The sequence below is a fragment of the Neopelma chrysocephalum genome, unplaced genomic scaffold (assembly GCF_003984885.1).
Source record: "Neopelma chrysocephalum unplaced genomic scaffold, ASM398488v2 Primary Assembly neopelma1_75, whole genome shotgun sequence".
NCBI lineage: Eukaryota > Metazoa > Chordata > Aves > Passeriformes > Pipridae > Neopelma > Neopelma chrysocephalum.
In genome coordinates this window covers 7,435,722-7,505,046 of record NW_020897736.1, presented here as the reverse complement: position 1 = coordinate 7,505,046, position 69,325 = coordinate 7,435,722, and the positions used below count along the sequence as shown (strand labels likewise).

The following is a 69,325-nucleotide window of genomic DNA, read 5'->3' as shown; positions in this document are numbered from 1 at the left end:
TAACGCTGAGCCCATCCCCAGACCGCTGCAGGCCGATGCCAACAGCAGGCACGAGTGGGTGCTTTGCCAGCCGTGACCACACCACCACGATGCCCCATCCCCCCCAAAGGGAGGTTTGGGGGAACTTCTAGGGAAGGTATCATGTCAAACAAAGTGGGATCAAGGGGAGCACAAGCTGAACCCACCCCCAGTGGTTGCTGCAGCTTGAGTTTCCTATTTTGGGGGATCTCACCAGCAGGTAGGATGCTAAGGCAAAGCAGGGGAACGTCTCTCTAGGTCTCAGATCTTCCTTTGGTCTGGATGAGCAGGGCAAGAGTGGGAGGGAGAGCAGCTGCCTTCACGCACGGTTTGGAGATGTTTAAAGAGCCTGTTTGTTCCAAGAGGTTTATAGGCCGCCTTTGCCTAATAAAGTAATTTTTTAGCGTCTTGCGTCACCCTAATTACTTGTCACAATAACGAGAGACAGCCCTCGTATGGTGTGCTCCCTGGCCCAGCCAGGGGCAGGCCCAGCCAGCGGGAGAGACAGTGGGATGCACAAGTCTGCAGAGAGGATGGAGACTTGGCGTCATTCATTCCCACCCCTCATCTGCAGCATTTGAGGTCATTTTCCCCATGCACCTGCTGTTTCCCATTTCCTCATCACCACTCCCAAAGCAAAAGCACAAACACCTCAATAGGGGCCCCTCCTGCCTGGGTTTTGTTGCCAGTGGGACCCTTTGCCAGCTGCAGGGAAGGGAGCAGCTTTTCAGCACTGCCCCGGTGCTGCTGCCCTGGGACACACATCCCCTCCCTGGGACACACAGATGTCCCCAGAACTGAGCAACTAATGCCTGCTAAGGAGAGCTAGGGAAAGACAGGACAGCAGGACCAAGCAGGTCCTGTTTTGAACCCTCCAGCAGCACATTCTCTCCTGTGTAAACCACCCATGGGGCTGCAGTCACCCCAAGGCAGCTCCTACACACCCCAGGGAGCAGCCCCTGCCCACATCGCTGCCTTAGCCAGCAGAGCAGGCAGCACAACTCCCACAGTGCTGTCTCTCCCACCATTCTCAGGCTGCTGTGAAAGCCCAGGAAGGATCTGATCACTGCAATTTTCTCCCCATCCCCACCACTGGCTCATCAGCCAACATGCCCCCGCCAGCACGGGCTGTCATTTCCTCACCATGAACAACAGCTAACAGCTCTTTTTCCCTCTTCATTCAGACAAACAAACAAACAAACCATTCCAGGCCTTTGTAGCAAGAGGAAAATTAGTAGCAGGTGAAAGCCGATTTTAATGAGACCAAACTGTTCCTAACACAGCCTAGGAACAGCAGTTCCTTCCCCTCCCTTTTGCTGTTCTGTGGTTTGAGTGAATAAAAAGAAAATTAGCATGGGGAATGCAGGAGGTTTTCCTGAGCAAAGTGCAGGTCTAAAGGAGAGCTTGTTCCAGGCATCTGTGTCCCTCCTTGCTCCCTGCATGGACTTCCCCATCGTCCATCCTCTGTCTGTCCTCTACGGACTGAATTCAGCCATTATTCATGTGTAGTGCTCCACAAAGTGTGAACTTTTCAGGCTGAAAAACAAAAAACTCATTCCTGTTCAACATGAAATGTTTAATTTCATTCTCACATTATTTTTTTTTTAATGTGAAAAACAAGATCAATGGCAAACATCAAATCCCCAACATTTGGGAACAAAAAGTCTCAAGTTTGGTTCCGGAGAGGCTCATGAACCGCCTGGATGTGGTCACATGCTGCCCAAGAAAAGCCTCATCTTTGAGCCAAACCGGGGTGTTTGACTTGAATTCATTAGTTCCTTTTGTTCCTCCTGCCACTATTTTCTCTGCGTTTGTTTACATGAAGAAAATCCCCCCCTTCCCATTCCCCAGCTCTCCTCACATATTAGAGGAACATTATGGGATATTTATAGCTCAGCTGAGCTTGCTAAATGCCTTCTTCTAGGAAAATAGTTCATCAAACTGTCTATTTTGACTATTTGTTTATTCTCTCTTGCCCATCTGTTCCTACTTCCGTTGCTGGAAGCCCGGCACCACCTGAGTGAGAACAGGCACGAGTGCACAGCTCAGTCTGGGGAGGTCACCTGGCTCAGGAAGGTTTTTTTAGCTGGCTGCACCCATTTATAGCACGCTGGGCAATGCAGAAGTGGACACATAGAGGAATGTGCCACTGCCACCCTGGCTGGGAAGGAACATCCCCTGGCACAGGGCGCTTTGCTGCATGGCTCTGATTTCATTGAAAGCCTGGCAAATTTGACAAACTTTGAAGAAAAATCCTTGTGCCCTCAGGCTGTGGAGCCAGCTGTAGTGTTTGTGAAGCAGGGAGGGGAATGCCTCTGAGAATCCTACAGCAACACAGAAGGAATAGCCCGATGTGGGAAGCCTCCACTTTTTTCCTCAAGAGATTATTCAGATAATTTCAGAAAGGTGACAGGAGTGACAGCCTGCTCCCTGTCCCCTTGCTGTCCCCAGGGTAGCGCTGGAGCCACATCTGTACCAGCACATCTGGCAGGTGTTCCTCAGAGCAAAAACTGTGCTCCCCACCTGAGGTCAGAGCTCTGAAGCATCCCACCAATCCCCCTGCATCCCCACCTATGGCCACACGGCCAAAAGCTCTTCTGCTCTCCTTCCTTCTAATATATAGGAGGGAAATGTCTGAGATCACTGTGGTTTTATTGTCAGATTTGGCAGCCTTTTCATATTTGCTTGGATTGAGATATAAATTGAATTTGGTTTTCTCCCGCTGACTCAGTTATTTGTTATAGGAATAAGCATGTGGTAATGGATTAGACAGGGGAAAGAGATTTCTCTTTCAGGCGTGTGCACAAGGTGGGATCTGCCATGCCCTGTCCCACATTTTCCTGGCATGGCTTTGTGTCATCAACGACTTTGCAAGCACTTTCCCCTCACTGTCTGGCCACAGCTGGATATGGGACTCTTTTCACGGCAGGGCTCTGTTTCTTTACCCAAATTCTGCAATGTTTTAGTGTGGAAGAAATCTTACCAACGGTGAAGTCATTTTCTAAATCTGCTCCCCACCCATATCCTTCCCTCTCTCTTAGTCCCCCAGCAGTCACTTTGCTGAAAACAGTGAAAAGCATTTCTGGGGCTCATCAGCAACCACCCTGACTGAGGAGCTTTCAAGCTCCCTTTGCCCTTCCATCTTTCATTTGTGCAGACCAGGAGCAGTACATGATGCTCTCTGCATCCAATCCACATCCTTCCCACCTCCCTGCTCGCAGCAGGGCCACGCTGCACCACTACCAGCCCTGCAGGGACTGAGGCAGCATATGTGGCATTAGCCTCTGGATTTGCCAACCAGCTTTGGCTTTTCTACACTTCCCATCCCAGCATTGCCCCTTCATCCAGAGTCTGCACCTCTGGTTTTCCTCCAGTGTCCCCAGCCCACCTGGGGGCAAACAGAGCCCTCCAAACTCTCAGGCATGCTGCAAGCAGCAGAACCCAGCTCTGGCTCCCCAGCATCCCTCCTCCACAGCACTTGTGGGAAGTTTTCATGGAAAATCCATAAAATCCTCCTGTCCCTGGCACTTGACAGGGATGCAGGTCGCTGCAGCATCCCTGAAGCCACAGCACACTCTGCAGGCACTCACACCACAGCACTGACCCCAAACCCTCCAGCACGTCCCTCCCCACAAGTGTCACAACATCGAGCCCCAGCCACTCCACGTGTCCCTGGGGATGGTGGCACTGGGCTGCAGAGGAGTCTGTGCCCACACCCAGCCCAGCAGGTGCTGAGAGCTGGGGCCATGTCCACAGACATGAGCAGGCAAAGGCATCTAACAGAGCTCATGGCACCATCCTCCCACCTGCCCCAAAATCTCTACTGCCCCACCACACCCCCTCTTTGCAAGTCACCAGGCACTCACTGCCTGCAGCCCCCCCCCCCCAGTGGGCTTTGGCAGCTGAGGGCAGCTCCTGCAGGGCTTTGCCCCTTCTGATGCTCATCCCAGCTGCAGGGCTCCAGCACGGCACAGCCGTGGCTCCGCTAATTCTATCAGCATAAACATGGTTTATAGGGCTGCCATTTCTGTGTGTCAGCTTTTCTAAATCACCCTGTGCAACGCTCTCCATCCCTCACCAGAGCACCAGCCCCTCTCCCGAGGGCAGAGATGCTGGGAGATCCCACTCAGCAGCAAACAGCACTAAAAGAAAGTTCATGTGAGGGATGGGGCAGGCTGGAGACACTCAGAACAGCCTCCATCCAGGAAACCTCCACACCAGCCAGAGAGCAGGTCAGCCCCTCCACATCTCTGGGGCACATCCTGCAGGGGGGTATTTAGGTGAAAATAAAATCAAACAAGCAAGAAAGCAAACTAATAAACAAACAAAAAAGCCCTCAGAAAAGAAAATACAAGCTACACAGCTCTGTGAAAAGAAAAACAGAACAGCCACAATCCAAAAACCCTGCCAACCCAGCTGCTACCCGCTGCCCACCCCCCATAAAGCTTTTTTTTGTCTTTCTTTTTCTTTTTTAAAGACCCTGTTCAGTTCCCCCAGAACATGCCCAGTACCTGCTCTCAGCCACTTAGAGCAAATATCCCATTTTTTGAGCTTGAGCCCACATCAAGCTGGATATGAAGCAGCTGTGCCTTCTGACCCCCTTGCCAGGCCCCCCAAGCCCTCACATCAGTGGTTTCACCTGCAGAAACCACCCGGCCCCAGCTCTTGGGCATCTCCCTATCCCAGTGCCAAACATCCCAGCGCAGGGAAGGAGGCCAGAGCTTGCCAGAAAGCAGCAGCATTTCTGAGCAGAGCTCTTGCAAAATTCCCGTCCTTTCCCACACGATGCGCAGCAGAAGCAGCCGCAGCGTTCCCACCTCGGCGGGAAGGAGCCACGAGGCAGACGGAGTCTGCCAGCACTGAAGCACTGTGGTGCAGGCTGCCAGGAGCCAGCCAGGATGCTCCTAAACAGCATCCAGCAAGCCTCAATAGCGTGGAGCCTGGTGTGGCAGCAAAGCCCTTTGCTTCCTGTCAGGAAGGCTGAGGACCGAGAGAGACACTGTGGAGTGTCCCAGGGCTGGACCGGTCCCATCGATGGCTGCTGTGGGGTGACACTTGATCTCTGAGGAGGGCCCCCAAAAAAAGGTGTGTGAGTGGTCCCTGGAGACAATAAGGATGATGGGGCCTCTGGGGAGCTGGGCATTGGGGAAATCTCCCTCCAACAGAGGGAAGTGTGGGATGCCAGCTCGCTGCTGAGGGTCTGAGCCTTCAGAGACACATGCGTGGGGGCTAAAACCTGCTGCTCAGTTTGCACTCACTTTTGGAGGCACTGGGGTCCCCGGGCTCCTGTGTCCTCCCTGCTAGAGTCACACACCACGCCAGGAGGGGAGCTCAGCACCCTCCTGGGGGTCCCCCTGCTGCCCCCATCACAGCCTGCATCGCCCAGACATCTTCAGGGTACCACTCTCAAAATCTGTCCCAGATGTGGAAAACTAAACAGCTAAACCAGCAGCAGGTTGCTGTCAGCAGAGCCTGTCAGCTGGCCCTGTCCACCTCTCATGTCCCAGCTAGGCTGAGCCTCTGCTCAGGCACATGTGGCTGTCACTGACATTTAAAAATAGAAATAATGACAACCTCTTCTCTCTTTCCTGCCTGGTTGGAGAAATAGCTTAATTAGTTAATAAGGGGTTTAATTTGTTGTGTAGCTGTGTGAAGAATTTGCAGAGGGTGAGCTAGGTCAATAAGTCCAAGAAATGAGCCTTAGAGGGGAGAGGAGGGGAGGGGAGGGTGCCCCAACTGTGACTGGTTATGTTCCATGGGGAGACCCAGCTCTGCCTCTGGCCTCAGAAGGATTTCTAGATCAGGCCTGAGGAGCTTCTCTTGTGGTGAAATAGTTGTGTCTGGGGGGAAAACTTAGGGCAAATCAATGGGTTTTTTTTTCCTAACAATTTCTGCCCACATTAGCAGTGCAGCTGGACCTCAAGCAAGATGCTGTTCGCCCCAGACACAGGAGTCTCCCCTTCTCTGCACTGAGATGTGGGGCTCCCAGTATCCTCCCATTTCTGGGGAAGGGCAGGGAGGTGACCAGAGGACGGCTTTTTATTCCCATACACTCAAACCCAGCTGCAGTGAAGATGTTGACTCCTGGATATGGATTTCAAAGTCTTTATCTCCGAGGACACTGTGCTTGAACACCTGGGGACACTGCCCATATCTCCTGTGCCCCTGTCCCAGCTGTAGTGGCAGGATCTGGCCCCCCAACACGCAGTCCCTTTGGCCATCAATTTGGCAAGGGCATGTGCTGTCTCAGCAAGCTCCTGATCCTAAACAACCTGGCAATTGCTTATCCATGGCAACATTTAAAAAGGCAAAAAATGGATCTTTATATGGAGTCACTGCCATGCTCCAGAAAGGCTTCAGCACTCCTCATTCCCAAGCCTGGGGCGGGGATTGAGGACCCTGTGATGGTAGCCAAGATGCTGTGGCAGTTACAGCTCTCAGGAATGTCCTTACATTTACTGGTTTTTAGTGGTGTTGGCTGGAACTTGTTGAGAATGAGCTCTTATGCCTCCTCGACCCCGCTGAGCACCAGCTGATATCCTAGAAGGGGAAAGGGTAGTCTGGGCTGCTGATGAAGCCAGAGACAGGGAAAGCTGCTGGAGTCCACCAAGAGCCACACTGGGAGATGCTGGAAGTGCCAAAGGCTTCTCCCCATCTATCCAAGGAAAAGCTACAGCAAACTTGTCTTTCTTCCCCTATGGCAGCTCTCCACTTCCCGTTTGGGTGTCATTATAGGTAATTCCCTGCTTGAGGTCCCATCAGAGGTGGGGGAGGGAGGCACCATTTCAAGGAAAGACAAAAGGGCTCTTTCTTCATCAGCATTAACCTCAGGCAGCTCTCGAGAAAAATTCTGGGCAATTAGTGGAGCATAAGAAGATTTATAATTGAAATCTAGTTTGTAGCACTACAGGCAGCTCCCTCGAAAGACATTTCTCAGAAACCAAAAAAAGAGGGGAAGAAAATAATAGAGAGAGACAGAGGGGGAGAAGGAACTAGTTAAAGAGTTTTAAAATCTCACTGAAAACTCCATTTAGTTTAACATTGCATGATAGCTTTCATAATTCAGAACAAAGTGCAAAGCTCTTTAATGAGGCCATTAATGACCCTTTAATTTACTCCACCAGGGCTGAATTCATAAAACATTTATGTTCCATTTACACAGGATTTTCCTGAGACTCTTCGGGGCAAGTCACCATCACAGAGCAGGTGGGATGAAACAGAGGATTCTTCTCTTCTGTTCCCACTCTTCTTCACCCCAGTGCTGTAGATCCACATGGGACCCAGGAGGAAAAAGAGCCATTTTTTACTCTTCTGCATGATAAACAGATGCAGAGTGCTCACTTGGATTTCTGCTCTAGGAACTGTGAAACCCTTTCTAAGATCAAGTTGGGGCATCAACAACCAGCCTTAAAAGACATGTTTTTAAAAATCATTACAGCGCAATTCATTGCACACTTATGAAATCAGATTTGCTCTTGGGGTAGCACTGTTGATCCCAGAACACCTGGGGAGATATGACTCCCCCAGCTTCCCAGGCTGCTTCCCACACTCAGAGTGGTGATGGAGGAAGGGATGGGGGGAGACTTAAAGAATGCAGGTATGCAGGTGAGTGCTGAGGCTGCTGATGCTGACTGCTCTGCTTGCTGATGAGGGTGGGCTGGGCTGGGAGCTGCTGCCAGGCTGAGCAGAGGTGCCTGCTGGGCTGCTGGTAGAGGTGGTCACTGAGATTGTCTCTTGGCATCTCAGTATCTCCTGCCCCTGCAGCTGTGGGAAGCTCAGAGAGCTGTCAAGGGCACATAGGACAGCACCCTGAGGTGAGAATGGGCTGGTTCAGCACTTCCTGAAGGCCACACCTGAGCTGCAAGTGATGCTCCAGTCTGGTTGTCCCTCGACTCAGACTAAGCTATTTGTCTCTCCATGATTTTTTCTTCTGTTACAGATTGCAAGCAGGCAGAGACACCTAGGAATCTTTAATTGTCTGTATTGGCTGAAACATCTCTTTTTATTAAAAAAACCAAACAAGTCTTCCTAGTTTATTCCAAAGACCTCACTCTCTTCAGTAAATGTCAGTTTTTTAACATCTTCATATAAAAATAGCCATTAATCATCCGAACAGGGTTCACAGCATCTTAATTTTGCTTTGACCAGCCTTCTCATATGCTTGCTCAGCTTCAGGACTTTTAAGCACTTCGATCTGCTTCTGGCTTTGACTTAAGGAGGGTTTTTTGCACCTGCAGACACAATATTCATGTCAAAATCAGGAGGACCGAGGTGTCAGCCCACAAGAATCAGTCCCCCAAAACCCTCTGCAGAGAGAGATAGGGAAGATGCTCTCAGGCTCTGGGCAGAGTAAGAAACTTGGAGCCCGTTGGAGAGCATGTCCAGAGTCAATATTTCCAATATCTACAAATGACAGCAACAGTCCATTCCTGATGGCCTATGGAGCTGGGTGTCCCGGCAGCTTGTGTCTGGTAAGATGTGGGGACACGGGCTCAGAGGGAGCTGCATTTTCCCTCTCCCCCTCAAATTCAGGTTTGGTTGTCATTCTCTTTTCCTTCTTCACCCCTTATTTTGCTGACGCAGGTTAGAAACCCAATGGACCATCAAGGCACTGACACCACTTGCGTCTGTGCGGTTCGTGAGTCATCCTCCTCATCTCACAGCTAACAGGGCTGCTGACGCTGATGCCCTCAGAAAGGACACATCAGCAGGAGCATCAGTACCTCTGAAACCATGTCAGCGCTCATCAGCAGCGGGCTGTGTGCACACTGGTTTGTTATTGTAGGGTCTCTTGTGTGCACCAGGTTCTATGCACCAGGTTTGTGGTTGTAGGGTCATTTTTCACTTCAGTGGAAGGAAGCAGAGAAAAAAGATTGCTTGACCTACTTGGATCATTCATGCAGAACTGCTCTGCAGCGTAGGGTCAAGTTTGTCAGAACACTTACATCACAAAAAGAAATTATGGCCAAAAGAAACTTTAAACATGGACAAGGAAAAAAACTAAACTCCTACAGGTATACACTCCAATTGAGAGAAAAAAATGGACACAATTTTTCAGATATTCCAAATGATTTTGGAATCTCACACTCAAAAATGATCTGAGCACTAAAAGCACCAGGACCCTGACAGGACAGGAAGGGAACTGGTCCCAGTTCAAGTCCAAAGTGTCAGTAATGCAAGTGGTGTTGCAGGAGATCAGTGAATGGGAACCTGCAGCAAGAAGAGGAGGCAAAATGGAAGTGGCTGCCCAAGGGACCAGTATACCCAGCAGCAACAGGTTACCCACTCTGAAGAGATGCTCTCCAACCCAGCACAGAGGTGGGATTTGCTTAGGTGAAGCATTTTGTGAACCACAGTGGCAGGAAAAGTCAAATTTCTTTGCTGAAATCACCCCCAAAGGAAAATAGAGAAGCAGGAGGTATGAGAGCAGCAGTGCTAAGGGGAGCCATGGATGGAGCTCATGGGATCATTCCTGGGATGCTGTCTGGTGCAGTGACAGTTGACTGACAGAGAGCAGGGAAAGGAGCCAGGTCTGAGCAGCATGGGGACCTCTTGCTGTCCCACAGAGCTGCCTGCAGACCCGGGTGCTCCAGGGGCTCTCAATCCCTTTGGCTCCATCAGCAAACTGCTCTGGGCAGCTCCAGGAACAAGCTGCCTTAGTTCAATTGTTATTTGATTTCCAGAAACATCAACACAGGGATCCCATTCAAACTGGATCCCGGATTGTTTACTAACCACAGGCTGTCATTTAGTTAGAAACACATGAGCTCTTATTATATTTCCCTGGAAAAAAACAATAGTTTAAACTAAGGGGGAAAATATTTAGTAAAAATCCTAAGTTGCCCTCACACAGAGGCTCTGATGTTTCATAACCACTCAGTTCCCTGCTCATCCATCCCAGTTTCCTGCTTAGCACATCTCTACTTACAAAGACCAGCTTTAGGGAAGCCTAGAACCAAGGACTAGGGTTTGCTAAAGTTATCCATCTTGACAGCCACGTGGGGTCAAGACTTGCAGGCTATGAAGTAGAGGCAGGGTCCTGAAGCTTCCAATGTTTGCATCGATTTCTTAACATCTCCAGGTAGCTCACATGCCTCCAGGGCTCCAAGAGCCAAGGCCTGGCAGCTGCTGCCCTTGAGAGCATGCAGTACTTGAAGCCAACAGACACACCACCTTTACAAGGATCTTTTTATATTTTAGCTAGAACCAGAAGTGCAGAGTTTCAGCCACACTGAAAGACCCCTGCAATATATCCATGAGTGATCCAAGCTCCTCTGAGCAGTTCAAGATCTCTCTCCACCACTATAACTGAGTGCACAGACACCTGAGGATCCTCATGCATCCACTTTCCTGCTACTGCTTTAAAACCCGCAGAAGAGGGCAGCTGGAGCACCAAAAGCCTCAATTTGGTCACTTTGACAGGCCCCAGGAGGTGGGCCAGTGCTCACAAGGTGTCTGTCCTACTGGTGGTGTTGATGCTGCCTGAAAATCAACATGGTTTCACAGCCAAACCACAAGGTACAAACAGGGAAGGATCAGCAGGCCTGTGGGAATGCCCTGTTTTCTTCAGTACGGCTGCTGGATCTTCTAATCAAGACTATCTGATACACTGATGTCATGCTAGTAATGGTATAACTCTATATCAGCCTAATGACACAATGGGTTTACAAAAGGAGCAGTATATGCAGCAATGCACATTCATGCTTGCTAATCCTTCATAAGCCTGTAATCCTGATTTTCTTTTCCAAATAATAAGTGCAGATCTATTAAGACCCTATCACTAGCTGCATGCTAAATTCCCCTCTTCCTGCCTGGAATCTGCAGTGTACCCTACACATGGTGGGGCAGGGGAATGACGTCGTGCCCACCAGCTCTCAGCCCCTGTAATGATGACTGGAGTGGTCCTTGCTTGAAAATCCCATCCTGGGGTTTCTCCCTCACCTGCACCAGGGGGAGTACAAGGAAGCAGCCACAGCTTCATTGTCACTTCGCTTCCTTTCTGGAGGGTGTGAGGATGCCTTCTAGAAGGCATTTCTGCATCAAAATGAAATACATTTATTCACAGGCATGCAAGTAAGCAAGGGAATAACCAGCAGTGTTTGACAGCCTCCTCCATCCAGCCCTGGCAGAGTTTTTCATCCCCTTCTTGATGATTCTGTCCCAGTGCTGCCACATCCCCACCTTCACCAGCATCCCCAGCCACGGAACTCTGCTTCCAGGGAGTCTTGGTATCAAACAACATTTCATAACCACGCCAGCCACTTCATGCAAACAACCTGGAAATAACCCTTCCAGGAGTGACAAAGTAATAGTCACTAATTACACAATTAATTTATTCTTTGGCACTAATAAAAAAAATTACTTTGTGTTTCAAAGGAGCAGGAAAAAAAGAATCTAAGGACTTGTTTAATTAAAACTACAATGTATTGGAAATCCAAGTAGTTGTAATGACACAGACAATGGTGCCATTTTATAAATAGTAATTAATTACCTATAGAAATGACACTTTCTTTTCTTTAAAGCTATTCATTCTTCTTCTTGTTGTTGTTTTTTTTTTATTTGCGTGCAACTATCTTCAGGGCACAAAAATCCTGGGAGCTACCAGCCTGGTTCTGTGTGCCATTCCTCAACTATGGGCAGAGGTGCTGTGTCCTCACCTCTCACATCCTGATCCCCACTGAGCACCAGTTGCAGAACTCCCTCCACAATCTCCCTCTGCCTGTAACAGCTGCTTTCCATCCTGAACTCCCAGCAAAAGTGGGCAATGGGGCAAATTGTGACTCCAGCCATGAAGAGCCACTGGGACAGAGCTGACAGGCAGAACAGCTACAGCCTTCTGTGGAGGGAGTCAAGGCATGGACTGTTAGCCCAGTGTTATATATATATATTATGCTTATAAGTCCTGATGTTAACCAATGTTATATATATATTTTAAGTATTCATGTATTCACAGCTATAAAGGCCTTTTCTCTACTTGAGCTAAATTGTATAACCGTGACCTATTGTCCCAGAAGGGTTTTTATTCATGTTAAATGGGTACTGAGATTAGAGTGCTCCTTGGTAGTAGGTACAGAAGCATTCTGTAGGAGACAGGAGAAGATGGATTGTTGTATTGAGGCTCAGCACAGAAACCAAAAACAGGAGAACCAAGCAGCTCTGCAGCCCAGCTGGCTTCACATCTGAAAAATCAGCTGTGGAGTTGGAGTGGGGACAACAGAGCCCAGCACACACCCCTCACTCATTCTCAAGTCCCCAATTCTGGTAGCTCCAACTTCCCATAGTGATGCCTCAGCACTCTGCAGTCCCATCTGTTCCCTGACCTGTGAGCCAGGTTGGCCTCCGTGGTGCTGTCCATGGTGGTGCTCCACAAGTGCTCCATGCTGCACCTCTGACAGGCTCTTCCACCCTGCCCTGCTCCTCCAGGACACTGTGCCTGCTTGTATTGCCCCTCATAAACAGTATGAACTGTCACTGGCTCCCTGGTACCCACGGGACCCTCCAGCCCCATCAATGAGCCCAGATGCACCTTGGTAGCTTCCAATTAATATACAAGGGGAAACACAAACTCCTTGGAAAAAGCTCTGCATCAGCATCCTACAAGCTCCTGTGCCCTCATGCCTCCCTGCCCAGCCAGGAGATCACTGCAAATCACGTCATTAAGACTGGTGGATCCCCTGCTCTGATCTTAACCTTTATCCAAGGCCAGGGGATCCCTCTGGTTTCAAGACTCATGGTCACATAGCCACCAGAGGTGACATATTCCCAGTCTGCCCGTTCATTCCCAGTGCACACCAAGGACAGCCTCCAGTTCCTTAGAGACATGTTACCTCCACACTGTCTTGTGAAGAAATCAGGACAAGGCTGGCCTGGGTGCTGGTGCCAGGATGCACAGTGGTGGCCAGGGATGCTGGTGACCCCTCGCCAGCTCTGATACTCCAGTCACTCCAACACAGTCAGGGTGGAAGCAGCAGTGAGCTGGCTGCTGGCTGTTATGCTGGTGCCAGATGGTGGATGAGATTAAAAGAATTTGATTTTCAAATAATCCATAAACCTGGCTGAGCTAATGTCGTTTCATATGCATTATCTTGTAATCCCAGGGAAGAGAACGTTTCAGAGCAAAGAGCCTTATTCTCCCTTCCTGCAAGGACTCTAACAAGCTACAGATAATCCCCTTTTTGTTGGAAGGTGCTTACAGGGGACCTACAACACCCAGAGCGTGGCAGAGGGGCTGCAGCTCTGTGCTGGTGCCCACGAACAGGACAGCCAGGCACCCAGCACCATGGGGGCTGTCTTGCCCTGAGCTTTGTAGGGGTGGGACCAGCACATAGCAGGGCTCAGGGACAGCTGAACTAGACCTCTGACCAACAGTGGAGGGATTTTACCACTCCTGCCTCCTCACAGTGCATAGGAGCCCATGCTGCACCACTGGGGTAGAAGAGGGGGATACATATATTCTTCTAGGTAAGTACTTTTGTGCACACTTCTGGGCATAAACCCCCAAAGCCCAACCCAAGTAAATGAAAGGCATGCTGTGCCACCCTGGAAACAGGATCAGGCCCTCCCTGGTGACTGAACCCCACAGCCAGGGTCTGGTGACCACCTTCCCTCTCGCAAGGTGAGGGACAGCATCCGGCTGAAACCTGGACACTGCTGGAAACACTTCCACTGCCCTCTCCAAAGCAACCGCTGCACAACCAGGGTTATAGGAAATTTATCCTCAGGGATTTCTTTACTTCTCATTGCCTATGTCAAACACCCACAATCATTTTTTGCCCCTATCCCTACCCCCTGTGGATGCACCCCTTCTGCACTCCCATCCCTCCCTAACCCTCACGCAGAGCCCTGGGCAGCCCTCACAAACCTGCCTGCCATCCACCCTCCAGGCTCAGATGCTGCCTACCTGCTCCCTGCCTCTTTTCTCTGCACTAGAGATTCCTTGGAGTCTCCCGCTGCTTGTCAAGCCTCAGTGGAGCAAAGACAACTGTCTGCCAATCACTGGGATCCTTCAACATGCAAGGTATAAGCTTGAGCACAGCAGTTAAAAATTGTTGATCCTTATTCCATGCTTCAGGTTCCCACGCTGAAGCATGCGAGAGCTAGAGGAGGAGGTGATTTTAAGGGGAAAGGGAAGTAAAACTCCACGGATAGGATTTCCCAGTCACTGCCTGCCATCTAGTGCCTAGCACTGAGCTGTTACATGGGCAGCAAGTTACATCCACCTCCATCCTCGGGGGAATTTAGCTCTTAAATTAGAGCCAGTGACATTCGAGCATCGAGCTCCCAGTGTTGATAGTTGCCCACTGTGTTCCTCAGTCTGGGCGAGGGCCAGGGAGGGGAGTTCGGAGTCAAATAGCCCAAATCCTGGTGGGACCTGTCAGTGAAAACAGCATGGGAGTGAGGGGAGGCGATGCTGTGTGTGCCTGCCTGGGTTGTGACGCGATGCCCAGCTACAAGGAGCTCACTAAATACAACATGTCTCTCTTCGCTGCACGCCGCTACCTTCAAGGTCACATCGCCGTCGTCAGCAGCTCCGATCAAAGCAGTGCAAACAGGCATTGTGTGAAGAATGCCACAGACAGGCTAAAAATAGGGAGATGAATGGAAGCACGAGGTAAAGGGGTGAAGGGTGAGGCTTCTCAGCTGTGCAGGAAACTGAAAACTTACAGAGAATCAGGAAACAAACAAAGGTAATCAAGAAACACTGACTTGGTGACTTTGGATTTTCTGGCACTTGGACACACCACTGGAGTTTCCTGCCCGGTTCAATCCATGGGCAACCATTTCAAGAGGAACACAGTTCCTACCAACCACTTGTAGCCTTTGGGTTAGCACCAACAGCAGGTGCTTTGGAGTGGTTTACAGGTCCTCAGGCAATCTGGGGGGTTGATGCTCTCCCTCCCCTTCCTTCAGTAGGGATATACCTGTGTTCACATTAGGGGGTGCCTGGCAGCTTCTTGCCCCTCTGAAAGGGCTCTGATACCTACCTGCCCACAAAGGCAGGAGAGAGCAGGCAAGACACCTACAGCTCACCATAGTCCTGCTTTCAGGCAGAGAAAATGAAGGGGTATGAAATCCAGAAGGATGTGGGACAGGTATGTCCACCTTGCTCAATGCCTCCAGCCCCTGCTAGCTCAGGAGCCTCTAGCACGCTGCTGGAAGGCACCGTCTGCTGCACCACATCCCTAAGCAGGGACGAGACTGCATGTTGAGCTTTGAGTGCTGGTGGAGCAAAAGCAGAAAAGTGGGTCCCCACGGGTGCCACATCCAGCAGTCACCCAACCCACCCCCTGAAACAGGGAACTCATTGCCCCTCCACACAGGGCACTGGTGGGATCAGACACCCCGAAAGCCCAGCCTCCCTCCTCTCCAAGGCCCTTATCATCTTGCTGCCCACTCCCTGTTGCATCCCACTGCTTCCCTTGAGCTCATCCCAACATTTGCAGCCCGTGCCATTTGGTAGTAGCACAGCTTGGGAATTCTTGCAATTGCTGTTCTGCAGAGTGGGGCATTGGGTCTGACACAGTTGGGCTGCACGGGGCATTTGGAAAAGGCAGGCAGAGCAGGGCAGCAGCTTCCAAACACACAGAACCAGACTGACTGATTAGCACATGGCTCTCATTTCCTCCAATGCTTCCAGAAAAGCAATAGGCGACATTAACAAAAGGATTACTCAGAATTCAAAAGCAAATGGGATTTGTGACCCGTTATATTAACTGGGGACTGGGGAAAGCCCTACAGAGAGAGAACACTGCCAGCAGGTCACCAAACCAATTATTAAGAGCTCACAGATCACGAAACTAGAGATATACACACACTAAGATAAATTTCTATTTGCCTGCAGAAGCAGGATGCTGGCTGAGCCACCCTCCCAACCCAGTGTGGTTTTTCTATGTGCCCATTAAACCTGGATTATATCTAGTTATTTCCCCCAATAATTCACTCGCCCCACAGGTTTAATGCTGTGGAATAACATTGGGGAGGGTAAAACCTGAAAGGGGAAATGTAATGGTCATAATTACTTTGATAGATGAGAGAGTGCAGAAAGCAGGCAGGCAGCACGTGGTGGGAGCGGGACAGCAGCACACACTCACCCCTGACATCCCTCACTGTCCTCCCAGCAGCAGTGCTGGCCTGTGCCTCGTGTTCCAGTGTCCCCAGCTTCCCTCTGCCCAGATGCTTGAGAGGCAGAGCAGCCTCTCAGAAGATAATCTGCCTTCGACATCAGCTCTCACCTTAAGCTCCGTCAGAGATCAGCTTAAACTGCAAATTGCTCAGTGAAAAATCTCTTTCTAAACTTCTGCCTCAGCGAATTATGACATTGGAACTTCATGGTAGATAGGTAAAGGGCCAGGTCCTGCCAGCACACTGTCCTGCTTCTGGAATGGCCTGTGATAGTGAGTCCTAAAGCCTTGTACACCCTGCATAAGGGCTTTGTTGCCTTGCCTCGGTTTTGAAGAAGCTTCATTTTTATATTGCTGAACAACCCTTCATATTTCAACTGAAAAATGCCCCTGGGTCTCCAAGCAATGCCTATGAAGTCCCGAAAAAGGATTCTATACCCCCCAAGATCTGTTAGGGAAAAGTAGCCTTGACAGCAAAGCTGTAGCTGGAACTATCTGAAGGGCGTTCCCGCTGTCAGCATTTCATACTCACCTCACAAATTCCTGGCTTTCCTTTTTGAGGGCTTGGTGTCAAGGATTGGGTATTATGAACAAAGTTTCTGGGGTAATTTTACCCTGAGTACAAGTTTTCTAGCAGCACCCCTTCTTTTATATCCATTCTTACCTTTGTAGAGATTCACTCAAGCATTACCTTCTGCCTGCCCCACTCTGCTTCCTTCGAACATGCTGGTTATGCCAACCCACAGGGGTGATTTCAAAAGAAAAGGGAGGAAAAAGGTGTCCTGAAAACAAAAGGATGGGACATAATCCACTCATGCCACTGCTGATCTCAACCAGATTTTCCACACAATTTTCTGCTGGGTCTCTGGGCTGCCATGAGCAGAGCACCCCATGCTGCATCCCCTGCAGGCAGCAGAGCACAGCAGGAAAGGGCAGTGCTTGCAGAAATCCCAGGCACTACTAGAAAAATTCCCTCCAAAGACACAGATCCCTTCCAACACAAGCACAGGAGCTTGAACAGAACAAAGGCAAAGTGACTGATGCTGCTGGAGATGCTTCGTCCTCCGTGACAGGGAGCGAACCCAAAGGCTGCACCAGCTGGGACAGCGTAACTCCCACCTTCTCCGAGCCAGCCCACCCCTTGCCCCAGCAGTGAGGGATGCCACAGGTTCTCCCCACACCCAGCAGCTCTCCCTGCTCAAATAAGCTCACAGCTGTATTTGGGAAAAACAGCAGCTCCCCTCCTACAGGTTTTCAGAGAACAGTAAGCCACTTAGCCTGTGATTCCAACAGCCTCTCCTGGCTCCACACGTATTTATCTTCTCCATTTTGAAGCCTTTGGCTGCTCGGGGCCAGCCAGGAGGAGCAACAAACAGAAGCTTCCCATTATGTGGGAAAGCATGCAGTTCTGAACAGTTCACAGTGTATCACAGAACATGTGAGCACTAACCCCCAAAACTCACACAGACAGGGAGAGATGTCAGCTAGGGAATGATTTTGCAGGAGGAGTAGAGGAAAACTACCTGTGAAGCTGAAAAGCGGTTTTATTAGCACTTGTTATCTCTCCTCCATTGGAGGGGAGTACTAGCATCAACTTGCCACAAAAAAACCCTTCATCTCCCTCTTCTAACATGATGGCTCAAGCAAAGGCTTAGATGCTTAAATGCTGGTGTTTTAGGTTGCAATTGATCCTTCCATTTCTTTCTGCTCATGGTAACTTTTAGCAACAGCTGCTGGACTCTCACACCAGGGAAAGGGCATTTGAGATGCTTCCTTCCCCCTGGGAGGGGGGAAAGGATTTGGCTTTCGTGTATGACCCTCATGAATGGAAGTGTCCTGTGCCGAAAATGGCCTTGAGGAGCAGAAAGGCCCCCCAGTCTGACCATATCCCAGCTTCCTCCCCCATGTGCACAGTCAGGGGAAGGTAACACTGCTGCCAGCCTGGGAGCACTGATCTTACACTGGACTTCTTAGATGAGCCTCTCACTGCTGCTCTCAGCGAGGAGTCACAGGCCCTTTCCAAAACTCCTCTCTCTGGTGAACACTTCACAGGAGAGCTCTTCAATTGATCTGACTGTGCCTTGCACTGAAGCACCACAGCACATTCAGTGTCTTTCACAAGCACTTGCTACACCTTCAGGTTCTGGTGAGGAGGCTTTTGCCAAGGCGAGAAAAACCCTCCAGGCTCTGGGTGCAAACAAGCTCCAGCCTCTCTCTACACCCAGGCAAACCCTCACAGAGGTCTCCATTGCTTTCTCAAGGGGAGCTTTTTGTTTCATGCTCAACACAAGTGAAATCCTCCCCCAGCTCTTTGTGCTGGACTGCAGGAGGCACACCTGGCTGCAGCAGCTCTCACCCAGCCACGACACGACAGGTTTCTTCTGCTCTCTCAGAAAAGGTTTTGTGCTACTCTTTCAGTGGCTATCAGCAAAATACATCCCACCAGCCTGCCTGCTCAGGCTTATACAACTACAGCCATGGATATAGGTTTGCACTGTGTGGAGCCACCAAGCTCCCAAAGGAAAAGAACACCCTACTGCTGTGACCTACTGCAGGACTCTGGGAGTAGAGGAAGTGAGAAGACCTCAAACCATCCTCTAGGAAACCTGCATGATATCCTCCTGCCTTCCCTCTCACTGAGGCCGGAGAAGAAAACAGGCCACACACAAGAAATGCGGGAAGGGGCCCAACTTGCAGGATCTGGGATTGTTTGCAGCAACTGGCTGAGGGTTTTTAAATAAAATCGACTGCAGGGAAAAATCAAAAAAAGCTTTCAGTACAGCTTTTTCTTTCTTTTGTGCTCATGCTTTTGAGGACAAATAAGCACTGATTAAACAGCACTTTAGATAAGTTTTATTCCAGCAAAAACCTCCTTTTGGCATGGGAAACAGGGTAGAGACCTTGGGAATGCCCTAAGCCTGCATCCTATGGAGCCAGTGACAGCCTGAAACAAGAGTGGCAGAGAAAAGCCTAATCCTGTGCTGACTGCACCCACAGCCCCCCAGGTGGGGAACAACCTGAGGGGAAGGACTCAAATCTCCCCACTGCAGGAGCTTCCAGTCCTGGAGAAGGCAATAGTGCTTGACCTCAGAGAGCAGCCAAAGTATCTACAGTTTTTCAGGCACATACTTTACCTGCATTTCCCCTTTGCCACTGAACTCTGCTGCAGACTCAGCCTCCTTGCCAGGCCTGCAAGGGTGCCTCCAGGAACAAAGTTTTGTTGGTAATTTATGGGAAACCTGCAGCTCCCAAACTGTCCAGTGTTAGAAAATGCAAGGATGCTGTGCTCCCTCCCTCCCCTGATGGCTTGCAGAATGATTAAGGATAGCTTTAATTTGAGGCCTGCAGCTCAACAGCTCCCAAAGGATTGACAAAATACATAGAGCAATCTCCAGTTCCACCTCTGGAGGCCAAAGTCTCTCTGGATGATTAACAACAGCTATTTCCTCCCTCTCTCCCTGCCACTGGAGGAGGCTGATTCCCTGCAAGGTCCAGCCAGCACTCTGACTACCAAATAGCAACATTTACAACCAGAAAAAATCTCCAGGAACAGAACTGGCACCAGAGGGGCGAGGTAGCACCACATAAACCCAGGATAGATCTAATAAAGAAATCAGGGTAATAGGGTCAGGCTTCCGAAGGGAGACCCAGCTGGGCTGGGTTAGCAGTGCTGGCCTAATGCAGTGGGAATGGGAGCTGAGAACTCCCTAGAAACATCTTTGAGGCTGCTCCCACAATGCAGTAATGCTAAAACAGCCTTCCCCTTCTAGGAAAACAGCCTCACAGCCCAGACAGGGAGCTGCTGCTGCTGTTACCCTCCTTCGGTGTCTGTTGCTGAGGTTCAAGGCTCAGTGTGGGTGGGAATCAGCATTCGTCTGAAGAATGAGCTGCTGCCTATTTCTCACAGATCCGTGTCCTCCACAGCCACTGTGTATCGAGTCGAGGCCAGAGGCAGCTCCAATGCAGATTAAATGTTAGTAAGCTGTGAATATCCCAGCTTTCATTCTCCCCAGAAACCCACCTTGCCCTGGCTGGTGTCCAGGAGGGTCTGTTCTCATCTGGACACAGAGACAACCCTCCAGTGCTGCTCTTACCAGACAGTAGGTACCAGAGACAAGCATTAGCCACTGCGAGGAGAAACCATTTGAGCTTGAGCCTGTGACAGGAGTCTGGGGAGGAAAGCAAGCCTCCCGGGTACCACAACCCCAGGGAATCACACTCTTGGGAGAGGGAAAGATCACAACATGCATTTCCAGAAGAGGTGGAGGAGGAGAATTCAACAAGAGCAAAGAACTCCCTCAGGAAAGCTTCACTTCCGAGTATAAGTTTTAATATTTATTCAGTACAGGGCCAGTGAAGAGAACTGAGAAATAAGGCAAAGGCAAATTATCCTCCAGAGCCCAAGTTAACATCTCATACACACAGACCATGCAAAGCAGCAGCCGTGCTCCTCCCTGGAGCCATGTCCCACATCTTCCCCATCTGCTGGAGCACAGCCCGTCGCTTACAAGTCCAGGAGGAATCGATCGACTTTTTTCAGGTATTCCGGCTTCAGGTAATCTCCCAGCTCGTTCTTTGTGACCCACAGGTAATCTGCCTTCAGCTCTGTCTGGGTAAAATCAGTGCTCTGCAGGAAGGCTTTGAAGAAGAAGACTTTGGCTCCCACATTATCCTCAGTCCTGATGGCTCTGGGGAACTTATACTTGTAAATCCCATATGGTGCATTCCCCAGGATTTTGGCTTGAATGTGATCTCCTGCGACACCCCAGCAATGCAAGAGAAAAAAAAGAGACATAAGAACACACAGCAACAGTAACTGCTTTCCTGTATAACAAAAAGGAACCATAAGCCACTCCTTGCCTCTGGTTCAGAGTGACTGTTTCCTCTGCGGCAGAAACACTGACAACTGTGAGCCTTTTCTCATGAAGAAACTGCTCATTTGGAGGCCAGCAAGTCCTCTCAGAGTGGGAGAGGGAGGGAGGGAGAGGGTACCAAGTTTTGCCAACCCACAGTGAAAAGTAAGGACACATGGGTTTGCCATCATTACCCATCTGCTGCAAAAGCTATTACACGGCACCAAGAGGGAAAGAGAAGCCATACACCTGGAGCAAGCCCAGACATTCAGGGGGTGTCTGGTGATGCTCCAGAATCAGATCACAAAGGCCAGACCTGGCACTGCTTGCTGCTGGTGGCAGCCAGAGATCTCAACTCACAGCTCTCTGCCAGCCCTCCACATGCTGCAGTACAGAGCCGATTACCCCACATCTTCCCAGAAAAGTCTGCCCTGCTGAGCCCTCTCCCATGAAATGCCTTTTCCCAGCAGGTGGCAAGTAATTTCACTACAGCAAATATCCCTCAGACAGGGCACAGGAAGAAAACCACTGGGACAAAGAAGAGGGAGAGTCAAGCACAGGGCAGACTACACACCCAAAAACGTAGCCATGGCTCGCTCAGCTGTGCTTCGCAGAGTCTCTCCAGGCTGCCATTCCGCTTGAGGCAGGAGCCACAGCTCCTGGTTTCCAATTTTCTGTTTCACCAGAAGCATCAGGTTACTGTCCAGCTTCCTGTTCAACGATGTTCGAATGTTCTTTTTATCAGCATCTACCAAAAACCAACACATGCTGGAACAAGACAAAAAAATCTAGACCGGAGTGCTCTCAGTTGCTCTAGAAATCAACGAAGGATTCAGCTGGAACCCACTCCTGTTTCAATTCCAGAAGGAATTTATAGCAAGCAGTCTGGACCCCTACCTTGACAAAAATCAGCAAGAGAACTAAACAGAGCTTGGGAACCAAGCGACCAAACATTTCTCTTGTCTGGAAACAATATCTATTTTCGCCATTTTGCTCTGGTAAAGCTGAACACGCACGTTTTTTTGGCATGGGAACACTGATCTCCCTTGTCAGTTAATTGCTCATGTGCTAATGGTGCTACCACGGAGTCAAGACTCTCTTTAAAGCAAAAAAGACTCAAGAACGCCTTCCTTCTACTGAATTGCACTCCGTTTGGCAAACAATCTGGGTGTTCTCACCCACCACAAACTTCAGCCTGTACCTGTTACCCGTGGAGCAGGTTTGAACCGCAGAAATTTCTGTTCCCACTTGTCCTCCAGGTCTTGAGCCATGATAACCGTCTTGCCAGTCACTTCATCATCATCATACAGGCTTTCCTTCCTCCTCTTGAGCAGCTCCTCCTCCTCCAGCTTACGGATTTCGTGATCCGAATAGTGGCTTTTCTCCAGCTCTATCTAGAAAGGCAACATAAAGAATTCTTGAGCCACAGCACTACGGGTGTTAGCAAGCTGCATTGTTTCCACCTCAGCGAGCACAAGGTAATGGGAATTTCCCTGAGGTTGAGCAGGCTTCCCTGTTTGCAGCAAGAGCACCAACACCCACAAAATGCAGTGTAAATAGCATACAGTGCACTCGGGAAGCAACATCAGACTGTGTGTGCAAGGCCACCAGCCCCTGATGCTCCTCTTCCCTCATGCCTGAGGGCGCCACTTCCCCACCAACACCCCCCACCACCAGCCCCCTCTACCTGCCCCATAAGCGCCATCATCTCCTCCTCCTCCTTCTCCAGAGGCTGCGTGATCCGGGGAAGCCTCAGCAAGCACATCGCGCCGAAAAGCCTCCACGGGCGGCGAGCAGCAGCAGCAGCGCTGCAAACCCACCGAGCCGGACCCGCCGCCCGCCGACCGAGGGGCGCCGCCATCACGCGCGTCCCACAATGCCCCGCCATGTTCCCTCCCCGCTCCCGTCGTGCTCCGCGGCCGCCGCTCCCGGGGCGCGGGTCGCGGTCGCAGTCGCCGCCATGAGCGCGGCCGTGGTGGCTGCCGGGCAGAGGGTGCTCGGGGCGGGCTGGGGGTGAGCGGAGCGGGCGGGGCGGGCTGTGCGGAGCGCGGGGACACCGGGGAGGGTCTCTGGGGGTTTCCCGCTATCGCTACACGCGGTCCCCACACACCCCCCAGCGCAGGTGCTTCACCGTTCTCTCCTCCCCTCAGGGCCCGCGCCACCGCCGCCCTGTGCCGCGGGCTCCGCACCGGCCCCCCGAGGCTGCAGGACATCGCAGGGGCGGCTGCCAAGGAGACGGAGAAGCAGAGCGCGACCGAGCAGAGGTGAGAGGCGAGGCCAGGCCGCGCCGGGAGGGCGCTGCCATCTGCCGCTCGCTGCGAGGTTTTATCGCCTCCAGTGGGTTTGCAGCCGAGGGAGGGGAGGGGGCGGCTTGACTCAATCAGAAACGCAGCTTGTGTCTTTCGGAGACTCGGTCCCTTCTTTCTTCATTTCCCAATGTGAAGTAAAACTTTGCAATGTTTAAAGAGCGAGGCCTGGTAACTCTTGTTTTGCTCCTCAGCCCTTTAATCCTGCAGAGGAGCTCCATGAGATGGGATGGAAAGGTTTATGAAGAGATCCCAATAGCGCACATCAAAGCGACGTACAACAAGTAAGCAAATAAACTCCTCCGTTCCTGTTCTCACGCAAAGTAAAAGTTCAGGACATACCCGTGCTTTGGCCTGTCATGATTTTGATCTAAAGGTTCAAAGGAAAAAAAGTGGTGTTCATGACAGAGAAGATGATACTGATTCAAACCTCAGTGCTGTTCAGGAGACGTAACTGTCCTTAGAATGTCTTTAAAGCAATAAGATTGTTTTTATACATTTTGACTACATTCTGATATGAATAATCAGATGCTGACAACTTTAACAGCAGGTTACTTCCAGCCTTCTGGTCTAGCACTGCCACTGTGCAGCTGTTGAAAGAACCGCCATATTCTCCATGAGAGACGATTGTATTTCATCAGTGATCCTTGCTGTGGTACTTAACTGTTGTTTCTAAAGGTCTTCAAAATTCTAGAAATGTTTTGTGCATTTTTTTAATAAGCAGAAGAGGTAAAATGCAATGAGAGGTGGGTCTGAAAGGGCTGAGTGGGATCTGAGGTGTACCTGGATAAAGGACACCTTATCCAGAAAGTTTCTGCCACCTCGCTCAGGGTCTGTGGGGTGACCAAAGGTCACTGCTGGGAGGGCTCTGCAGCAGGTTTGAGTGAGTGGGATGCCTCGAAAAGGAATGCTGAGCTAGGGTGGCTTGGAGGAGGGAGGCAGGAGTCCTGCAGTGAGCTGTGACAGTAAGGTGAGCGAGAAGAAATGAGCATAAAGCCTTGTTCCACCTTGCTTACTCCCTTTGCCCATCTCTCTCTGCAGCACCCACGTCCAGGTGGTCAGCTTTGACAGCCGGCCGCTCGCCCACACGTCCTGTGGCACAGAAGGCTTCCAGAATGCCAAGAAGGGAACGGCCATTGCGGCACAAACCGCGGCCATGGCAGCAGCTGTGGTGAGTCCACACCGATGATTCCCACCTCCCGGTACCTGGGCACATGCCTGGCTCACAGGCAGCATTCCAGAGCTGTTCCATGCTGTCAGCGTCCCAAGCTTCATCTGCACACAGACAAAGTGTGTTTGAAACAGCTGTTAGAAATGCCCTGAGGGTGAGTTGAGCTGTGCACAGTTCCTTTTTTCCTAAGTGAACATCTCTCAGTCATTTTGGGAATGTAGCCCCTGAATCAGCGGCAGTTCAATTTTTGCACCGCGGGGGGACTGAGAAGCGGCTGTAGTTACTGGCTGGATGTTTAATATTTGGTCTCTGCCACAGGAGAACTGAGCTGCTGCCAGCAGTTTCACTCAGAGAAGGTGATGTCCTTGCACATGTAGTTTCCAGCCACATATGGTTTATTATAACTGTTTCTAAAAACCACATGGGTGTCTAGGTAGAGGAGATGAGGCTGGCTATGTCACAGTCCTCAGTACAGCAGAATGAGGCCAGGTTAAACTGAAAATACTCATCCTACATTAGGTGGAATTCACTCCAGCCTTTCATGTCAGAGGTGTTTGGTGCCATTGCTGGCCAACAGCTTATTGTGATTGACTCAGAGGAATATAAGAACATCTTCACTATTAATCTGTGATCATTGGAGCCTCTTAATAGCTGTGTAGCTGTGCTTGGACAGATTTATTCTATCACTGTTGAAGTTGTTAGTACGTTAATTGCACCAGAACACAGCGAGACAGAGAGCCAGAGGAGCTCCCTCCACGTGGTGGCAGCAGGGCTGTGCTGTACAGCACTTCTTCATTTCCAATTTGCAAGCCTCTAGAATTTTTGCACTGGAGGTGTGGACTCCTGCACAGCAAATCTAAAGCTTGCCTGCACTTCTCATTTACTCTCCAGAAGGAATCTACTTGTCACAGGGAAAAAGTCACCGCATTAGGGAAGGGAAAACAGCTTTGAGTTAGTCCTTGTTAGTCCCTTGCCACTTCAGTCACGTATCCATGGATATGTCCTTTTTTGCCTTGGCTTTAGATCACAGATAGTTTGATTTTAAAGCTTTCTCTGTCTGCAGAGCTGACAGTCTAGCACAGAAGTCCTCTTGAACCATTGCCATGGCTATATCCAAGCCTCCTTTGCTCCTGGATTCTGTGCAACAATCCCCATATATGTCTTCTGTATCCATTACTGAGTAGTCTTTATTTTTACTTAAATACTATTATGATGATGGGTCAGAAGGGAATGACAGACTCCAGGGAGCCAGGCCAGCAGCAGTTCTCTCAAAAAGAACACTAACCAGTTGTTCTTTTCACAGAAAGCACGTGGGAAGGGTGTACTGCACGTGCGAGTCATGGTGAAAGGACTGGGACCGGGACGCAAAGTAGGTGTCGGAGTTTCTTTGTCATATTTTATTTTCTCATGCATGTTTTCTAAATTCAGGCTGGTCTCAATTAACATCACTGAATGAGATGTAAAGGATTCATCATTCAAGTTCCTTGTAATGAATTATTAGAATTTTAGAGTTGTAGGACTTCAGAGGTAGAATAAAAGCTGTATTTGGGACTTCTTACAGTTAAAGGAAGAAAACTGATGGTAACACTGCAAAAAGAACTGAAGCAGATAGGTTTAAACTGGGTTTTCTGATACAAGTCACTTATTTTGAAAATAATTACGAAGTGAGAACCACTGGAACAAGTTGATTTTTGGATGGGGGACCAAACCATTTTGCCCAGAGCTTTTTCCCTTCTGTGCTGTTCAATGTGTTGGTAACAGTGTGTCATATGCTGTCTTGTTGCAGGCTGCCATCAAGGGTTTGACAATGGGAGGTTTGGAGGTGATCTCTATCACCGACAACACCCCAGTTCCCCACAACGGCTGCCGCCCTCGGAAAGCCAGGAGAATGTGAGGGGGCATTGGAAGAGACACACAGCTTTCAACATCAGTCCATCCAACAGGAACTGGGTTGAGTGTTGCTCCCGTGACAGACTCTGGAAAGCCTCCCTCCCTGGAAATACTTGCTGAGGGAAGCTTGAAGAGGAGAGACCATCCTGGGCCTTAAAAGCCCAGGTGATAGAAGCTGGTGGTGAAAGCAGGCATACATGTGCTCCCTTAGTGGGAAGCCTCTTGTCTACAAAGTTTGTTGATTAAAATGTTGGTCTTTTGACAGCCATTCCTGCTGTGTTCCCAAGAGTATTTTGAATTATTATTGCCTCTTAACTGCTCTCTTCCTTTTACCACTGTATGTGGCTCTTGCCTAGCCCTCTGTGCCATTAGTGCCCTTGTTAGAAGGGGAGCCTGAGGTCTCAATTTCCTTGTAGTAAACAAATGCATGGGGTCACATCATCTTCCTTCCCTCTTTCTCTCAGTGCACATATTGGGAAACAAGGCATGGGGTAACTCTTTCCTTCCCCCTGGCTCACATAGCTGATTGCGCCATGCGAGAGGCAGCTCTCCCTGTTCACAGAGCACTGGATCCATTACTGGCAAAGATCTGCAGTGCTTTGTTTTGCCCAGGCTGTATTGGCCTGCCATTGCTTTTGGCAAAGCAAAGCACCATTCCATGTAAAGGGGCTGGGATCTTGCCAGGTTTGGTGCTTACAGGCTCTTTGGCCCTGCCTTGTGCACCACCAACTGGATTTTCCAGGGTCCTGGCGAAAGCAAGCAGGGGTTAGTAGGCCTGAGGAACAATGAAATGCTGCCAAGGAGATTTAAAACACTTAAGCCTTGAACTGTACCTCTGTGTAACCACAAGCAGCAGGAGCTTGTCATCGGTCTGTGATGTATTATTGCTGTCCCAGGTCCACCCAGAATTTCTGCCAAGGGAATATGTCTGGAGCATTAACCAGGGAAGGTAACAGCAGTAACTGATTACAGGATTGATTTCCTGGATGGCAGAGGCCCACTGCCTAGCAAAGGGCACCTCTTTCAAAAACCCTGCTGCCAGAGAAGCCCTGGGCCCATACAGCATGCACTGGGCAGGTATTTCTCCTGTAAACAGGGTATATTTTGGAGCAGCCAGCAGTTCTATTGCAAACCCAGAATCTTCCTTTCTATTATTTCTCTTTCTGTCATTCCTCTGTAGTTTCTTAAATTGCATAATTAACCATTTTTCTTCCTCTTTAGAGAAAGGGTGCCATGGCAACAAGGCAGTGAACCTCCTTCATGGGGCTGAATGGCATTCGGCAGGTTTTGAAAGAAATCACTCTGCTTAGAAGAGCCCGTTGAGTTGCATTTGACAGAAGAGAAGAAAACAAGATTCAGATGAGTCCCCTACCTTAGTCCAGCTGTCTGAATTTGAATGGAGGGTAGGTGATCTTAAAGGGAAGTTCCTTGAGCTGTCACAGATTTGACAGCAAGGAAGAGAAGCTCTTCCGCAGATGTTTTGACACACTAGAAGAGCTTCCCCCTTGCTCCAGAAATATGGCTGAGCTTCTAGTGACTTCATATTCCTGTTTATAAGGAGGAGATGGCAGGTCAGCTATAAACTGTGAAGATTAACTCTGTGAATGCAGGCAGCTGGCTGGGGAGGGCACGTGTGATGTGCTTACAGCAAGGCTGGGTTGGTGTCTGTGCCGAGCACAGCGACCAGCCTGGAGTAAGGAGGAGCACCAGGCTCTGCTGGCAGGTTTATCAGCAATGTACTGTCTTAACACACTGAGAAAATCAAACACTACCGTTCTCTACCACAGGCTGCTCCAGTTGCATCAATGCAGAAGTGCCCACGTCACATAAAGATGATAGAACAAATTGAAAAATAAGATTGTGAAGAGACCTGCAGTCCTTCTGAAATTCAGGGAAGAGTATGTGGGTGACTCAACAGTCATAAAGCAATGAGAATAAATCTCTGCCTTGCCCAGACTTAGAATCAAGGTTGTGCCCTTTGTAAAGGCCACTCTTTAACACTCTTGGGTTTTGGGTATTTGTGAAGATTTTAGGAAGTCTGTCACTGCATCACCACTGCTTATACAGAGGGAAGCTTTATGTCCCTCTCTGCCCTGCCTACTTCTGGTAGATATTCCTACTTCTTTCTCCAGCTGACATTCCTGTAGCACCCTCTGAGCTGGACAGAAGAGGCTGAGTCTCTTCTCCATGGTTCAATAGCTGGATCTCTACAGTACCCTGCAATATTTGTCCTCCAGAGCCCCAGCTCCCTGTACTCTCCCTGAGCTCCCTGGCACAGTGCTTGAGTTGTGCAGCTTCTTACTGAAGTCACATTTTTCATCCACCTTCTCTCCTGCCCTGATGGAGCACCCCCAAAGCCATGCTTAATGCTCAGTCCAAGCTGTTTATCCTGCAGCACATCCCAGGGCTCTGGGGCAGTCAGTGAGGCACGAGAGCACAAAGCAAGGGCTTGGACACTCCTTCCTGCACACATTGTACTGTGAAAGAAGCCTTAAAACTCTCTATTGTGGTTCCTCTTGCAGGGAATTAATAGACACCAATAGTGCTTAATGATTTCCTTACCCTTCAGATGAAACTATTAATTAAGGGCCCGGTTTTAGTCAGCCACTGGTGTTTACCAGTTCTAATTGCTTTTCTTGGCACCTGGGTGGAAAGCATTTTCTACTGGCTCACATTCCTCCTGAGCAGCAATTACTTTACTTGTCAGTAGCGTGGCCACAGCATTAGCACCCTCATTAGGTTCATATCCTCTTCCTTTGGGCTTCCCTATGGCTTTTGGACATTCTTCTCTCCACTTCCTCATAACCTCTGATTCCCTGTGCTCAAAGATGACTTTTTCTGTGAAACAAGCTCCGAAACTGCTACTGGTTGCAAAGCTTCATCCTGAATTCAACCCTGGCCTTTTCTGGGGGGCTTGTCTTCCATTTTAAAATAGCACATGGACCTCTCTCCATTGTATCCCTATAAATCCCTCTGTAAAATGCAGAATAGTCTCCTGACTTATAAAATGCTGCCTGAGGTCTGTTTACCCCTTACTGAGTGCACACCACCTTGGGGAGTTAGTTTAACTCAGTTACCCTTCCCTTGGACAGGGATGGTACCTGGTGGCTTGGAAAAATAGCCCCCAGCCTTCTCCTGAATAGTGTATTATTCTGCAAAGAGGAATTATTTCCCTGACCCCAGTAACAACGACTTTCTACCCAGAGCTGCAGTTTTATCTGCTGATTTGGTGATTTACTATTTCTTCTGTGAGCATCTCAGTGACAAGAGTCAGGCAGCCAATTTCGATCCCTTCGTGAGATTCAATTAAACCATTAAGTGATGTCAGTGTCCTTTAACAGCTGACTGTACACACAAGCAAGGAGAAGGGGGAGAAGGGAACAGACCCTGCAGTGCTAATAAACTGTAGCAGCAGGGGTGGCTTAGAGCAGCCCAGCTGCAGCTGTTAGGGACATCTGTGCAGGTTTTGCTGGCCTTCCTCTGCCGTGGGAATACCTGGCTCGAAAAGTGCACAAAGCAGGTTGTTGAGTAGGTGTTTATAACCCTAAAGCACCCCCGGGGGGCCTTGGAGAAGTAACAGTTCAAATCAGGTGGTGTTTTTGTACTCAGATTTCAGCAGATAATCACGGTGCTGTTTTCGTGCCTGTCGTCCCTGCTCAGCCCCTCTTTCCTTCCAACCTCAGCCTATGACCCCTCAGACCAAAAAGAGATCAAGGACCCTCAGATTGTTTTTATGCTTTCCCAACGCTCTCCGCTCCCCTCAAGAGGCATTAATGGGTACTCAACCACAGTAGGAACTGCTCAAAGGTTTTACTAATGAACAGCCTAAGAGCATCCAAATCCGCAAGCTGATGATGAAGCTGAGCTGCAGGGTCCTCTTGGGGAGATGCAGAGGGGCGCCAAGACTCAATGCTATTCCCTTTTTTTGAAACCACTCACCTCTCCTCCGCTGAGCTTTCCAAGCTTCTCCTGCAGTAGTGCCACTTGACAGTGGCACTCATTTCTCCAGAGTCCCTAACTCTCTTCCTATGCCCACATCTACTGAGAGTGCACCTGGACCCAAACCCCCTGGCAGCTATGGAGCCCTAACAGCGATTGCTCGCGATAGCTGCTCCTGGCAGCAGCTTCAGCACTTGTTTTTCAAGAAAAAGGAGGTAGAAGGGAGAAAGGGTTGGATACAAGGGGCTGAATGCTAAGCGAGAATGCAGGCAATGAAAAGGTGGGTTGGGAAAAGAAATGGAAGGAAAAATGCATGAAGAGAAAATACAATATAAAAAAGCCCCAAAAACCAAAAAACCACACCCATTTCCTTAGTCTAAAATCTCACAAATTGTGGTCCAAGAGTTAGTACAGGTCAGGAGAAGGATGCAAGGAAGGGCTCTCCAGAATCTGGCTAGATGCGCTCCCCTTTGCTGTTCTCCCACATCAGAAGCACAGAGTGGCTTTGCTCAGGAGTCTTCCCTGCCACCACAACCAGCTCTTTGGGGCTTTTTGTTCACCACTCTAAGGAGCTGTATTTAGAAACTTCCAAAGTCTCTCCCTGCAGCAACAACAGTCCTCAAAACCTTCCTTCCCTTGCAAGGGCTCCGAAATCCCTCCTCTGTGCCTTTCCACTTAATGATTCATTTTGCAAAGCCAAACTCTAACCCGGAGCAGCTGGGATTGATGTCCACCATCCCTCCCAGCCATATCATTAAAGACTCCAGCTTTTGGCCCTTTTCTCTCTCCTCTTGCTCCTCTGCACAGGAACAGGCCAGGCTCCCCATCGCACACAGAGCTCCAGGTAACAAATAAAACTTGGGGCTATGGGCAGGAGAATGACATGTATTCATCTCCCAGCCCCTTCTGCAGGTCCCAAGGTGAGGTGAAATAGGACTCCTGTCTCTTCATGCAGCAGCCTGCAGGCCAACAACTTGTTCTCCTAATTGTCAGCAGTGGCTCTCACACAGCCCCTTGGCAAGGCCTGGATGCTGCCTTTCATTTTGTACCTGCCAAATCCACAGAAATACCAATTTTCTGAGCTGCCAGGGTCAAACTGACAAAGGAATGCAAACTACTTTAGACCTTCCAGCCCACTGGACTTCTCTGTAATGCCAACAGCTGGGAAGCAGCCTGCTCCAGCACTGGGAGATGCTCCGAAACAATCTGTCCTTGGACATGGTTGCAAAATCAGCCCTGTTTACCAAAACCTCTCCTAGAGGAGCAGTGCTGCTGGCTGGGGAGATCCCCTTCCTGGTGATCCTGCAGCCAAGAGTGGTCGCACAGTCACCACAGGACCAGTGTAAAACTGGGACAAACCCTGCTGGGCTTCTTATCAGAGCCAGCGGGTCAGCACCAACATTGCCTTCAAATCTGAGCCTTCTCTGGGGAAGAAGCCGATGGGGGATTTAAAGGGTAGGAGGCAGGATGAGGAGAGATTAACTCAGACTTTGCTGCCCAAAGCCAGACAGGCTGCACTGCACAATCACGCTGTCGAGATGACATTTGTCTGTCCTATGTTGCAGGAGACCCTGTTTGGCTGCCAATTGCTCCCTCTCCCTTACAAAGAGGGATTTTACAAGCATTAAGGACTCACCGGTCAGGGCTGAACCAGTGACCTACCTACACTGCTGCAGGTATCAGCACAGATAATCTGGACCTTACCCTGACCTCAGGACCAGCCCCCAAAAAATAGGGCAGCAGCAATGAAAACTATCCTTCATGGTCACAGATGCAAGAGCACACGCTATCACTGCAACAAGGGCGATGTTTTGGGAGGAGAGTCCCACACGCCGGGATGGTGCCGGTGCCGCAGTATCCCGCAGGATGTGGGTTCAGCCCAGCAGCACGGGCCAGGGCTCCCCGCTGGTTGTCACAGGGGTGCTGGTGCCCCTCACCTCTATCAACTCACCATTTGAACCGTTTTCCCCCCGTCGGTTGCTGGGCACAGCAAGGCCGTTTCCATGCGGATGGCTGTGTCTCCCCGTTGCCGTGGTGACGGCACTGGGCGCCAGCAGGTCGGAGGCGGGAGAGCGAGGATCGTATCTCCCCGGCGCTCACCAAGGGCAGTGGGTACATCTAATCCGGCATTGCTCCATTTTATGCCTTTGAGGAGCACCGAGGAGCTATCAAATGACCAGCACAGCAGCCGCGAGCAGGCACTCAGAGGGATGCAGTGCTGCCCACTGCTCTTAACAACACCCTAAAATCACATCGAACAGCGGCCAAGACTGCCCTGGCAGGGCTTTCCTACCACCTGCCTGGCTCTCACTCCTCCAAGCCTCTCAAGCAGCTAGTCCCACCAGAACCCTCAGCACCAGCACCCCCAGGCTGTCCTCTGGCAGGGCTCAGGCACAGGGCTGGATGTCAGCACTGCCAATGCATCCTCACCAGCCCTATCCAAGATAACCAGAAGCTGCTGCCCAGTTCATCAGGCACTAGAATGAAGACAGTGTGCTGAGCCACACAACTTTCTGTCATACCCCTGTCTGTCTGCCTGATGCTGTTGAAACACACCTGGATAGAGGAAGGACACGGGCAGAGGGAAGGATGAACATGTGCAAGAGCAGCTTTCAGAGGGGAATGTGCACTGCCAAAAACAGGGGCTCAGGGAGTCCTCTGGGCAAAGCCAGGGCTGCTCTGGCCCATGCTTAGCGTGTTGCATAGCTGCTGGGGAAAAAGAAAGAGAAGGGCAGCCATGGAGAGTAGAAGTAAAGTGTTCCTGGCTTTAAAAAGACTGAACTCAAACTAGTTCTGTCATCCACAGAAAATAAACTCCTCCAAAGGCTCCAGTTCATATCTGGACAAAGTAGAATGTAGAAAATGCTGGGGACTTTGTAGTGTTATCCATGACTTTCCGCTGCCTTGTTGCAGTTTTTCTTCTCCAATAGCCAAATGTTGTGCTGCTCCTCTTCTAGAAAATCACCCCTGGCAGGCACCTCTCCCTGTGGTCCTTCTACCTCTGGCCAGCCAAGGGCCCTGGACACCAAGCCATCTCCCTGCCACGTTCCTCTAAAACTGCCCTCAAATTTGCAGGTGCACTCGGCATCCTCACCGAGGGCAGCAATCACCCCCCTAGCAAACTGCAACAGCTAGAAGGTGCCCTAGGAAAAGGTGCAACTTTCGGGAGAAAATAAACAAGAGACACAGTAAAAAATTACATCAGCACAAATGCAGCAAAGCCTTTTTCTTGTACAATGTCCTCCCCTCCTGATTAACCAAGAGAGGGCCCACGTGTTACCCAGAAACTGCAGCACAGCCCTGAGCAGCCAGGACAAGGGGCACTGTGCCCCTTTCCAGTTCTCCTCATGTGCAGGGCCACAGCAGTTGCCCATGAATTACCAATTTCCAGACTGCTGGTTTAAAACTGGTGCAGTATTTTTATGTCAAAACATCAGAAAAAAAAAAAAAAGAAAAAAACCCATTCCATTCAGGTTTTTTTCCATATCTGTATTTTTCTGAGAACTCATTTCCTTGCACAGAAAGTACAGCTCTTCCCAAAGAGAAATAGAGGCAAATCAGACCTTGGCCAGCTCTAGCAGGGGCCGGGGTTGCCTGATGAGCAGCCAGCACCAGGCTGGGACTGCTACAGTGACTGACTGCACAGCTCAGCCTACAGCCCCCACAGCCCTGGAGCAAGTTAAAAAAAAAATAAATTAAAAGCCATTTCACCATTCTCTCCTTCTGAGGAATATTTGGCCAGAAAAGCTCTTTGCAGCCATGTAACGAGATAGGGAAGCACAGGGATTCAGCCACAACAATGACCTGGACTCTGGAACTTGGATAGCAAGGCAAAAGCAAACCCACAAAATCCTGTCCTGTTGCTTGTGCACAGGACCAACAATTTGCTCTGCAGCACTCACCTATCTGATAAAGGCTCACAGAAGGAAAAAAGCTGTCAGAGGGCCACGTGTTCCATTGCCATCCCTTTACCACCTCTCTGCCCACAGCCCTGAGAGATCCTGCAGGAAAAGCTGGCGGAAAAGCTGGCAGAAAAGCAGCAAGACAGAGAACATAAACAAGAAAGACAAAGAGACTTCTTTAAGCATCAGAAATCTGATTCTTCTAGCTGGGTCAAAAGGATCAAGGGAAGAGCATAACAGATGCAGCACCTCAGCAAAAGGAACGTCCTGTCAGTACACACAGGGAGCTAAATCAGGGCCAGCCATGAGCACTGGAAGGTTAATTGAAAGGAGTCTTTAGTAGGGGCACGCCATTAATGGATCCATAGGTTTGACTCTAGTGGGATTTCTGTGGCTTGCTGTCTAATGCCACTTATATAAGAAATAATGCAAGTGTCCTGCTTTTACTGCTTGCTTTTTTTTTAAAAAAGCAAAGGCAGCACAAGAAGTAACAAAAGATGGGATTTTGCTGCCAGTCAAACATGGTTTCCAACTCAAGCATCTCCTTGTCACTTTAGTGCCTGTCTGAAAAGCCACAGGCTCAAGAGCTTTCTGGTGTGCTCAAGGTCTGCGCAGGAAAGCATCCGAGAACTGCACATGGGAAAGTGGAGGAAAGGTTCAAAGGAAAATCACATCCATGCTTAGAGGGACTAACACAAACAGGGATGCTGCCAGGGTGTTACAGAGCAGCAGCAGATTACAAGGGGATCCCAGACTTTGGGAAGGTCCCGATCGTGTGTTCTCAGCCACAATGTTCTGCAAAGAGGCAGGGAGCAGCACATGGAAAATCCCAGTGCCTTTGCCCAACCCAGAAGCAGTGGACAGGCAAACAGCTCCTCTGCCAAGCAAGGTGTGTTCAGCTTTGTCCTGGTTTTGGCTGGGGCGCTTACACATGATGGAGCCCTGCTTTCCTGGAGATGACTGAACACTCACCTGCCCATGGGGAGTGGGAATTAATTCCATGTTTTGCTTTGTTTGCACGTGCCTTTTAACCACCCATTAACCAGTCTTTATCTCAACCCACGAATTTTCTCTTTTACTGTTCCAATTCTCTCCCCAGTCCTGCTGGTGAGGGATTGAGCGAGTGGCTGTGTGGGGCTGAGTTTCCAGCCGGGGTTAAACCACAAGCTTTCATCTCTTGATCGTGGATCATCAGCAGAAAATGACCAAAAGGTTAGACAAATGCTATAAATGGTATAAAGGAAGAGTTTCTGAATACAAGTTGAGATAGTAATAATAGACAAAGGGGAAAACACAACTGAAGGCCAAGAATTTCTCTCCCAGCATTAGTTCATGTAGACAAGAATTTGAAAAATCTGCATGAACTACAGAAAAGCCTCAGGTGGGAACATTCTTGAGCACACTTGTACTCCAAATTCCAGGAAGAGTCAGCAAACTCCCATGTGATATGCCTGCATAGTCCAAGACACACCTCTGCCATCTCTTCTTAGCAAAGGAATTCCCATTTGCACCATTCAGGTTTTTGGAAGACAAAGACAATAAATCAGACTCTTCAAGCAAATTCTGTTTATTCCATTTTTGTCTTGTGTTGCTAACAAATCTTTACCCTAACCTAAGAAAAATATCAGGTAGAAAATATCTCCCCTTTCCTCCCACTCTCCCCACCACACACACACACACACTCTTTTTGTTTCTTAAACAAAAGAATCAAAATTTCAAGCATGAGAGACTTTTCTTTCCATACAATTCTGTAATAAAATTAACTCTGTTGTAGATATAAAATGCAGCAGCCAAGACTGGAGGATCTGCTACACTACTCCAAGGCAATTAGTACCCAGAATGATCAGTTTGTCTGCAAACATAATAAGAAAATACTTAGCACTTATCCAGCACTTTTTATCCATGAATTTCAAAGTGTTTTACAAAAGCTGAAAATATGTTTTTGGCCTCATTTACAGAGAAGAAAACACCAGCTGGAACAGGAAGAGATGTGCCCCCAGCCACAGAACAATTTAATAGCAGAGCTAAGAACAGATCTCTGGTCTCTGAGCCCAAAGTCCAACAATTTGTGCCACACTCTCTGCTTCACACAGGGCAGCCTGAATTTAGCAAAAGCCCCAACTATAGAAATGCTGAAGTAGTTTATATTTTTTGCCACTGAAAAAAAAGTCTAAATGGAGCTATTTTAGTAAGGACAGACCTCCTGAGGCTGTGACACCAAGGAGTAAACCCAGTCTCAGATGGAGCTGCTGAAAGCTTTGGAAAAGAAAAAAAAAGTCTTATACTGAAGTGTGAACAGCTGTGAGATGGTGCAGAAGGAGGTAAATCCATGATCTACAGTGTGCAAACGATTCTCCACTTGGAGCTTTAATTGAATGTTTGAAGAACAGATCACAGGATAAAAATCTAAAACCTTGACAGATAGTGTTATTAGATGGAGAGGAACCTGCAGCTAAAGCACACACGGCCTGACACCTGTTAGCAGTGTTCTGACCCACCATCACTCCTGACAGACCTGAGACACCAACAGTGCAAACACCAGAAAAAGAGCGGTGAAATGGAATGTCTTCCCTAGAAATATGTTTAGCAAGTCCAGGAGAGCAGAGAAGTACCATGAGGCAGAGAGTAAAGGCTGATTCAAGGACCCCACGGAACCCTCGATTTCAAAGTCCACCATTCATGCCATAAGCAGGTACCAACACCCACAGAGTTCTCCTGTGCATTACCAGCAAAATGAATGCATGACTCCAACACTCCTCTTCACAGGCATGTGGCCACAGCACATCATCCACAGCTCATTTTGGTCCAAACAAGACACCCACAGGGTCCTTTAAAGGGTTTCCTGTGTATTAGCACCAATTTTCTAATGCCTCCCCTGTACCTCCCATAGGAATGGGACAACAACAGGCTCCAGCTTCCAACAGAGCACCTCATGATGTTGGGATGGTTGTGCTGCCCGGCAGCACAAAGCCCGTGTGCAGAAACCCCCAGATGCTAGCCTACAACCAAAAACTCCATTTTTAAGAGGGAAGGGCAGGCCAGCATCCTCACCAGCCCACGGTGGCAAGGAATTACACCCAGGAGCTTAATTTATCAGCAGCATAAAAACTGCCGTGGTCCAGCCAGCCCCTACACAGCGGCCAGCTGTGCTCTGAAGCCTGGCAACAGCAACTCGGGTTCTCACAGAGAACAGTGTATCAGACAGGGAGAGGTAAGCAATCTAAGACAACAAGCTCATCTCCTAATTGCAAACCTGCAGCAGTGAACATTAATTCAGGTCTCCTCCCTCCTTCCTGGGCAAACCCAAATGCTACTAATTTTCCACGCTCATACTCCAACACACCTGGAGGTGCCAGCAGCTGGGTCTCCTCTCCCTCCAGCAGCAGAAATGCAGATGGCCATTAGGATTCACCCCATGCTGCAGAAAAGTCCTTCTAACGTGACCAAGGAGCTACTACTGCTCCCCTACACCCTTCCCAGCCACCCATCTTCCTTCTGCAGCCACCTCCTTGTGCATTAGAGACACAACCAGCTGCCCTGGCTTGCTGGTATTAACACACCACCTCGCATTTAGGAGCTTTTACAGATACTAAGGCACAAAGATTAAGTGAGTTGCATAAGAGTCAGGAACACATCTCATGTCTCTCAGTTGTAGTGATTTCTCACACCTTTTTTCCTGACCTCTTGCATATCAAAATCACATGAGTAGAATGTGTGGATTGACAGCAGGATCTCGTTTCCCTAGCAATACTGAAGATACAAACAGGGGTAGCTGTATCCAAGCCTTCCCCAGGGCTCCCATCCATTCCCCCTATGACAGGCTGTTTGTCCAACAAGGTAAGAGAGCACCAGTGCAGAAGGGAGCGCTCCACAGGTGCAATGCAAAGCCCCGTCTCTGCCACCCCAAGTCCTACAGCAGGACAGAAAATGGACATGCCTCTGGCAAACCAGGAAAGGAAACCTCAGCTACACTTTGTTCATCCACGGGGATAGGGAAGGACAGCAGCGCTTAATGCAGTGGGACCCCCACAGTACAATCAGGATCAGGAGAAACATCCACACCCTTAACTGGAGCAGATCAGCTTTCCTCAGCTGAGTGCCCCATGAGATGCCACTGGCAGGAGCTCCCTGGTCAGGTTTCTCGACACGAGCGATGGTTTGGTTTCTCACAAGGTGTGAGTGTCTGGCTTTGGTGCGTCTGCGGCAGAGTCCCGGACCCAAGGAGAGCGGCTGGTGAGGCCACTACGTGCAGCTGTGCCTCATGTGGAAGTTCACCACGTACTCGGCGTTGGTGCGCTGCACCGAGATGGCAAAGGGCTCGAAGGGGTGGAAGGTGAAGGCGACCAGGCGCCGCACGGTGTGATTGATGGGCCGCCCCAGGAGTCCCGCCTGGATCTCAAACTTCAGGAGGCCAGAATCACGAGCGTAAAATCTGAAAGGAAGAGAAAGTCAATTATGGCTGTTCCCGACTATTGACTTTGCCATCTGGGCTCTTCACAGACTGCCTTGTTCCATCTCTGGTACTCCCTCAGGGGCAGGAGGTCCTCAGCTGGGTGTCGGGCTCTTGGCTATGCAGAAAAGTCCCTCCTGGGGCAGTTGTTTTCTACTGTCTAGAAAAGCTTCACTTCATTTTAGTATTAGAAGTGAAAGAACTCTGCCTGTCATTTTGGTGGACAAAGCTGATTTCACAAGGGGGAGTAAGTTTGGTTCAGACCCCACCTGTGCTGGCTCTCCATCCTCTCTTAATGCAGGCTGCTCCCCTGGATCCCTAAGATAGATTTATCGTATAGAACTGAGCTTCCTTCTCTTAGCAATGGCCTTCACTGAGAGTGTAAGGCTACCCCTTCCCCCTCCTGGTGCTGCCAGGGAAGGCTTTATGCTGCTGTTCTTGTGCCTTGCTACCTCCCTGTTCAGCTGAAGAAACTTGATCCAATCCTGCTCAAGGGTGCCAAGTTGTACTGTACAGCTCAAGCAAGGCTTTGCAGTTCCTTTTAGATTTCCATCAAAAAAGCATTAATGAGATAGGCTGGGCAGGAAGAACCTAGTGGATTGGATTCCACAGTCAAAGCAAGGGCAGAGCTCAAAGTAAACCTAACATCCTTCTGCTGTCACACACCTGCCTATGGGTCAAGCTCATGTGTGTCTCCGAATAGGTGAGTTCTGGAACACAGCTCCAACACACAGCAAATACTGCCAAGGGGACAAGGCAAACAGTGCTGAAGAGAGGGGAATCTGGGGAAGCTCTTTGCTTCTTGAACCTTCTCTGCACACAGTGTGTAACAGACATGAGCCCAGGTAACACCACTGTCCTCTGCTGCTGTACGAACGTGGGACTGACTCTCTGCGACAGTCCCACACTCCCTAAGATTTTGAAGGAGGTTTCTGGATGTGGTACCTTCACAAATTAGCTGGACTGTAACTCAAATCCTCACCCTGAAGTTGTCTCAGTTCGGTAGACTATTTTCATTAGACCTCTTCCAATTTTCAGCACAGAATTGCCATTTTGCCCCACAGCTGCTTCCTTTTCCACCAACACTTAGTATATGTGGGTATTTTGCATTTTCCTCTGGTTTTAACTCAAAGAATGCTTTTAATCTTGGAGCACATCTGCCCCCCGCCAGCAACACAATGCGCTCAGCTCTCAGTCTGGAAGAATGGCTGATGACAGATACGCTGTTTCAGGAGCAGACATACTCCACATTTTAACAACACAGCCTATTGAGAACCTCATGTTCTTCCTGGAGGGCCACTCTCGTCTCCCTTCCTCTGAATCAAACTGCCAGCCAGCCCTGCCTGAAAATTGCACACAAGAACCCAGCAAGAGAATCACAATCTTGGTATTTGGCTTTTCAAAAAGCCCTTTCCCTCCTACACAAGGCTGGGTATGCAGAGGGTCATTCTTTAAATAAATCACAGCCCCCCATCTGTTCCTCTCTCTCCCAATTCACAACAATTTACTACTCAAGATGAAGCTCCCTGTAATCTAAAAGATGTGCTCAGTTTGGTATTTTTAAATGTATTTTTAAAAGTGCTCTGCAATCAGAGGCCATTTCCATGGGCTCTCACTCTGGGGATAAATTAGGCACTGCAATATAAAATTGTATGTCAACAGAAACAGCAAGACCAGCCTTTTCAAATGTAGGAAAATGGAAGATTTATCTGCAGACCAATTCTTCTGTTAAATGGCTCCTTATTAGCCATCTAGATGGATTTTAGAGACCCCCTGCTATAGGCAGAGTGTGTTAGAGCCTCTTCCTCACAAGTGCCATCATTTCACCCACTGAATATCTCTTCAAGCCTCCTGAAAAGAGACTGGAAGGCAGTGGTGATGGGGAACCTTAAGTCCTTCCAGCCTGAGAGCAAACAACCACTGGTCTCTCAAGTAGGCAGAGTTGAGAACTGAACCTTCCAGGATGCAGAAAGGCACTAAGGGTTAAAAGGACACAGTGCACAGAAGTGCTGAATGGATGTGGAAAAGGTCTGGAGGCCTTCCTAGCTCACACCTTGTGCCAGGAAACTGCACACAGATTATAACACCCTTAACTGCTGAAGGGTTTTCCATTCCAGACAATTACAGGACTTACATTACAAATCCTGTGGTCCTTCATTTCCAAGCCCTCTACCCACAACAGGCAGCTGGCATTATTTTATTAATCCCTTTGTTTTGCATGTGAGAACCACAGCAGCACTATTTGAGCTATTGAATGGTTAAGGTTAGCGCCTCATCTTCTGCTTGCTTTCCAAAAACCAGGAGCCCCACTGCTCCCAGGCTCTATTCAAGTCCTAATTGACTCTGCACAGCTTTGAGCTTTAAAAGCTCTGGCTCTGAAATGCCGGTTTGCTCAGGGGAGGGAGGGAAGGTGGCACTTGGCTTTGTTTACTACAAAGACTCCACCGCAGCAAATGACTGCGGTTCTGCTCCCTTTTGTCTGCAGGAGCCTGGCGCAGGTTGGCGCTGGCAGAGAACTGCCACCCTGCAAGTTTTCCCAACGTCAAGCATGACAAGGGGGAAAAGGGCAGGCTTTCTCTGCAGATAGCACGGAAGCTGGAGATCAAACCAAATCATACAGGCAGAAAAATCAATTAAATATACATAATTTGGGAATTGAGAGCGCAGGAATAATCAGAAGTTCCCTGCCACCTGAGTCAGGGCCAGGGGAGATATGAAAACACTTTTTGAGAATGAATTGATGAAAACAAAGTTGGGAAGCTGGCCAGAATGATCTCCCTAGGCTGCCTGAGCCCCCAACATGTGTGCAGTCACTAAACAAAGCACTCAGGCACTGAAGGCTCTCTTTGTTTTCAGAGCATAGGTTTGCTTCTGCAGTACTGCGAGCGGAAAGACTATTCTGCCTGGAGAACTCAGCTTCTTTGAGCCTTTCAGGCCAGAGATGTTGGATTTTTAACCACTATTGCTTGCAGCCATGGCTGCAGCCAACAAAAAGAAATAAACAGTCCTGGTGTTTCTGCAAGAAGCATTGCAAACCTCCTTATTCCCAAGCTCAGACTGCCAACATCAAAGACTCAGACAGCAGAGGCACTGAATGGCCCTCGGACTTGGCTAAAGCTCCTACTACAGACAGAAATTTCCTACAGAGCACAGAGAGAAGGGGTGTATGAGGAGAAGTGCAGCTCCCAGGGTGAGAACTGTAAACAAGGGAAGTCTGAAAACAGCTAAATCAATACCACAAGCATTCTGAGTAACACCTAACCCAGCCACTGTTTTATTCACAGGACAAACCAGATAATCCTTGCCAGCTAAACCCACATGCTCAAAAAGGATCCTTCCAGCACAGGAAAGCAGGCATCCAGAACTGTATGACTCTGCAGCCCAAACACAACAGCAGCACTGCAAGAAGAGGAGGAGGAACAAGACCATTCATATTGAAAAGGTCAGGCTTCCCCGGTGCAGCACAGTGAGAAAACCTGAAGAAGCCTCCCATACACATGAGTTACTCCAAAGCAGAGAGGCCAAGCTTTGTGGGACTGCTGAAATAAACCCTCTGGTGAAAGGATTTCCTAAGCAAAAGGCCTTGATCTACTCCCTCTTCTTCACATGTGATGCCATGTGGCAGAGGCAATTTAGGATGACTCTCACCCTGCTCCCCTCACATTCAGCTTCTTGGCCTGTCCCATACCTTATGGGGTGATCACCACAGGTCTTGGGCCGCTCCATGACTGACACCCACTTGTCATCGTAGCTGAACAGGGAGAGGTCGAGGTAGGGGCTGCCGCTGTAGGACTGGGCACTGATCGGGAGCTGCCCCAGCAGCCGCCGCACGGCCTCCGTGTGCCCTCCGTACTTGGCGTTCACGATCGTGTCCTTGAACCTGCAGCAAACAGAGAGACACGTTTTGTTCACTAAGGCCACAGGTGAACAGCATAGCTTAAATAAACCAAGGAGGAAAACAATTAGGGAAAGAAAACAGCAGCGAAGAACCAAACCAGCTCACTTCCAAAGATGTATCACAGTGATTCAAGCATCAGCCAGTTGTGGTGACCTTTTTATCCTCCCTCCTCATTACTGTTTCTGCCCTGAAAGTCCAAACTGACAGAAGAAGAAGACTGTGCCTACCCAGGTCTGGCCCCAGCTGCTCTGCAGTACAGGAAATGAACAGGATCAGAAACAGGGAGAGATGGATTAGCAGCTTATCAGTCAATCCAAGTTTTACCATGAAGCCGGGAAACAATATAAGCAAAAGCCAGAGGGTTTCACAGTAACGGTTGAACTATTAATGTTGACTTGAGAATCCCCCTCTCTCCAGCCACTGTGTTTTAAGGGAGAAACCTTAGATGAGGAAGAACCTTGACAAGAAGCACAAAGCTCTTCAGAAACTACAGTGAGCTGAAAGTTCTTCCTGGGGGAGACATTAACACAGGCTGGATTTCCCTTTCCAAACAAAATTTTAAGCTTTCCATGTGCAAGAACAGTCAGATCAGCTGCAGGGATGTCAGACATCAAGAAGGGTAAAACACTTCCATTTAACCAGAAACGCTCAGCCAAAAGCCAGCTCACTCTGGATTATTCTCGATGATACTTTGCTGTGGAAGTTACAACAGTCCTGCTACATGCCCTTATAGCCAAGAGAATGAAAAGATTCGCCTCTTTACTTTAACACAAGGCAGGAGTTGTTCTTCAAGAGTCTCTGGTGAGTCCTCTCGTTCTCTCTTCCATTAAGCATTATGGATTTCCTGACAGGCAGCTCTAGAAAGTTACAGACATAGTCAACTTCGTCACACTTATGTGACATCAATCTAAAATCAACAGAAGCTTAATGCCCATAAGTGAATGCCAAGTACTTTGGATGATGTGAACCAAGTCACTGGAAGAACAAAACACCCTGAGTCACATAAAAGTATATTCCAAAAGAAATAACGCACTCTGCCTCATTAAAATCATGTTTGACTGTTAAAGCACATTCTAGAAAGCCAGGTTATTTTGGTATTTTGCTCAGCTTTCACAATAGGTCTAAGCAGATGAGTTTCTCCTAGCACAGTTTGATGAGAACCACAAGTTTGTCACCGATGTTGAGGAAAATGCTACAGAACAGAGTTTGATACACACTAAATTCAGAGAACATCACTTGGCAAAATATGTCCAACTAGATGACGCCAGCATCTTGACAAATCATATCTTCGGGGACCAAGGCTACTGGGCAGTAACACTTTAATAACCTCCAGAAGAGTTATTACTCAAGGAGAGATGGGAACATCTTTCCCCCAAAACTCCTCTTCCTTCTTCTAAGCACCAGATTCCCACTGCTTTGTGGCAATCCTGTAACAAGGCAGATGCTGTGGAATATAAAACCAAATGCATGAGGCTGCAAGGTGAACCATGTACGAGCCTGCCCCTTACATCACCCTGCAAAGGGGACTAAAGGAACTGGTTTTGTAAGTTATTTGTTATTTGATACTGGCCTTCAGCAGACGGGGGTGAGCGTGTGTCTATACGGTATAAAGCATGCTCCAAATGGCTCACCGGCGCTGGATCTGCCTGGCAAAGTTGTTGCTGGAAGCTGAGCAGGGGAACTGGACAGCCTCACTGTGCAGGGTGGCATTCCTGAAGAGGTCACAGAAGTTCTCAAACAGCTCCAGCAGCTCGTCGGACGTGTTCTCGAACACGGCGATAACCTCCGTGGTCACCATGTTGTACACGACAAAGAACGAGGGCTGGGGAGAGAGGCGGAGGCAGCGGTTACCCAGGGGAGCATGGCGGGGGAAGCTCTCCCTTCCTTCTCCCCACATCACACCACAGACCCTATCCAAATTTCCCCACAGCGCAGGAGAATCCCACACCCTCATGCTAATCCATATTCTCCTATCCAACATGGAAATTATCCACCTCTTAACTGTGATTTTTTTATGAAGAAAACTTAATGGGCTTCCCATTTTTTAACTCCAGCTGATGCAATAGTTCTGTTTTCTCTTCCTCTCTCTCCCCTCCACCAAATCCAAAACACTTTCTCAAGTGCCAAATTTAATTTTCATTCCTGCTGACAAAATGATTTTAGATCCAGTGCTAGCTGGCCATAAATTATTTTTTCTTCTCCGTAGAGACATTGTATCCTTCCCCTTCTTAATATTTGCATCACAGAGAGATGAGCCTTTTTAGTGTACTATGCACTATATCCCTGTCCACAAAAAGTTGTGCCCTCCAGGTACCCTGCCAGCATAGAAATGAAAATCTGAAAGACATTGATGACTTCTTTTTAGTGCTGATGTTCTTGTGCAAGAAGGCCCTTGTGTTGCACTGTGGATTTGGCAATGGCAATGTTTCCTGACACGAAGTTGGGAAAAAGGTGACATTGTGTCAGCACAGCTACATCAAAGGGAGATGACATTCCCATTCCATCGGGAAAGGGCAGATTTAATTCTAGGTCATTAAAAGTAGCTTTCATTAGACACATTGGCACCCCAAATAAGAACCTGCCCCCACTTCAGAGGTAACAAATTCCCGTGGTATATGCACGTGCCTGATTAATCTTCTGTCAATAGAGGCAACTTCTAAATGCTTCACCTCCTGCTCCCAAAAACAATGCTCAGGGATGACGGCAGGCACTCTGCCCACCTCACCCACCCCCAAATATCACAAGGTTTGTTTGTTTTACAGCCCCAAAATAAACTGTGATAATACAGTCCAGCCCCCACATGTCAAAATGTAGCGTGCTAGATGAGGTTACTCACTAGACTGCTGCCTAAGGAAAGGGAAGCCCTTCTGAAATAAAGGGTTGGAGCAGACAGAAAATAAGAGGAGACAGCAGAAGGAGACACTATTTAAATCACTGAAGACTGTAGGGAGTACCCTCCTACCTTAAATAAAAAAGTTCCTTGGCCAGGTTAACATACAGACACATCTACAGGATGCCCCTGAGCAGAGAAACTACCCTCCCTGCTTTTCAGCAGCACCTGTAACACCAGCAAAACATCATCACAGCATGAGAGGCAGCAGCTGAGTGTCACAGAAATCACGCAGCAAAGCTGTCAAGTCTATCAACAGAAGCCTGGAATAGCAACAACAACCCCCAAGCTACATATGCACAGCACATCTCAAAGGATCCGGTGCAGACCCAGACAAAAAACACGCAACCCACAAGTATAAACAGTGACTCCTCAACCTTCTTGGCAGAGAAGCCAGAGAGTAGAGAGGAGCCTGAATTTGGATGAAACTTTATGTTCCTTGTCTGATAGACGAAAGAAAAATCAGAGCTGTAGGTATTTTGAGAGCCAAGTTTTCTTCAGGAAGCCCTACCACAACGCCTACGCTCAGGAAGGTCTGCGGAGTCTGCTCCACAGCTGGTATTATCTCCTGGAAGAACTGAGAAATGAGATGCTTTTCCTTCAGCATAAAAGCCAGCACCTGAGGCTAAACCAACCACAGCCTGCATCTTAAAGTAACCCCCGGGTGAAGAGAGTTGAGAGCTCCCTGCAGCAAACCAGGCACAAAAGCCCCAGTAACCACAGCGGAGCACTGAGCTGAGCCTGCCACAAATATCTACATCAGGGTCAGGAGCTCATTCCAGACATCAGCAACGAGCAGAACGCTGCAGGCCATGTCCACAGAGCTTTAATGTCTCTGAGACAGATGTTCAGTTTTACACCAATGAGCAAAGTGGACTAGATTAAGCCTTCCTATTTCCTACCAAAGCAACTTCCCCAAACAAACACCAAAGATTAATTAATTAATTAATGGCCAGTCTTCGCGAACGAAGATTTGGGGAAAGGTCTTTTACCTTTCCAGCCTGCGCAATGGATTTTTTAGGTGAGACACAGCCTGCGCTGAACTGAGCCCACCCTTTAATCCTAAGGTTCATCTGCCGGGGCCAAGCAAGCTTGGACAATGGCAGTGAGGTCCTCAGGACGTAGGTTTGTTTAGAGTGACCTTCTCTTAGATGGATGGCCTCACAGGGCTAACAAGCTACCATCTGCCCGGGGAACTGGCTGGATTCGAACCTGCGTTGCAGAGGTGAGAGTCCTGCATGCTAACCACTAGGCCACCAGGGGTCCCCGACCACCAGGGGTCCCCGAAACACCAAAGAAGAGAAAAATAAAACAAACGAGAGTCATCTTCCAGGAAGAATTAGACTAAGACAACAAGCTAAGAGCTACTGTCTATTTCTTCTATGATCTAAATCCTGGTGGAAGAGAAGGGTATGAGAGAAAAACAAACATCTGGGGAACAATCAGACCTACATGCTGTACTGGAGATTTATTACAAATTCTTGCTGAATACTTTTAACAGAATAAAAACCAAGCTTGTTAAAGGAATAAAAACTGGCTTAAAAAAAATCTCTCCATTTCACAGAGTTCCAAATGTGGCCACCACTTAAACAGCAGTGAAAAGAGATGATCAACCTGCAGGGTGGTGAAACGTCTGGAGAGACACAGCACTGACTGAGCTACATTTGCTGTAATTCCACTTCTTTAGTACTAAACTGAAAGGAGAAGCAATTGGGACATTAGCCAGATCTAAGAGCTGCTACTCCAATTTGGAGAGATCATAAATACTGTCTCTCACTGAAGCTTGAAAGAGTAAGTATGCAGGCAGAACAGAAAAGGTAATTCTACTGGGGAAAAAATGAAGACTATTATATTTGAAAAATGTGCTTGAAGATACATGAGAAAAGGGAGAGACTACCTCCACACTTTAAGTGGACTTCATGAAATATCAGCTAAAAATAAATTCAGCTGGGTATCTGGAAGGGAAAGAGGGTTCTACAGCATCTATGAGTATGGGGAACAAACCCTGGAGAAAGGGAACTCACTAACCATGTCAGATCTTTTCTCTCTCATTTTTCAGCTGAGAAGGAAGAGATGAAATTATGCAAACAAAAGACATAAAAGTTATTTAATATTAGAGGCATCAAATGTTCTCGTAAGAACAAAGTCCTGGGGATCCTAAACAACATTCACAGGCTCAGCTAAGAAACAAGTATTGTACTGCTTGAGCACTTGCCCCAAAGCAATGAGCAGCCTGAGGACAGAGGCAGTACCTGAGCAACTTAGTCTAGTGGAAGGTTTCCCTGCTCATGGCAGGGGAGTTGGAATTAGATGATCTTTAAGGCCCCTCCCAACCCAAACCATTCTGTGATTCTATACCTGGGAAGGATCCGTCACCCGCAGTGTGACCACGTCCTCACTGGTGTATTTGATAAAGAGATGGTTCTCGTCCAGGAGCTGCATCTTCCACATGCGGAGCTGCCTCAGCTGGTCAAAGTACTGGAAGAACCTTCTCTTTGCTATAGCGCTTCCATCCTGCTCAGCCCTCCTCCACAGGTACACCAGCAGCCTGTGCTTCAGGGAGTTTATGAAGGGCTCTTTGTAGGGGTTGGCCATCCCTGTCTGCGAGTCCCGCTGCACCTCGGGATACACCGCAGACAGGGTCAGGAGATCATCCTCGTAGCAGAAGCGGCCGATGGTCCGCACGTCGATGAACGTCCCCTCGGGCGTCACCTGGAAGACGTGGATGGTCTGCTGCTGCACGGAGAGGATGGCCAGGATGTTCTTGTAGAGGTACAGCCCCTGGTTGTGGGACAGGATGACCTTGTCGCACTTGAAGGTGCGCGTGTCGCACAGCCGGCCCGTGTGGAGGTCGATGATGTGCAGGGAGTAATCCTCGAGCGGGGAGCGCGGGTTGGGGGTCACGGACTCGCTGTTGCGATACACCTCGAAGAAGGGCGGGTGCGGCTCCTCGGGCAGGTAGGCGGCCGAGCCCACGATCACGTACCGGCAGTCGTCCGTGAACAGGCTGCACTCACGGTTCAGGTGCTCCCCGTTGGAGGCCACGTTGGTGATGTGCAGCAGCACGAAGAAGCGCTCAAAGAGCCGCCCGCGGATGTTGACGGACCGCTGGTCGTTGCCGTTGGCCAGGATCTCCCCCTCGTAGCCCTGCAGCAGGTCCTCGGCCGCCTGGCAGCCCTGGTACTCATAGATCTCCAGGGAGGTCTGGTCGGAGGAGAAGGCAATGAAGTAGCGGCCATCGGGGGAGAACTTGCGCAGGAAGCAGGGCGGCTTCTCCACATTGACCACGGTGAAGTTGGGAAAGACATTCTGGTGGAAGACACGGACCTGGTGCCAGTGGGTGCCAGCCTTGCCGGAGCTGATCCGGCGGCGCTCCAGGCGGTGGATGACGTTCTGGTTCTGGATGCGCCGGGGCCGGATTGTGGGGGCCTCATGGTCCATGGTCAGGGCTCTACCTCATCCTCTCCCTCCGGGGAACAGCACAAGAGCTCTGGGACCACACGAGGTGGAATTCAGGGGATCTGCTCACATGGACCCACAGCACCCCAGGGGGGTGGCTAAAAGGGGCAGGCTGGACTTTAGGAGGGGGGAGATAACACAGGAGAGCACTGGGAGCAGGGGGAGAAACTGGGAGAGAGATATCAGCAGGAGGCACCAGGAAATCAAGGGGAGCCCAGAGGTGCTCAAGGGGAGCCCCCAGTGCACTGAGGGGTGGTGGTAGCTGCAGGTCTGTCTGCTGAAAAGAGACACACAGCGGGGCACCGGGAGGGAGTCAGGAAGAGGGGCAGGCACAAGTGGACACCAAGGGAATGGAGGGAGCCCAGGGAGCCAGGGATAATTCGCAGACCTGATAAATGGCAAGCACGAGAAACTGGGGGCGAGAGGGCACAGAAGGAGTCACCGCGATGCGCCCGGCCCGCCTACCGAGGGGGGAGCGAGGAGCCCCGGTCCCCCGGGGCCGTGCAGGGACTGAGGTCCAGGGAAGCCCGGGGGCAGCCGCGGGTTCGCCCGCTGAACGGCGCGAGGCTCCCAGCAGTTCTCCCGCTAGGCTGGGGGTTGAGGGGACACGGGGGACCCGGCTGAGGGCCCGGGGGAGGCCGCGGCCGCGCTCACCGCCGGGGCCGCGCCGGGTCCCCTCACGCCATGGCCGCCGCCATCTTTCCGCCACCGCACAGCGGCAGGAGGGCGGTGCGGCCACTTCCGCTTCCGGCCGCGGGACAGCGAGGGGGGGCGGCCGGGCCAGATCGGCTGAGGGCGTCTGAGCGCGCCCCCTGGCGGCTGGAGGAAGCGCTGCTCCGGGCACCCCCAGAACCCACAGCAACCATCCTGGAACCATCCTGGAAACATCCTGGAACCGTCCTGCACCCATCCCGCAGCCTCTGCACCCCTCCAGCACCCCCTGCCTCCGCCCTGTACCCATTCTAGACACCCAACACCCATTCAGAACCTGCTAGACCCATCCTGTACCCCCTGCACCCACCCTACACCCATTCTACATCCACTCTGCACCCACCCTGGATTCATCCTTCATCTCGTGCACCCATAATGGACCTACCCTGTACCCACAGCACCCATCGTACAACCGACCAGCCCCTGCACCCTATCTCAGCACCCCCTGCACCCCTCTTGCACTCCAGCTACCCCATCCCAGCACCCTCTGCACCCCCATCCAACCATCCCCAAGCCCCTTGCACCATCCTGCACCCCCATCCCTGCACCCAAACACCCCCGGAGCCCCTCCACGCCTGGAGCACCTCCATCCCCAGGAGGGGTCTGGCATGGTCCCATTACTCCTTGCACCCCCTGTATCCCGAGTCCCCACACGGGGACACCACAGGGGACATCACACCTGCCGCCAGCACGTTGGGGTGCACCCCAACCCTTCAACCCCGGCACCGGCCGCAGAGATTGGGGTCACCCCCGGGCACCTCCTTGGCCTTTCCAAGGGGCTTGAAAGCCTTTTGCTCGCCTTGCCTTTTACCAGCACCCCCTCCCGCCCCGTGCATTAGTGTCGAGGGCAGCTCCGAGGGGCACTTCTCTTTCAAAGGGAAGGAAGGAGGAACATCAGGGGGGCCCTTGAGATCCATTTGCGAGCCTCTTGCCGAGGCTGAGCCGACACACCGGCTCTTGGAGCCACTCCACTGGCAGGCGTGGGAGCTGGGAGCGGGGGGCACTGGGCTCCATCCGGGGTGCTGGAGAGCTGGGTGACAGTGACACCCAGTCAGCATCGCACCGGCATGATTGGGGGATGCTCCTGCTGTGCCAAAGCTCTCGCCATTGAATTCCCAGGGATCCTTCGTCTGTTTCATGTGATGCTTTAGGGCCCAGACAGCAGTGGGGCAGAGTAGGACCCCACCACCCAAGGGGTTGGGACCTGGGTGGCTCCAACTGCCTTCCCGCAGGGATGGGGGAAGGCAGAATACCTGGCACTCCCGAGCCTGGCACACCCTGGGTGACCCTCTGCGTGACCCCACTGCCACCCCACCTGCCTGCCCCATTCCAATCTTCCACTGGTTCCATGCCCAGCAGCCATATCCTGTGTCCCTTCCCGCCTCCCGGTGTCAGAAGGCGTGATGACAAGACGAAAATTGATGGCTCCGGTGTCCCTCTTTGTCTCTCTGGCTCCTGCCTAATTAATTGAGATCCACCTTAATAGGATCAAACTAAATACCAAGAACATCCAACCACACAGCAGCTGGCATGAAAACAAGCACCCGGCACACACACACCGAGAGGCAGCTCACCGGACAAAAGGGTAGTTAATACAGCAGCAATTAGTGCTTCCAGAGCTAATAACTTCATCACAGTAACTGTCCCACAGCTTCAGCCCCCTCCCCAGTGCCTGGGAGAGGTCGGAGGACCCTCACTGGAGAGGTTTCAGCCATCAGCAGGGATTTGCATCACGTGCAATGGATCTCATTGCTGGCACAAGGCTGGGGGCAAAGTTAGTCCTGGCTTACTTTGGCCTGGGGGATGGCAGGAGGTGGGGGGTCACCGTGCCAGATTCCCCCCCCCCAACCCCAGGTGAATGTTGGTGGTTCAGGACTCCTGGGATATTTCCCACCTCCCACAGCATTTTGTGCCATCCCTTAGGGGCCCAGCACTGGGGGACACGTGGCTGTCCCCACCCTTGTCTGCTGGGGGACAGCAGGGAGGCGAGGTATCCCTCTGCACATCCCCAGGCCAGAGGAACAGGGAAAGCCCCTGTCTAGAGCCCACAGTGCCGGTACAGGGTTACTGGGGGCTGGTGTGGGTGTCACTGGGAACTCCTATGGAGGTTACTGCAGGCTGGTGTGGAGGTTTCTGGGGATTGGTATAGAGGTTACTGGGAATGGGTATGGAGGTTACTGGGGGCTGGTCCAGGGGGCTGCTGGGCTCCTTCAGCTTCACAGAGTAGCTGTGGGTCCATGGCTTTGGGTCTCATTGGGCTGATTTTGGTGGAAATCCCTTTAGCAGCATGTCGTGCCGAGGAGAGGGATCCTCCGTGCCTTCACCAGCCCCACCGCTGCCCTGCCAGAGCTACATCCACCTCCAGCCTCTTTCTCCAGAGCCAGCAGGTGGGTTAAAAAAAAAGAAAACAATAAATCGCAGCCCACTTCAGCTGGTTTGGATAATTTTTTTCCTGTTCCTGAAGCAAGGACCCTTCTTGCTTTGGCTGTTTACCAAGAGCCTCCCAGCTCTGGATCCTGTGGCTGCTTTCCCAGGATTAGAGAGGGTATCTAAGGAGAGCAGGGCTGTGGAAGTCGCAGGGCTGGGCTGGGCTGCTCCCATCCTGGCTGCCCCACCAGCCAGATACAACCCCCACCATGAAATCCCTGTGGGGAAAAGCTGGACCATCTCCTCACACGGATGCCCATGGAGGAAGAAAACCCTCCAGGTCCTGAACATCACCATCCCACTCTAATGGCCACTGGGCTCACTGGTGGTCAACTTCTCCATTGTGCTGTGGGTGGGGAATAAGAAAATGAACCTTTTTTTATAATATATCAAAAAAAGAAGGTGAAGTTTGCACAAGAGCCTGGTGTGGGGAGAATGCTGCAGCCACGAGTGGTGCCTCGATGCCCCCCAAGCCCCTCCATATGCAGGGATGAGTGGCTGTTCTGCACAAACCAGCTGCCTCCACGGAGTGATTTTAGGTGGAAGCGTCCTAATGATGGCAGCGACAAACTTCAGCTGGGGAAACTCTTGTTGGCGTGAGAGAAGAGCACGTGAAGCAGACAGAGACCTTGGGCGTATCTCATCTTTCTAAAAGAACAAGGATGTAATTCAATACTTACAATATTGAATGTTTACAATATTAGAACATTTACAATGAATATTACAATGTTGTAAATAATAAATATTGTAAATATTGTAAATGTTAAATATTTACAATATTCCCCAAATCTGGGGAGTTACTTCAGTCATATTTTCAGAGTTTGGGGCTCCCGTTGCATGGGGATCCATGCACACATTTGCACGTTTTCATAAAGGGGTGAACAGGTCCTGTCCACTGTGGCTGGCACTCAGGGCTCCCCATCTGCAGCCCCTCTCCCCCTGTTGAGCAGGTTTCACTGGGATTGGGCTCCATCAAAGCCAAGTTTGCAGGTTGTAGCACTTGTGGACTTTCACAGCTGTAAGGGAACCTTTCCTTGCCGCCACAGCGTCCCTTGCTCTGGTTTTAACTGGCATCAGAGACTCATTTTGGAATGGAACTGGATGAATTTTGGAGGCTCTTAATGGGAGTACCACTATCCCATGGTCTGTGGGTCTGGGGTCGTTGGGTATGGGACTGGGCCCCCTTTTCTTGCTCCTGGTGCTGTCTCTGCTTGAAGGCAAGATCTGCTTTAAACACCTTCCAAAACTTTCCTGACCTTTGCAAAACACCCCATTGCAGGCACTGAGCACAGGCAGGACCAGAGAGGCAGGAGCTGGGTGGTGCCTGGTCCACCCGGGGTGCCCACGGGATGACTGGGAGTGCCACCGCTGGGGAACTGGGGTCCCCTAAGCACAGGAGACGGCAAGGGACCAGCACCCTCATAGGCAGGGAGACAGCAGCACCCACCCCTGCTGCAGTGTCCGGGCTGGGGGAGCATCCAGCTGCTCCTCACCCCACGGAGAGAGCTGGAGCTGCCCACCTGCTTAACCCACAGCCAGCTTCCTGTGTGCGGTGACAGCCCTGTCCCCTCCCACACACCCACCACAGGACACCGGTCCTGTCCCCACCGTGCCACCCGCGGGGTGACAGCGCTGTCCCCCACCATATACCCATCACAGGGTGACAGTCCTGCCCCTCCCGTGCCACCATGGGGGTGACAGCTCTGTGTCCCCCGTGCCACCCATGGCGTGACAGCCCTGTCCCCTCGCCGTGTCCCCCGGGGGGGGGGGGGGCAGCCCGGCAGCCTCCTCCCCGCTGATGCGCAGTGACATTTGCAATCTGTTGCCATGGGCGCTCGGGGACTTTTGCTGTGGAGGGGAATCGCGTTTCTCCCCCCTCCTCCTCCTCCTTTTCCCTCCCTCCCGATGACGTCATGGATGACCACGGTGGTGACAGGGCCACCTGTGGGCTGATGAGGGGTTTAAAGAGACAGTCTGCAGCTGCAACAGGAGCCCTGGCCATTGTCTCCGCACCTGAGAGCGGGGTAACCTGCAGCCCCCAGACCATCCATCCATCCCTCCATCCATCTATCCACCCACCCCATCTCATCCATCACATCCCATCCGTCCCACCTCATCCCCGCATCCTCTGCCTCCATCACTGCAGCTCTCCCGGGACCGGGGCATCCCAAGCAGGGTTCCGTATCCCTTCCCTGTAGAGGCTTCTCCAAGGTAAGGCTGCGCTCCGTGCCCTCCTGTCCCACTGGGGACCCCGGTGGGCTGCTAGCAGCGTTTGGTGCTGCAGCCTGGAGGGATCCCCTGGGAATCCAAAGCCTGGATGGTGTACCCCCACCTTGGACAGAAGACAGAGCAATCCCTGGGACAACAAATCCCCTGAGGTGGCATTTCCCTGCTTGCAAAAAGGGGCTGGGATGCTCCTGCCTGGGGTAGCACTGAGGTGTGGGGGGTCTACAGGGTCTTCATTCCTTGTCACACGGCATTCCCAGACCACCACAGAGCATCTGCCTTCCGTCTATGCCAACCCTCTGGAATGAGCCTTGAGCATCTCTTTGTCCCTGCAGTGGTCCTCATGAAGGGGACCCTCAGAGCTGGTACCATGTCATGCACCTGAAACCCACCATGGCCAAGCCCTGAAGGGCCGCGGGCGATTCCAGGAGCCACAGGTGATGCCAGGAGTCATGGTGCAGGCTGTAGGAGCAGGCAAGGGCAGGAGGAGAGGAGCTGCACCCCTCATTTTAGGGGAAGGAAGGACCATCTCTGCCCTGTCGTCAGGGCTTTGTCCCACTGTCCTTCCAGCTCCGATGGGGCGAGTGGCAGGTAAGTGCCTCCGTTCGGTGTCACTTGGATGTGTGGGCAGGGAGCGAGGTAGAAAAAGGGTCTGTGAGAGGCTTGGAGAAGAGCAGATGTGTGTGCAGGGATTGGTGTGTGTGTTTACCCTGAGAGGAAGGTTATGTCCCTCCCCACTGGATTTACCCCAGTGGTGACCATGCAAGTCGCCAAGTTCCCACCAAGCAGTCCTTGAGGGTCTTTCCAAGCCCACAGATGCCTGCAGTTCCAGATCCACTGGAGCCTGCATGGACTCCCAACAGCTACAGAGCCGCTGGTCCCACAGGGTTGGCTGTCATGGGAGCAAAGCAACTGGGGCAAACTCCAGGGTGAATAGCCTGGGCTGCCTCTGCAGCCTTCCCAGGGACAGCTGGCGTGGAGACATGGGGCAGGATGGGCAGGGGACCACACTGCAGTGACTCTGTAGTCCATACTTGAGGATCTGAGCAAACCCAGGGATGCAGCTGACCCTGGTACCCTGGGATCCTGCTGGAGTCAGGCTGTCTACATCCCGGTCCTGCAGTGCTGGGATCTGAAGGAATAGGCAGTGGCATGTTTCTGCCATCCATCCCTCAAAAGATGCAGAGGGATTAGGCTGGGCCTGGTTTTTGAGTGGAAGAAGCAAAATGTGAATTGTCTGACAGGTGGCAGTTTCTGCCTGGATGGCCTTGGTGTTTGCCCATTTGGTAGCAGCAGAAGCGCAGGGACACAACCTGGACTTCTGGGCAATGGTCTGGGAGATTTGGAGGGAAAACCGGCAGCCCCCAGTGATGCTCTGTCACCTTTGCCCCCATTGCTGCCATGGGCACACTCCGTGAGTGCCATCTGTAAATCTGGGAGCTCTGGCTATGCTCAGCACCCCAGCATGGCACAGGGCAGCCCTGGGTGGACTCACCTTGCTTTGGAAGGCTTTGGGAAGGCTGAGGCTGCTGCTCCATGGGCAAAGCTCAGAGGGGGTGACGGGTCTGTGGCAGAGGGCTGTTGAGGGGGTTGGCTCCCAGGTGCGCAGTTGGGCTCATCCCCTCCCTGCACGTTGCATGGGGCAGAGGCTGCTTGAGCAGCAGCCACAGAAAGCAGGAGCTAATTTAATAGTAGATAGGCACGGGTGAGGGCTGCCTGCTTTCCCAGTGGCTCTAAAAGGTGCAAATAGAGCTGAACAGACATGGGGTGTGGGGTCTGGCTCGTGCAGATGAACACATGGAACAGGCAGGGGATGTACAACACACGGGAGGAATTGTGGAGTAGTGGCTGTCTGAGCCCAATGGTCCAGGGATGCACTATGTAGCCGGCCTTCTTTTCCTGCTTCAAAATCCTGCAAGAGCATGTAACCAGAAGAGAACTCTTGCCTGTGTGTGAGGACACCCAAACACACACACACGCACACACACACACACACACGTGTCCCACCCCAATATGTCGTGGAACCAGGGAATGCCAGTACACGAGCTGGTTACGCTCCCAGCTCCCCCCCCCGGCAGGCGCTTCCACCTCCCCCATTCCCTCAGGGGAAACTCTTCCCAGGCTGGTGATGGATAACACTGCCAGAGCTCAGGCTTCTTTCTTGACCCTCCTTCTGGCATCATCCAAATTCCCTCTGCCAGCATTGTAGGCTTCAATTTGAGATGTTGCCTGAGCTTGAGGTTAAATGCCTGTTTGCCACTGTCTTAAATAGGGATGGGGTCTCCAACAGGGATTTCTCTGGGTGGGGAATGAGGTTGAGACCTTGCTCTGGTGATGAGGAATCCAACCCTTTGCCCACAGGAGGCAGAGTTAGGGTGAAGTGGCCAATTCCACCTTCAAGGCTCCTCCCTGGTCTGTATTTTCTCATCAGGATCTGAGCCCACCCAAGGCTCAGGATGTTGCTGTGTGCTGGAGTGACGGCTCCTTCTGGTCAAACACCAGGAGGGGATGAAGGTGCCAGTTTTCATGCTGCCCTTGGCATGCTTCAGGCTGGACTATGTCCAAGCCACAGGGAGGAAAGGTGAGGAACCAATGCCACCAGGCAGTAGCCAGCATCCCTCACCTCCCAGCCTGGCTCGGCGTGTGCACGCAGCAGGCACTGGCTCACCAGCAGTGACACGCAGGCTTTTCCAGCACAGCCTCTTAACCCAGCTAATTCCCTTGTTTGCTCCTGCCAGGCCCGCTGTGCCCCTGCCAGGGGATGGCCCGAATCCTGCTAATTGCACCAGCAAGCAGCCATGTGTCTCCATCACTGGGGTTGTTATTCTCTGGGGTTATTTTGGGGACTGCTGGCCCTTACCTGGCAGTGTGGGTCAGGGCAGTGATTGGCAGCACCCCTTGCCACTTCCCCTTCACCATCTCCCACTAAATTATCTCAATTATAGATTGACTCCCCATAGGGTCTCACCAGAAATCAGGGAGATCCTTGGCACGGCACAGCCTAATGTTTCTCCCATTCCTTCTTTCCCGTCAGGAAGGCAACAAAAGCACAGTGAGAGGAAGGGCTGCCTGAACTCACCTAACCCACTCCCAGCCCAAAAGTCCACATCTCCAAGGCTGGTTTGGAGGTCCTAGAGTTGATTTGCAGGTGCCATAGCTCCCCCTCACAACAGTCCCCTGCTCTCCTCCCCTCCTCATCCAGGGGAGGCTCAGGGTGCCAGCAGCACCCTGGAGCATCCCTCACCTCCCACCTCCCCATTCCCTCCTCCTGTCCCCAGGCCATCTGGCCACACTCATCCATGTTAAACAAATGCTGGAGTCTATTATCAGGCCCTGCCTCCCCCTTCCCCCCCAGACAGATGGAGGCTGAGCACACCCGGAGCCCCAGCCCGCAGCATTCATGTGTGTGAATGAGAAAATTGAATTATTTATGGCCATGTGAATAAGGCTGGCGGCTGCGGAGGCCGAGCGGAAAGGACTCCATTACGTGGAGAGTACCTGTTGCTATGGAGCTGGGGCTTCTTCCCCATGGCCCCCCATGCACAGCTGCATCCCTGCCCACCCCCCAGCCTCCCCTGCTCCTCACAGAGCTGGGATGGAGAGCAGAGCTGAGTGCTGGACTGGCCACAGTGTGCCCAGTATGGGTGCTTTTCTCCCTGCATTCTGCCTGGTGCTCCTGCAGACCGCTTTGGAAATTAGTCCAAATCTCCTCACGTTTTGAAGCAGTACCCCCAGTGCAATATGGGGATGGTGTGATGCTGGTGGCCAGTGGCTCCCTGATTCCCTGGCCACAGTGCTCTGCAGCCAGAAAGCAGTGGGAAGTGTTGGGGCGGGCAGCAGCAACACCTCATGGCTGGGGCTGGGCAAAGCAAGCCTGATCCTGGCACAGCACAGGGTGAGGGCTGACTCAGCTTGGACTCCTTAACTCCCCTTAAACCTCCGAGGCAGTGGGAGCTGTGAATTGAGGCTCCCCCAACCCCCACATGCCCAGGCAGAAGAGGAGCTTTGCAAGAATGGGGACTCCTTCCACAGCCACCTGCATTGCAGCCTCTCCTTCAGGGATGCTGAATCCTGCAGTGATGCTGAGAGAGGTGGTGGGGCATCCCTCCCTCCCACTATCTCCCTAACTCCTCCTTGGTTATAAAGTAGGACTTTGTCCCCATTGGGGTGCAGCCGCTCCTGCCTCGATGCCACCCTGAGGTCAGGCCAGGCTCCTGGGGACCATGAGGGGATGGGACCCGGCAGCCCCCAGCCCTGCATGACAGCAGTGCAGGGACTCCCGCTCCCTTCCCTGCAGAGCTAAGAATAGACTCCAGCTCCACTCCTGGTGCTGAGTGGGCTCTGCTGGGCTCAGAGGAATAAAAAGCAGGAAAATGCTTATTTTAGCTGCTGCAGTCGGCAGCTGTGACTCTGATGTGCCTAAGGAGAGGCTTTGCACCGTGTTTACCCATCCTCTGCTGGGAGCAGAGGCACCATTGCAGACCTCTCATTCAGGCTACGGATGCCCCTGCCATGCTCACAGCCCAGAAATCTCAGCTGGCTCCCAATCCTTCTTTGCCATAACCGTCTTCTTCCCCCCCCCTTCCTTTCCCCACGCTTCTGGAGTGAGCCTGGGGGATATGCAGGTGCTCCCGCCATTCCCATGCCTTGGGGGATGCTCCCCCCCAGCTCCCAGCACCAGCTGCTGCTGGAGGCCAGCAGAGCCTTGCTGAGATGCTTAGGGCTTGTGTAGGGTTCTGGGGTTCATCCATCTATACCAGGCATGAGGGGGTTGTCCCCAGCACCTGAGATAAAGGGGGACTGCAGAAATCCCTGCGTCTGAGTGACGTGCCACCCTGGGACGCTGCAGAGGCGAGCTGGCACGTGCCAACCCTGGCTGTGGGTGCAGGGCCAGGGGAAGCACCCGCTCCAGGAGAGCACCTCTGGGTCCCTCTCCCCAGCATCACCCCCGAGGTAAAATCAAGAGAAAGCTAATTGTTACCATAGTTACGTGAAGTGGCCTTTCTTAGGGAGCCACGTCATCACTGCTGTCACAAGGTTAAGGCGGTGGGGAGTGGTGGTGGGGAAGGGGGGAGAGATGTGTTTTCTATGGAAAAACCATGGCAACAGCTATTTCTAAGGGAACAGCTGTGCACAGCGAGGCCATGGGGAAGGGGAAGGGGCTGGGGCGTCTCAATGCCAGCCATGGTCTGAAGGCAGCAGTGCCAGGTCCAGCAGCTCTCCATGGCAGCCTGCATCCCCAGAGTCCCCTTCCCACCTGTGCCAGGGGTCACTGGGTGTCTCCCATGGTGCCAGCACGTTGCTATGGGCTCCAGTACGCCCAGCAAAGCAACACTCAGCCACTCCAGTTTGCTTGCCATGTTCAACCCCTCCTGGAATGCTCCCATCGGCAGGGCAGGAAGGGGTGCTGGACGTGTGGGATGGCTGAGACCACCTGCCACGGGGAATAGGGATTCAATTGCTTGTCCAGAGCAAACACATCCAGACAGAGCCCCAGCAGAGAGCCCAAGGTTGATTAATGAATGACACAAAGCTTCAACAACTGTAATGCAAACACTAGTGGAGATTGTAGGGATGGACTCAACACCACCAGAGTCAGTACAGCCTGGGCTGGTAAAATGGGAAGGTACTCTTGGGGCTGAGGAACACTAGTGGAGGTGCAAGTGCAAGGGCCATGGAGGTCCTGCAGGTCTAGGCATGGCTGGCTAAGCCCTGGAGATGCAGAGGTCTGAGGAATCTGCACCCTGGATTAGCTTTGCAATGGCCAAGTGGACCCACTGAGGAGAAGATGCCAGTCTCAGCCACACCCTCCACCCTGGCTCCTGTTTCAACACGTAGCTGGAAATTATCTCTGTTTGCAAGATACTTAATTAAGACCATTTCCCTGAAGGAAACCAAGATGGAGAGCTTCACTTCTCGGTATTCCAGTGCTTTCTGGCATTCGTTTCCACATCAATTAGGGCACAAATTAGTCATCTGGAGTGCAATTCAGTGGCTGTGCTCAAGGGAAGCTCTTCAGCACACGTGCCATCTTCTTCCAGGAGGGTGGGTGTCAGGCACAGGTGGGGTGGCCATAGCAGGAACAGGGAAGGGGCAGGCATGGTGCCGAGGTCTACAGCCTGCAGCTGGCCTGAGACCCTGAGACTGGGCATGGACCAGAGTCAGCAAGAGGGTTTAGGGTGTATCCATGAGCTCTGTCTGCTTCTCCTTGGCCCCTAGACCTTGGGATGACTTGGTGAACCACTGTACTATGAGATTAAGCTCCTGATGGCACTGGCAAGGGAGGATGAGGAATGTGAGAATGAGATGCTCAGCTCTGTGCCCTGCTGTGACAAGATCCAACCTGTGGGTGCATCAGAGGGCTGCCACAGAAATGTGGTTTAAGGGTGGTTGACATCTTGATCTTGAGGTTGTTGGGTCTGGGCAGTCTCCTGCTCAGGTCTTCATATGGACATGTGGAGGCACCTCTGCCATGGTCATGGCTGTGCATCCATCCATCTGCAGGTGAACCTGTCCTTGTTCACTTTAGCTGAGAGGTTTCTGTAGAAGATGCAGCTGAAATGCAGGATAAAAGTTCAGGAGGAGGAGAGTCCAAAGGGGCATAAACACAGCCCCTCCGAGCAGCAGCACAGCCACCCTGGCTGCTCTCCCAGCAGAGCTGCATGGGGTGCTGTTGTTGTAGGAATTCGCTGAACACCAAGAGCTCCTGCTGGGAGAAGCGCCGCAGCCATCCGGCACGCGAGGGAGAATCTGGATGATCGATCGATGGGAGATCATCATGGCAGAGGAAGAGCTGGCAGAGAGGTGGCTGGGATGAGGCATCTGAAAGCCACAGCTGGCTGTGCTTGGGTCACCATGTGACCCAGGGAGCAGGGTCTCACTGCAGCACCAGGTGTAGTCCCTGCTTTACTTCCTCACCCTCTTCAGGGGGTGGAAGATGGCCCTAGCCGTCTTAGAAACGTTGCACAAAGCTCCGTGCTGACTGCCAGGGAGCCAGGATGGGAAGGTTTCAGCTAAAATACCAATGTCTTGGTGATCTCCGTTATGAGGCTCAGTTCCCCTATTGCTTTTGACCCCTTTTTGTTGAGGTCTGTAAGGTGCTCCCACTTGGCTGGTGCCTCATTCTCCATCAGAACACTCATGTCTGTCTCTGCCTCCATGGGACAACCTCAGGGTCATGTGCTTGGTGCTACTTTCCCTAAATATTTCAACTTCCTCATTTCCCATATGCACAGCCACCATGCAGGGGCCAGAAATCTCCCTCACCTGGTCAGCCTGCCCATTGCCTGCTGCCTGCTGCCTACTCCATCTCTTTCCAAACAGCACTAGGATCCCTGTGAGGAGCCACCTGCACCCAGGACATGCCCTCCGAGCCCCCATTAGTTAACAGTTGTCTTATGCTCTGCAACATTTGATGCCTCATTCTTCCTAATCCCGCCTGATGTAACTGTGGCTGTCCTCATTAGCCACATAATTGTCAAGCAAACACAAAACAGGCCCTGACACGGTCGAAGGAAATTCGTTTAAAAATATGAAGCCACATTCTCAGATGTTGTTGAAGGGGTCTCATTTGTTTATTTGCATTCACATGGCACCCTGTGGGATAATGAGAGAGACTCTGCTGGAAAAATACCTATTTTTCTTAAAGATCATCTTAGGAGAAGGTAGGTTTGAAATGGAGATCTGGGGAGATCCAGCCCAGCCCCTGTGCTGGTGGAGGACAACTACCTCTCCATCTGCTCTCATCTCTTGCACTAAGGACTTTCTGAGAAGAGAAGGTGATCACTAATGCCCACACTGGTATGGTTGCCCAGGGAGAGACTTAGCCATCCACATCTCCTGGTAATTTCAAAGGGGCTCCATCCTCTTCTGACAGCAGGCGACAGGGCTAAGTTAATGGAGGCAGCTGTAAGAAATCTAATTAACCTGCACTATGTTGTTTAATTTGTGCAAAGTTGTTGTGGTTGAGACCCCTGGTGGCCTAGTGGTTAGCATGCAGGACTCTCACTGCTGCAACCCGGGTTCGATTCCTCGGTCTCCCGGGCAGATGGAACCCGTTAGCCCTGTGAGGCCATCCATCTATGAGAAGGTCACTCTAAAGAAACCTACGTCCTGAGGACCTCACTGCCATTGTCCAAGCGTGCTTGGCCCCGGCAGATGAACCTTAGGATTAAAGGGTGGGCTCAGTTCAGCGCAGGCTGTGTCTCACCTAAAAAAATCCATTGCGCAGGCTGGAAAGGTAAAAGACCTTTCCCCAGATCTTCGTTCGCGAAGACTGGCCATTATATGTTGTGGTTACTCAACTATAAACTCCATCCCCAGCTCTAATGACAGTGACTTGCATGGCAGCAGTGGGAGCATTCTGGAGGTGGGCAGCCACCTCGTGCTCACCCTTGAAGGTGCCCTCAATTATGTGCGGAGCGTTCCAGTGGTTGCCTCCATCTGGTTCTTCCATGGCATTTGAGACCCTTTTCTAGCTCCAGTCTTTGGAACAGGCACCTGTGCTGCTTCTCTGCCTGCTCTGGCATTCAACCCTGGTGTACAGCTTCCAAAAACCAACCTTCAGGACCCAGCAGTGTCAATCTGTTGATTGCACTAAAGTCCAGGAGATGGTTTAAGGCCGTCAAGTTCCCATCACAGCTCTTAGGCTATAATTATGTTCAAGGCTCTTTGCTTCAGTTATGTCTTTTTACTAATGCTTGGAGCCACTGTACTGATCTTTTCTTCAAGGCTGACCTCCATGTAGCTTCCCAGGGGAGAGCCAGGACTGTTATTTAAGCCAATTCACAAACCAGGTCCTGAAGGCCAGTTGTCCATTGTACGATTTTTTGAACAGCAGGAATCATCAGCAGGGCTGATGGTGGCTGAGCTATTTGTGTCACTTCAGGGAGAAGCATAGGAAAAGGGACGGATGTCGTGTGTTAGCTTCTCTTCCCAGGTTAACCTTCCCCAAAGATCTTTGACCAGACAATAGCCCCCCTGCAGAGGGGCTCTGGAGCCTGTGGTACCCACAGAAAGGTGATGATGAGCATTGGCACTTCCTTCATCTCGCACCAAAGCCCTGTGTTCCCCCCATGATCACTACAAGAGTGATCTGTGATCTCATACCCTGCAGGGACATCCTTCCCATGGAGGGAAAAGCTTTAACCAGGTCCCAGAAGACTCCCATTGCCCATTGAGGTGAGATTGACAAGAAAGGAACTGAGAAGGAAGATGATCCACCTCTGAGGTCCATTAAAGCCAAGCAGGCTGGGGCCACAGGGTTTGTAGGAGCAGAGACCTCCAGCACCAAGGTCCCGCTCAGCACTGGTGCTCCAGGAATGTTGGGGATGTGGAATACAAGTGCACCCTTGGCAGCAGCATACAGTTACACCAAGCCCTGCAAGATCCTGCAAGAGCCTCCTCCTGCAGCCCACGGCAGCTCTCACTTGCATTTCAAGGGGACTGCTGCACCTTTGTCCGGTGGAAAGCCTGGAGACCTTGGCTCGCTCCTCCCTGGACACAGGCTGTTCCTCCAAACCAGCGATGCAGGTAGCCCAGGCAGTGCCTGGGGGTGATGCCGGGGGGCTGCTCGCAGGCCAGGGTGGGATTCCCTGCAAACAGTACTCCCAGCAAGCCAGCCTGCATCCACAAATGGGGTTCCCAGCACAGTCCCTTGTGCAGGGACACAGAAGCACCCTTGGAGCAGGGGCAGCTCGGTCACCAAGAGTTTGAGTGTGTCCCCTTGCAAAGCTCTTAGCATCCTGTCCCCAAGCCATTGAGCTCTACAGCCCTTCCCCTTCAACCCAGGGACAAAACCAGGTCCCTGGGCAGCCAAGGGTAGAAGTGGCGGCTGTCGAGAGGCAGACGAGCTCAATTTGGGTTTTCCTTTCTTTTTTCCTTTTTTTTTTTTTAAGAATTTAAAAGTGGCAGCGCTAGCAAAGGGTAATTATCCCTCTGTTCCAGCTGAAATACAATTAAGGCGGCTCTCAACGAGCCCCTGGGATATTGTGGTTTACTAATTAACAAGCGGATATGCTGTGGCCCCTGTCATGGCAATTACAGCATGAGACAGGCTTCAGGAGCTCTAATTACACATCAGCCCGCGACACACGCTGCAATACAAATTAATGAGGGCCCGAGCTGGCAATGAAGGGAGTTTGCCCAGCAAGAGGCTGAGATGGACAGCAGGGATGGGGATGGTTGCAGGGGATAGGGATGGGGGGACCTGATGTGGCTCCAAGCCTAGGGATACTGGTGCACTCTGCAAGGATCAGGAGCATGCAGGGAGGAAATCGGGGATAAAATACTCCATAGTTACCAAAAAAATAATGCACTGGAAAAAGGAGAGAGGCTTCTGCTTTGTGGAGCCGCGGCCTGATGGGATGAGTGGCATTTGGGATGACTGCAATGAATAGCAAGTATCGCATCTTCCGCTGTTAATTCCCAGACCAATAAAGCTGCTGTTAAGAAAAGAAGTCAGATGGGAAATACCCAACAGGGTTTTGACTGCTGACAAATAATGAACAGATCTCCCAGAGCCAGGAGGAATTTTTCTGACAAATTGTTTATTGGGGAAAGTTATGCAGTTTCAGCTTGAGTTCCACTAATAGCTTTGGCCAGGTCTGGAAAATAAAAAAAAAAAAAAAAGCCAATCAGGGTTTTTGTAAATGCAGTTTTGACATCTTGCATTTTAAAAAGCTGTTTCTTTTCAAAACGTATTAAAACGATATAATTAGACCAAAATACAGGCCGCACACCTAATGACATAGTGTTTCTGACAAAATAGTTTCTCATTAAATGAAACTATTTATCAGCTTTGCTGATATTTATCAGATTTTTGCTGGTCCAAGCAGTGGACATGGGTTTTCTCTGATAGTAGTGTGCCTGTTGAATTGACTACTCCTGCTGTCTCCTCTCCAGCACCTGCCTCCTACGGGCACCCAAGGAGAGACAGTGGGAGGTGACATGGTGGATGTTCTGGGCTTTGGCCACCGGTATCACCTGCAAATGCCACTGCTGGCACACTGTCTTGGACAGACAGGAGGATCTGGGGAGGCTGAAGCAAAGCTCCCAGGATTTGGAACTCCCTCCAGCCTCCTGCCGGGGTGGAATCAGTGGAGCTCGAGGGCAGCAGGGGAGGGAGTCTCAGGGGGGTGCACAGCAGGTCCCTCGTTTGTGACGAAAGGCTGAGATGAGGCAGGCAAGGGGGTTTCAGACTAATCCCTCTTATACAGTTGTGCTGAGGGAGGACACTGCACAGTCCCCACCAGCAGCACCCAGAGCACAAAACCACAGGAGACCACTCTGTTGCAGAGCGTGCCAGGGGGAGGACATACCCCCCACACACATTGCTCCCAGTATAGATCCCATTAACCATCGCAATTAACACGAGCCAGGCCCTCTCTCCTCTTTGTCACCCCAGCCAGAGCCATACATAAAAATAACTGTTTATTACACAGCAGGCAGAGCCCGGCTTATCACTGCAGACAGGAAATTGCCGCGCAGAAACCGCACGTTTCACTTTTAATAAGTTTGGCAGTAAAACATCTCGTCAAACGAGGCCACGACAGGGCAATAATGAAGATTCCGCGTGGCCTGTAATTGCTCACTGCTCTCCTGGGGGTGAGCCAGAAAATGTGGAGCAAGGTGGGAGATGTATGGCAGCGTCATCTGCCCTCACCTCCTGCCCAGGGAGCATCCCTCCTTATCCCTGGCAGCATCCCCGGAGCACTGACACCCTCCAGGACATGGCTGAGGAGGAGGTCTGTCCCATGGAGTGCTGGAGGAGGTGTCAGAGAAATAGGGTGGCTCTTGGTGCTCCAAGGGAAAGGAAAAGGTTTTCTGCTTTCCAAGCAGGACTTTCCAGCACTGAGTAGTCTTCAAGGCTGAGTGGGTGCTCTTGCACACCGTCCATCCCCACCCTTATCCAAGAGGGATACAGTCTCCTGGAGGTTTTGCACAAGTTGTCTTGGGGGGAGAATTGAGGATGGGGAACTCAGCAGGGCAACGGAGGGGTCCCACAGGGATCCCTCTGCTGAACCTCTGCTATGGAGCTATCCTGCCAAAGGCCAGGAAGTGACACCGTGCCTGTCTGTTCTGACACTCTCAGGCCACCAGCTGGTGACACTTCAGCCAGGTGGCACCGGCTGCCAGAGATGGTCCCTTGCACCGAAGGATGGTGGTGGTGTTTTCAGGTGCTCTCTTCATGATGAGTCTTTCTTTCCCTAAAGGAAACCAGGTCCAGCAAGGGATCAGTCAGTGCCCCAATCTACTTCTGTAGCTTACCAGCTTCCGTTTGATCCTTTGGATGCTGGTGGACACAAACCAGCCTGCCACAGGCCTATTCAGAGTGATGGGAGCAGCTCGGGGCACCCTGGCGGGGTACCCCAACCACAGATGGGTGATGGGGATGCACCATGCAGCCTGCAAAGCCCAGGATGATGAAGCAGTCCCTCATCACCTGTGGAGGCAAAGCTGGGTCCTTGCTGCCTTCTCTGAGTTAATCTCTGCCTGAGCTGCCCATTCTCACCAGCCATTTCCCTTGGCAGAGAGGGAACAGAGAGGTCCAGGAGGACATGGTGCAACCAACACTGTTAAGATGAGCTCTGGCATCGAGGTAATAGGAGACAAAATGATGCATGTCGAGGCTGGCACTAGGAAATGAGACAGTTTAGAGTCACAGCAGGAATGTGCTGGTGCTGGCAGGGACCGCTGGCAGGCTCCCGGGTGGGCAGGAGGCTTTGTTCGCCTGCAGCACTGCTCTTGGGGAGTTTACCTGGAATTACTGATCCGCATTCATAAACATGATCACATTAATTGGCTGCCGAGGCTGCAGTCACCGTCTCCTCTCAGCACTGGGACTTCATCTCCCTTCCCATCCCAAATGTCAGGATGTGTCTGTTCTCCCATCCACTCGGCACCATGGCCGAGGACAGAGAATTGGTTGGAGAAAGGAAAGAGGCAGAGGATGGGTGAGTCCATGAGCCTGGAGCCAGTGACAGACACCCACTGCCACCACCTCCATGCTGCAAAGCAGCACCTTGAAAATAAACAACAGACACCTTCTGGAGGGGACTGGGAGCTCTGCAGGAATCCCTGTAGCCCTGGGCAGTGATGACTTGGGAACAAGCACCTGGGCTGGAGACCAGCTTCTATGGCAGGAGCAATGACTGGTGGGCAGGAGAGGGACCAGCTCCCAGCTGAGGACAGAGACACTCAGGCTTCTCAGCCTGAGACCAGGCTGGTGCTCATCTCACTTGGAGCGGGGCCAATCACTTCTAGTAAATTATTCATCCGACAAATTTAGCCTGTTATTCTAGTCGTGCTCTACCCAGAGTTTTACAGATTTCATTATTATTTCAAATTGTGCAAACACCGCAGAAACCTCTCTGGGGCTCTGGCGCGCTCTGCCTTCATCTCAGCTCATCTGCCACATCTGGAACAGGATTTTTACCATCTCGTGCCAAACCCTCCATCTTCAGCATGGCCACAGGACCTTGTGAAGGTGAGTGGCATCCCTGTTCAGCATCAGGCTTCTGCTGAGGGGAGAACCATCTACTGTGTGAGAACCATCTACTGATGACCCGGGGGTCAGTGGGATCACAGGAGCCCACGGCACACCAATGGACCCATACAAACACATTCTGACTTTTTTTCACCTTCATCCTTGTATCTGGGGCAGGGGAGAAAAATGACAGCACTGTTCAGCACTGCTCCCTTGTATTCTGCACTATCTTGTTTCCTAAACCTGGTCACCTTGGGAAAGCAGGAAGAGATTTTCCCTTCCTCCCCACATGCCGTAATTTCTCCTGTCGAGGTTTCTTTGCAGTCATGAGGGTACAGCTAAAACTTTGCACTGCCAAAGAGAATGACATGCCTCTTGCAACATATACAGCCTGGGAAAGGAAGGGAGATGGATGGGTTTTGTTGTGGACAAGCCAAGAGCTATCAGACCCATGAGTGGAGCAGCAATGTGTCTGGGGAGAAGGTGTCAACCAGGAATGGTCGAGGCACTTTAACCTTTCATCTCAATACAGGGTGTGAAGGAGAAGAGCAGACAGTGAGACCACTTCCTTGTCTGCCCAGAGCTGGTGGAGAAATGCCACCAGCAATGCAAGCCCATTTCCCCCACATCAGGGCTCATCACTTGTGTGTTGATGGTCAGCTCACACTCACTTAATGGGAGAAAAACTGGGCAAAGAGGCCCAGGAATACCAAATGAACTATCCCCAAGGGCTGTTAATGCACAGTTTCACCAAAATCACCAGAAAATAGCATAAACTTCTACATAGAGACCTGCCAGGGCTCCCTAGCAAGGTATTATGGGACACTTGAATGACTCTTATTAAAGGGGGATTAACAAGCTGAACAGCAGGGATGGAAGCAATAGATGCAAAACACAGAGCAACAGATTTAAGGAAGAGGTTTACTGGCCAAAAGAAAAACATAAAAGAAATATGAAAAAATAAATCAGGGTGCTCTAAATCTTTTCTTTCTGACCAGGCTGAAGAAGCTCATGGGTGGTAAAAAAGGGGAATGACGGAGCGTGGAAACACTTGTCCTGCATCCCTGTGAGCCCCATTTGTGGCAGGGAGAGGGAATGCTCAGAGCGGGGCCCAGTGGGACAAGGATGGACGTGGTGCCTGGTTCCCTCTGGAAGACTAGTGATTTTGTTGTTGTATGGCTCATCCCACCACAACAAGTCACAGTCTGCCCTAGGGCGCACGGCCTATGCGGCGGCACCAAAGGCGTGGGGACAAGCTGATGGCTGGGGCTGCCGGTGGCCCTCCTCCACTTCTGACCACCTCGGACGTTGCTTTTGTGAGCCTTGAGAGTGAAGCAACGAGAGGCGGGTCTGAAACCCCACCTTCAACCATGCCCTGCCCAGAGCTGCCCCCCGCAACCCTGGGGAGCACAGCCTGGAGGATGCAAACCCTGCAGGAGCTGCTGTGCCTCAGCCCACCCCACCGTCAGAAGGAGGGATGCCCACGGGGCCAGCACTGCACTGCAGGAAACACACAGGAAAACCGCAGTGTTTCTGTGCCAGGCTGCGCTCCAGGGCACGGAGCTGCGTGCCCCAAAA

The 69,325-nt window shown here is 51.1% G+C and overlaps 4 protein-coding genes across 7 annotated transcripts in view; 2 read left to right on the top strand and 2 right to left on the bottom strand.

The window, feature by feature from the left end:
• Positions 1-20,447: 20,447 nt before the first annotated feature.
• Positions 20,448-22,880, bottom strand: MRPL46 (mitochondrial ribosomal protein L46). Its single transcript, XM_027688254.1, has 4 exons — positions 22,680-22,880; positions 22,194-22,386; positions 21,567-21,740; positions 20,448-20,894 (listed from the first exon to the last, which is right to left on the bottom strand). Exons 1-4 carry the CDS (start codon positions 22,878-22,880, stop codon positions 20,644-20,646), a joined length of 819 nt encoding a protein of 272 aa, XP_027544055.1. The 3' UTR covers positions 20,448-20,643.
• A 57-nt stretch (positions 22,881-22,937) lies between these two features.
• MRPS11 (mitochondrial ribosomal protein S11) lies at positions 22,938-26,627 on the top strand. The gene is made up of 6 exons (XM_027688255.1): positions 22,938-23,005; positions 23,143-23,256; positions 23,493-23,582; positions 24,340-24,469; positions 25,773-25,838; positions 26,256-26,627. The coding sequence occupies exons 1-6, from the start codon at positions 22,953-22,955 to the stop codon at positions 26,361-26,363; spliced, it is 561 nt and encodes a 186-aa protein (XP_027544056.1). The 5' UTR covers positions 22,938-22,952; the 3' UTR covers positions 26,364-26,627.
• An 8,605-nt stretch (positions 26,628-35,232) lies between these two features.
• DET1 (DET1, COP1 ubiquitin ligase partner) lies at positions 35,233-49,572 on the bottom strand. Of its 4 annotated transcripts, XM_027688251.1 has the most exons (5): positions 49,552-49,572; positions 47,797-48,928; positions 44,180-44,370; positions 42,339-42,530; positions 35,752-38,632 (listed from the first exon to the last, which is right to left on the bottom strand). In XM_027688251.1, exons 2-5 carry the CDS (start codon positions 48,877-48,879, stop codon positions 38,443-38,445), a joined length of 1,656 nt encoding a protein of 551 aa, XP_027544052.1. In that variant the 5' UTR covers positions 48,880-48,928; positions 49,552-49,572; the 3' UTR covers positions 35,752-38,442. The 4 variants fall into 4 exon arrangements, with proteins under 4 accessions (XP_027544053.1, XP_027544052.1, XP_027544050.1 ...); XM_027688252.1 differs by lacking the exons at positions 35,752-38,632; positions 49,552-49,572 and adding an exon at positions 35,233-35,716 and having other exon boundaries at positions 47,797-49,519; XM_027688249.1 differs by lacking the exon at positions 49,552-49,572 and having other exon boundaries at positions 47,797-49,518.
• A 19,401-nt stretch (positions 49,573-68,973) lies between these two features.
• LOC113970034 (apoptosis-enhancing nuclease-like) overlaps positions 68,974-69,325 on the top strand; it is a 3,383-nt gene continuing 3,031 nt past the window's right edge. The window contains exon 1 of the mRNA XM_027688517.1: positions 68,974-69,063. Within this exon, the coding sequence (XP_027544318.1) occupies positions 68,974-69,063 (90 nt within the window). The remainder of the gene's footprint in view (positions 69,064-69,325) is intronic.

Bases quoted from the DNA above. Each gene is read 5' to 3' on its own strand.
- MRPL46 (XM_027688254.1), bottom strand. From the start codon at position 22,880: ATGGCGGGGCATTGTGGGACGCGCGTGATGGCGGCGCCCCTCGGTCGG. The intron at 22,387-22,679 runs GTAGAGGGGGCT...TTGCCTTTCTAG, and splicing joins TGATGGCGCTTATGGGGCAG to ATAGAGCTGGAGAAAAGCCA. The intron at 20,895-21,566 runs GTGTGTAGTCTG...GGGGTGTCGCAG, and splicing joins AGCCATGGCTACGTTTTTGG to GAGATCACATTCAAGCCAAA.
- MRPS11 (XM_027688255.1), top strand. From the start codon at position 22,953: ATGAGCGCGGCCGTGGTGGCTGCCGGGCAGAGGGTGCTCGGGGCGGGC. The intron at 23,257-23,492 runs GTGAGAGGCGAG...TTTGCTCCTCAG, and splicing joins CAGAGCGCGACCGAGCAGAG to CCCTTTAATCCTGCAGAGGA. The intron at 24,470-25,772 runs GTGAGTCCACAC...TTCTTTTCACAG, and splicing joins CGGCCATGGCAGCAGCTGTG to AAAGCACGTGGGAAGGGTGT.
- DET1 (XM_027688251.1), bottom strand. From the start codon at position 48,879: ATGGACCATGAGGCCCCCACAATCCGGCCCCGGCGCATCCAGAACCAG. The intron at 44,371-47,796 runs GTATAGAATCAC...CTCTCTCCCCAG, and splicing joins GGGTGACGGATCCTTCCCAG to CCCTCGTTCTTTGTCGTGTA. The intron at 38,633-42,338 runs GTATGGGACAGG...TCTTCCTTTCAG, and splicing joins TGTGGTGATCACCCCATAAG to ATTTTACGCTCGTGATTCTG.